General features: G+C 32.7%; 4 protein-coding genes across 7 annotated transcripts; 2 read left to right on the top strand and 2 right to left on the bottom strand.

The window, feature by feature from the left end:
* Positions 1 to 325: 325 nt before the first annotated feature.
* On the bottom strand, positions 326 to 2,267 carry LOC112776716 (scarecrow-like protein 23). The gene is made up of 2 exons (XM_025820951.2): positions 1,400 to 2,267; positions 326 to 1,321 (listed from the first exon to the last, which is right to left on the bottom strand). Exons 1-2 carry the CDS (start codon positions 2,156 to 2,158, stop codon positions 575 to 577), a joined length of 1,506 nt encoding a protein of 501 aa, XP_025676736.1. The 5' UTR covers positions 2,159 to 2,267; the 3' UTR covers positions 326 to 574.
* An 8,991-nt stretch (positions 2,268 to 11,258) lies between these two features.
* On the bottom strand, positions 11,259 to 17,646 carry LOC112775978 (embryogenesis-associated protein EMB8). 2 transcript variants are annotated; one of them, XM_025819917.3, is made up of 14 exons: positions 17,177 to 17,646; positions 16,964 to 17,053; positions 16,492 to 16,553; positions 16,295 to 16,392; positions 15,419 to 15,508; positions 14,434 to 14,556; positions 13,939 to 14,016; positions 13,417 to 13,502; positions 13,166 to 13,214; positions 13,020 to 13,076; positions 12,786 to 12,916; positions 12,613 to 12,696; positions 12,188 to 12,257; positions 11,259 to 11,959 (listed from the first exon to the last, which is right to left on the bottom strand). In XM_025819917.3, the coding sequence occupies exons 1-14, from the start codon at positions 17,455 to 17,457 to the stop codon at positions 11,516 to 11,518; spliced, it is 1,743 nt and encodes a 580-aa protein (XP_025675702.1). In that variant the 5' UTR covers positions 17,458 to 17,646; the 3' UTR covers positions 11,259 to 11,515. The 2 variants fall into 2 exon arrangements, with proteins under 2 accessions (XP_025675702.1, XP_072083220.1); XM_072227119.1 differs by having other exon boundaries at positions 13,417 to 13,498; positions 13,935 to 14,016; positions 17,177 to 17,642.
* A 12,374-nt stretch (positions 17,647 to 30,020) lies between these two features.
* On the top strand, positions 30,021 to 34,099 carry LOC112779023 (protein FAR1-RELATED SEQUENCE 9-like). Its single transcript, XM_025823286.1, has 8 exons — positions 30,021 to 30,143; positions 31,319 to 31,345; positions 31,464 to 31,523; positions 31,619 to 31,868; positions 32,107 to 32,347; positions 32,442 to 32,842; positions 32,940 to 33,820; positions 34,001 to 34,099. The coding sequence occupies exons 1-8, from the start codon at positions 30,021 to 30,023 to the stop codon at positions 34,097 to 34,099; spliced, it is 2,082 nt and encodes a 693-aa protein (XP_025679071.1).
* Positions 34,100 to 44,124: 10,025 nt separating this feature from the next.
* On the top strand, positions 44,125 to 47,355 carry LOC112777218 (spliceosome-associated protein 49). 3 transcript variants are annotated; one of them, XM_025821535.3, is made up of 5 exons: positions 44,130 to 44,376; positions 45,387 to 45,447; positions 46,138 to 46,349; positions 46,686 to 46,833; positions 46,972 to 47,355. In XM_025821535.3, the coding sequence occupies exons 2-5, from the start codon at positions 45,414 to 45,416 to the stop codon at positions 47,100 to 47,102; spliced, it is 525 nt and encodes a 174-aa protein (XP_025677320.1). In that variant the 5' UTR covers positions 44,130 to 44,376; positions 45,387 to 45,413; the 3' UTR covers positions 47,103 to 47,355. The 3 variants fall into 3 exon arrangements, with proteins under 3 accessions (XP_025677321.1, XP_025677320.1, XP_025677319.1); XM_025821534.3 differs by having other exon boundaries at positions 44,132 to 44,376; positions 45,321 to 45,447; XM_025821536.3 differs by lacking the exon at positions 45,387 to 45,447 and having other exon boundaries at positions 44,125 to 44,376.
* Positions 47,356 to 60,948: the final 13,593 nt, after the last annotated feature.

Below are 60,948 nucleotides of genomic sequence, written 5' to 3'. Positions count from 1 at the left end.
TCCCTACATATATATACCCCCAACTTTGATATATAAAATGATATAATAAATAAGTCTAGTAGAGATCAGAGCAATAAATACTTTTCATCTTTTTCTTGTTTTTTACCATTTATAGAATTTTTATTTTTACTTACATCAAGGATGACCACTGTTCCAACACATTCAAATGAATAGTATGATAGATAGATGATCATCATTCATCATGATGAATCCATCATGAACTTTCAATTTCACTTATTAAATGATCCATATACACAGAAAAATAACAATTAATGACATTTTATTTAGGGTAAATTAAAAGAAACAAACTGCAGGAAAATAATCAAACTAGGGCTTTTCTACTTTGAGCCCAAAGATATATAGAACTAATAACAAAGGGAAATTAGGGTTATCATCATCATATATATTTAAAAAAGAGAAAAAAAAATAGAATAGGTTACATTAATTAACATTCCTATAAATTAGATATATATATATTTTACCTTACTCCTTAGTTCCTTAATTGTACTTACCCTAAAGAAATCAGCAATAAGTACTATTAATTACCCTTAATGAAGATTATTAGCATCCCAGATCAGATTAGAGAAAGTGGTTGCCAAGCTGAGACAGTAAGAAGAAACCTATTTTGCCACCCTAAAGAGACAGCCCTTCCTTCATCTCTCTCCGAAACCCTGAAACCGCCACCGCCGCCGCCGCCGTCGCTGTCATCTTCTTCTTCAAACTGCATTGGACAATAATGAGTCCTCATCTTCAAAAGTAGCTTGGCTTGAATCATGGCCTTGGAGCTAATCTTATTCCCAACAAAACCATGATTCTCCATCCTCGCCTTCCATGCCTCCATCCTCTCATACTTAGCACAATCACCAATGTTGTTGTTTTCATAGTTGTTGAGCATGTTCTTGATCTCTTTCCCAAGAAGCTTCTTCTCAATCCTGAGCCTCTCAGCACTCTCCAACGGAAGACAATCGTCGAGAGAATCGAACATGGCTGCAAAGTAGTGCAACGAGTCTGTGAATCTTGACAAGAATGTCCTTGTTGGGGTCCTGCTACCTTCTTGCTCAACCAAGACAACAATGGAGGGGCTAAGTGAATGCACAAAGCCCAATGTGTCTGAGATCTTCATGAAACAACTCAACGTGTTCAAGTATGATACCAAGTTGACTGCCACCGTTTCGTTCTTCTTCTTCCTTAGGTTTATCACCCTTGACCCTCTCAGAAGCCCTTGAAACTCAAACACTAGGTTGCTAAATCCCTTAGAGAAGCTCACTAATCTTGACTCCGTTTCTTGCAGCTCCTTCAGATTCTTCCCGAATCCCGTTACCTATGTTGCACAACCATTAATAGTAATAAATAACAACGTAATAATATTTGATAGTTGAGAGCAGTTAGATATAATTACCCTCAGGGAAATACGGCTGGTACTAGTGGCCTTCTCTGATAGCGATTGTATCAGAGAAGGCCACTGGAAGCCATAAGAGACATCGAAATCGATGACATGAATGGAACGGTTGTTACGATCTTCCTCCCTTTCGAAGGCCTCCAAGATTGCTTGATTGGCAGTGAAATGAGCGAATTGGAAGTAGGGAGAGACTCTATAGAGATCAGTGAAAGCAAGAAACTCTTCCTCAGAAGTTGGTTCCTCCATGATCATGTCATAGAAAGGTGACTTTCTTGTGAGAAGCCTTGCGGTTAAGCCATCAGAGAAATAGGCCACAACACGCTCCACTGAGTCACCGGTTAGGGAAACGCTCTGGTAGAGGTCGGTGAGGTTGTTCAAGGCGGCGCCGAAGTTGTTACCGTCGACGGCAGTGGCGGTTGAGAGAAGCAAATGGATCAAAGGGAGGCCATTGCTGTTGTTATTCCCAAGAACAACAAAGCTTCCTCCTCCTCCTCCTCCTTTGTTTCTATTATCATGATTCCTATGATCTTGTCTAAGCATTTGATCTCTCATTTGTAGAAGCCTAAAGATTTTAGCTTCATAGGCCTCATGATCAAAGGAGGTAATCATAGTTGTGCTACTACTACAACTCATCATCATCATGATATTGTTGTTGTTGTTGTTATCTGTGATGGTCTTTCCTTTCTTTTTCTTTCTTTCCCTATCAGCAGCCACTGAAAGGCTAAGGTTCAGGAGCTCTTCTTCCTCTGAATCTTCCATATCTGATGATCTGAGAATCAGAAAGAGAGAGAAAGGGTTAGCGTGTATGTTGAGTGAGAAGGTAATAAATCTATCACATAATATAAAGACCCACTTTTATGGTAGTGGACTTAGCTTTTATGGGGTAAGACTCACAAAAATTCTTTCATGTCATCACATGCCTATATATACCATCAACACACCAAACAAATAAAATAATGAATATACAATAAGTACAAGAAAAGTAAAATCAAGTAGAAAATTTTGTTGTTGTTAAACATTTTTAATTTGTTTCCCTTCCTATGCTAAGACGGAGAGATTAAGGAGGGTATCTTTATATTCTTTAGAATCAGTGTCTTGGGTAAGGAAAACATGCATACACACACATTGATATTTTCTAATTGATATTAATTATATAAAAAAATATATATATAATGGGATGATTTTGAAAATTCATTAGAATATAATGGTGGTGTGTTTTGAGAGTGAGTGTGTTTTTGTTATTACTTCCTTTGGTAGTTGAGAAGGGTTGGAAGATGCCATATGAATTGGACAAGAGACAGCGGTGTCAATGGGGAATCAAAGGTACCGTCCTTGTAAGAATTGTCTTTTATACACTTTTTCAATCCTAATTCAATTATTCTTGCCCTAACAAGTCTCCTTCCTATTCCTAATTTAATTTCTTGTCTTTCTATTGGAATGAATTTCCTTCACTATAATAAAATTTCAGCTAGATACATATATATATGCTACATGCTATAATACTATATAGATGGTCAATGAGATAGATGCATCTCAATACAAGTTCTTGTTTGTTATAATTACTTGTTATGTTGCCATTGATGGAAACAAAGAAAGTGATGATCCCTTATTCCTCTCTATGATCTCAAGATAGTTTTTTTCTAATTGGTGCTATTTAGAGGTTATTCTTACAAGGATTTTTGGCTTTGCTAGCATATATTCCTTAAGTACATAGGGATCCTCTGCCAAGAAAAACTTTTGATGCTTTATCGTCATAATATGCCAAGACAAATGGAAGCTAACAAAAAAAGTGACTCAACTTTCCCCTTGTGATGAAGAACTACACTACTATATCTATATATTGTATTTTTTTCTAATTTCTAACTATATATCTACATGCTTCAACTTGATTTTGCTTGTTTTGGTAGTAAAACGTGGGCTATGATTCAATGCCAAAAAGGTTTTACTCTAAACCACAAAGCATCTGCTATGAGTTCCAATTCATTATCTTTCAACTTTTCTCATATATCTTTAATTTATGTCTTGTAGCATGCAGTGCAATCATCATCATACACAAAAATATGTGCTACACTTATAATATCACACTTCCTAGCTAATCAGTTTGAGTTATTGATTGATCAATTCATTCGGAATTTAAAATACGTATAGTGTATATCATAATCTATTGACGAATAAAAAATTTTAAATAAAAACTAAATTCACGAAAAATTAGTTTTTTAACACCATGAAAAATCAAATAGTATGACACTTTCTCCAATTATAAACATATATATGTATATACGAGCAATTTTTGCACCTAATTTATATGTATTATTGTTAATATATACATATATAAATAAATATATGTGACTTAATTCATTACTAACTTAAAAGTCTCATTAGAATAGTAAATATTTGGTTAAATAAAAGTACTATAAGCATAAATATATATAGCAATTAAACTCAACCATGTATTATTTGTGGATAAGTTTGTCTTTTATTTCTTTTATATTCTAATGGTTTAAATGAAAAGAGTTTACACATAACATATACATTTAGTCTTGTACTGATGAGATTTGATACAAATATATAGTTAATGCATTATCATTAAGATCATACAAAAATAAATATAGAATTATTTAAAGATAATAATATAAAAATAAGTACTAAGAAGTTAGTAGATTTGTGATTTATAGTTATCAATTAGTTATTATTAATAATTTTAATGATATAAAATTATATTTAATGATGTAAAATTACTCATTTTTTTTTATTGGTTAAATAGTGATCAAATCTTAATAAAAGTGCGAACCTATAAACTTTCTCAATATAAAATATAAAAACAAAACTCTTTTACACTTTGAATACTTAAAAGTTATAATAAAATATGAAATGTAGAATTTAAGACTTAGGTAGGGTTTCTCTTCAGAAGATAGAGTAACTAAGCTAAGGCAATGCAAGCATCCATTTCAAACCTCAATTTTAGCACAAAAATAAATTATAAATAAATAAGATATGAGTTGACATATACTAATAATTCTGATCTAAAGACACACCATTAAATGCATCTTTAACTAACTGACAAATTAACTACTTAACCAATACTAACTCAAATCAATGCATGGAATCGGTATTGATGTTTGAAATAGTCATAGAGAGAAGTGCCGTAGATCCTCTAAAGGTCACATCAAACATGGGAATTGAAAGTTCTTAATTCTTGATTGTCTTGTTAATGGAGGACACATAAACTTACCATTAATATGCTCCAAATCATATACTATATGCTATGTCTCATGCAATTTGAGACTGACATATGCCCCTTTCCTTGATAATATAATGTACTTAGTATACAATATTTATGGAGAGCATGCAATGCAAGCAAGCATACACATACTATAAATAATAAAAATCTTCAAATACTAATTATTAAAGTAAATATCTTTTTCAATTTTTCATTGCACTCTTTTAAAATTTAAAAATTATTATTTGATCTTTATTTAAATAATTAATTTAATTCGTCATTATTTATAAAAATCGCTTAGTCTAACTATTCAAGTAATTGAATTAAGCGATCTCTATAAATAATAACTTACTGACACTACAAGAAAATACAAGATATCTTGACAATTTTTTTATTAGTAACGATTTTAAACCGTCGCAAAATCAAATAACAACGATTTAATAAATTAATTAAACTAATTATTTAAATAGTTGTGAATTGATTAAAATTTTTTAAATTATTAAAAATCGTTTTATCCTTTTTACAAATGGTCGAAGATTGAAAATAATATTTACTCTAATTATTATTATGAAAGAAAACAAAATTAAAAAATAGTAAATAGTAGTAAGAATATATAGAAAGAAAGAAGAGCAAAACCCAAGTGCAAGAAACCCGGTTTGTCTCAAGTAGATGAATGGAAAGGTAAAAAGGGGAAGGAAAGGAAAAGATGGAAAAGTGGTAAGGTAGAAAAACATGCCTTCTTGTCAGATAAACCCACGTGAGGTCACTACTACTCTCTATCTCTAACCACATTAAAAAAAAAAAAAAGAAAAAGAAATAATATTTAAGAGAAAGAACAAAAGGGTACGTGTGTGTAATAGAAAGGATGAAGTGGACTGAAGAGATGGGAATGGGTGGTGAGTGGTGTGGTGAGTGTTAGAAACAAGGTGGCAAGCAAATAAAGGACATAGTACTTCAATCTCTCTCTCATTCAGGTTAGTGGCAAAATTTTTGCTTCTGTCAGACAACCCCACGTGAGGCTTTTTCTTCTTCCTTAAAAATGTTTTTCTTTACTCATTCTTCTTGCTCTCTATTTTCTGCTTTATGCAATATCTACTATTAGTAATACTGATTTATTTCTATAAAACAAGGATCAAATTTTATTTTTTATATATAATAATTTAAACAACGAATTATCAAATAATAAATTTAAATTTACAATAGATTAATTATTGGTATGTTAGATTAAAAAATAGGGTAAAGTATATTTTTTTTTTAAATTTGAGAAAAGTTTTAAAAATATTCTTAAATTTTATTTTGTTTTAATTTTATCCCAAAATATTTTTATTTGTATCAAATATAACTCTAACGGTTAATTTTTCAAAAAAATTAAGACTAATTCAATAACAATTTCATAAGAACAACCCTCAACACAAGCAAATCAAGCATAATTTTCATGCATTATTGTTATATTAGTCTTAATTTTTTTGAAAATTTAGCCGGTAGGGATATATTTGATGCAAATCGAAAACTTTTGGGACAAAATTGAAACAAAATAAAACTTAGGAGTATTTTTAAAACTTTTGTCAAACTTCAGAGACAAAAAATATACTTTACCCTAAAAAATATCATGAATATATAAACAAAATATTACTACTTGATTAAATAAAAAAATATTAAATGAATAAATTATTTTTTAATTAAATTTAAGTAAGTACTTTTGTTTTACTAAGATTTCTAGTCATCAATCTTTATATTTTTGAACAAGTTGATTAACTTAGTTACCGAAATAATTTAATAACGTAGCATCCTAGTTTGAGTTTTTTCAGAATAAAGTATTTAAATTTTTGTTTATCAAAATAAAAAAGAAAATAAATTCTTTGTGGAGTCTACTACTTTCTTGTTGGTTTCATCATTTTCTTAAAACAAAACAAAAAAGATAATGAGATAGAAGAGACAAAAATAAAAGTCCAAAAAATATAATAAAAAAAATGGAATTGTATTTGTTGTCCCTTTGCGTGAGGATGAGATGTTTGCGTGCTGGAATGAAAAAGAAGAAATCTTTCTCTCTCTCTCTCTCTCTCTCTAAAACATAGCACATACAAAACATAGATAATAAACATAAGAAGGTGAAGAAGAAAATAATAATAAGAGAGAAAGAGAGAGAAGAAGGTGTGGTCGGTTCTGCATAGCAATCGTGTCAGTCATCACTCATCACAGAAAGAAAAGAAAAGAAAAAATTGATGGATGGAGAAATAGCAGTGTAGCAAGTAACTCACTCACTCTTCAATCTTCATTCATCATCATCACAAAATACTAATCACTACTTCCTCAAAATCATTATAAAACAGAACAAAATAAATTTTTCAAGATTTTAATGATATTAAGACGAATCTTAATAAACTAAGAAAAATAAATAATATAATATTTTTTAAAATTAACTTATTATTAAAAGTATAAAAAAACAAAAAAATAAAACACCAATCTTAACATCTAAATCCTAAATCTAGATATGAACTCTTGATATAAAATATAAAATATAATAATAAAGAATTAAATTCTATTTAATTAATAAGAGTGCATATTTTTTTATTCAGTAAAAATATTTAAAATTGTATTTATGTTTTAATATTCTTTAAGATATTTGTTAGCCAAACTCCAATAATGAACATAATAATTAAAAATAAAGAAATTAGTAAATGACATTTTTTAATAAAATTATATAAACTAATATGCATGTATGTTATTAATTACATCTTTCACGGTTGTTTCAAAAGAACAATAAATATTTCTCATTTTATTTGGATAGTTTAGTACGTACGTAGTCCTAAGTAGAATCATAGTACTAGTTTGGAGATATGATTAACAAAGATATGTTAATGTCAATGGATTCAATAGCACGTGTTATTGCATGTCTTGATCATATATAGTATTTGTTTTTATGTGCTTAATCCTATAATTTTATATTACATTGATAACATAAAAAAGTTTACACTATTATCTAATCATTAAATACTACTTCATTCACACATAATTGAATATTTATGTAAAATATGTGAAATTTTTCTTTTGCATGATTAAAGATGAGAATCTTTATTAGTTCAAGCAAAACAAAATGCGTGCATGAATGATGATGACATAGAGTGAAGAAGTTAATTAAATAATAAAAAAATGTATGATTGCTTATAGATGTGATTTTGCAGCAAACAGTGAAAGGGATGTGTGAAGTTGTGGCCCTCAAATTCATATGACATGATCCGTGAAATCATGGGTATGTATTTTCTTGAGTGTTGAGAATTCATTTATTTTATTTGTAACACCATCACCCAGATGTTAATTGTCTGCATCCTAAGATGCAATACTATTTGCTTCCACAGCTCTTTGTCTAACTCCAAATTAAATTAATATTAATTAATTGATGTTATGATATTGTGGGTGTAATTATGAGCATGCACTACTTCTTAACAAGTTTTCAGGGGGATATTCCAGATACATATATATATTACGATTCTTGCACTCCAACTCTTACTTTTGGCATCTTTGACACTCTCTAAATAGTTATCATCATGACTCTCTATGTTGTGTTATCATTAGATGCTATGCCTATGACTATCACCCTCATCAACATTATTACTATTGGAATATTTTTAATTTTGGCTTTTCAAATACTAGTTTAATTTTGATGTAAGGTGAAAAATATTTTATATAGTGGTTCAATTATATTTGTTTTTTTAAATAATTATTCATACTGTTAATATAAAAAATAATTATTTTTATTAATATAATTTTATGTAATTAGATGTATACGTAAAATTTTTTTTATACTGACAATGTATTAAAATTAAATTTTTAAAAGATTGTTTTTATTAGTAAAATGAGATTAAAAAATAAATTTAAAGTAATAAAACACAAATTATAATTAATTTGGTGTGAACATACAAGGTATTTGTATTTTTTTTAATAATAAGTGTAAACGAAATAAATAATAAAATATAAATATGTAAATAATTGTATATGTGTAAATGTAAAATTTATTTTTAAAAAAATCCTTGATTTATTGTAGTAGCTAGCTTAGTTCACTGATATGAGATAATCAATACTCATTCCACGCTAGGTTTTTATATTTTATTTATTTTGACAAACTCAAGAAATGCTGAATAACATTTCTTTTTCTTTTAATAATTTTCTGTTTATTTTTTTAATGAGAGATAATAAAACTGGAAAAATGTAAGAATAATATATACATACATATATATATATATATATATATATATAAAAGAAGTATAATGATGAGCTCTAATATGAACTGGTTTTTGAAGAAGCCAGAACCTCTTAGAATGTTGGAAGAAGTACCCAAAAATCAGTATCTCTCTCAAAAAAAAATCTAAATTTCACACCAAAGTTTAGTATGTAAATTAATCTTGAATTATTGAAAACATGTATATATCTCTCATATGTAATTAACAAATTAAATCATACTTAGTATCGCATATTTTACATTAGGCACATAGTGTCTTAAATAATCTTTTAATTAATCTTTTTATTCACCTTAAGTTGTTGAAATAGTAATATGCCATGTAAAATTAAAGAAAAAAGATTTTGGAAATTAAATGGCTTGTTTGAACCAAAGTAAACACAAGATTATTTGCTTGAGTGAGTTAATTTTCACTTTGGAAATTTAGTCTTTGATTTCTTAATTATCATAATTTAGTCTTCCATATTTAAAAAAGTACATTAATGTAGTTCCTCGTATATTTTCTGTTGCCGGAATTCAACATCGTTAGTAGCGTAACTCAAGTCTTGTCACGCTAGACATATTAAAACGATATCGTATGCGTTTTGGCGCTAAAAAAGGCACTAAATGACGTCGTTTGAGAGTTTGAACAATACTAAAACGTTATACTCCTCTCTTTTAGTATTGTTCAAACCCTGAAATGACATCATTTAGTACTCTTTTAGCGTCAAAATGTGTACGTTGTTTTAATATATCCAACATGACAAGACTTGAGTTATCTCACTAACGATGTTGACGATTATATTAATGTACTTTTTTAAATTTGGGGTACTAAACTATAACAATTAAAAAGTCAAAAACTAAATTAATGCAACTCATAAATCTAAGATATCAAAATGAGACTTAACTTGTGCTTGAATGCTTCGCTTTTGAGATATGCTATTTTGGGTGTAATAAAAAATAGCATATTCTGAAAAATGTTGATACTTCACATATATGCAGTCAAAGATTAAGAGGGATTAACAAAGTTAGATCCCTTACAATATCAAAAACTTAAGGAGAGAAGGTATTTAATACATCCAAGCATCATGGATTAAAATATATATAAAGAAAACTTCCACAATGGACAGAGGCTGAGAAAACAATGCGATACTACTAATCTAGCTTAAATTTAATATACTTATAATATAATTAATTTATTGAGGGTCCTTCTATAAAAGATTGTTAAGAAACTTCTATTCCTTTAAAAGATTTTATTATTACTTGGACGTCATATTTGTCTTGGACTGGTTTAGCTGTGGTTTGATTCCCTTGCAACAATAATACGTCATTATTTATCTTACAAGATGAACCTTTTTTGTTTTGTCTTGAATCAAAAGCGTAAAGTCATATAAGATGCTACATATGCATATATATGTCATCCTTCTCTAAGCAATATTAAATAGAAAGTCCAATTTTACATAGTAGAGCCTTTTCCCTTTTCTTTCGCAGGCAATTCAAGTCCCAAAATCAAACCATGCAATGACTTGTTAGTTAATCTTTGTTCACTCTACTATCTATTTTGAAGTTATTAGTTTGCATTTTTTTTTTTTGGTATACTAGTTTGCATTTTTTTTTTTGTGCACTCACCTATCTATTTTTGTTAGTTAATCTATGTTTACTCTACTATCTATTTTTTTGTTTACTATACCATATTTTTTTCTGCCGCATACACAAAATTCAAACCCTCAACACTTACTTAAGTTGATTAGTGAATTAACCATTAAACTAACCCAACTTGGTTCCTAGTTTTCATATTATTATCCTTGTATGTTAACTTCTTTAATGTTGGGTCACAGTTCTTGCATGACATACATTTTCTGTTCACATATTTGGTATAGCATGGTACACAATCTTATATCATTTTGACCATGATTGTTGTACCTCTTGGATGAAGGGAAGCACGAGAACAGATTAAAAACCAATCGCTTGAATGACAAATTGACAAGTATAAATCACTGAAAATAATAAGAATATGTTTGAATTGCCAAGAATTAGAATTCACTCAAAAATAAATTTTTATTTCATGCTTTGAAACAAATAAATCAGATCACATTTTCAAATCAATTATCGCAACAATCGTACTTAATATTTGAAATGTCTCTACTTATAAATAAGTGTTCAATGAAAATAGTTTTATCAAAGATAAAATTGTAAAAAAAAGATAATTCAACTCATCTAAAAGTCATCAAATTAAAGAATTGAATTCAATTCTACTAATATATTAAATCATTTCAAACTATGAAATTGAATTTCAAATAAAAATAAATTCTTTTCTTAATAGAATAGAAAATTTTTCTCACGTTAAAAAACTTTTCGAACACACCCGAATAATTTCAACATAAGCATGGAAATGCAGATATAGCATGTGACCAACTCAAAAAGAATAATAGGACAAGTATGTTTATTTTCATAAATCTACAGAATCAAATACAACAATAACATCTATATATAGGGCAATCTAGTACACCAGATCAATGGCATTTGAAAAGAATAAATACATGCATCCTTACCCCAATTCTAAGCGGAGAGGCTGCTTTCAGTTTTCACTGGTTGAATAATCCTCCTTATCAGAAGGTAATAACTTTTCTGCTACACCAAGACTCACCCTCTAAATACAACAATAACCTCTGTGTTCATGAATTTATCTTCTGACCGAACCACCCCTTGAGGTCTTCCTTAGCTTTTTCCCAAACACAATTTGTAGGGCTGAACCAACCAATGGCCAACTTGTGGCAATGGCAATGTAAACAAGCAACCACGTTGACCATCGACTTTGTCGAGTTAACGGGCCTAGGTACGTTTTGAAAGGTGTTATTACATCATTTAGTACCGAGTCGTGTGCGCTACTCGTTTGAGCCATGCTAGAGGAACCTCCCCGCTTTGCATTAGCGACAGGATCATCTTTTTCATTAACTTTATCTTCCAGGACCTTGCCATGAGTACTATCCTCTTGTATTGCATGTAATTCTTCTACATTGTCAGTGCTTGGCTCATTGTTCAATGCAGCCACCATTCCGTCATCCGTAACATTAACATAAGGTCCCTGATCAATCGACGTTACCAATGGTGTGCTTGGTTTAGAGATCTGCATCACCATTAACAGAGAAAACAGCAATTTTAGCCAGTAGAAATGCTAGTGTCTTGCTCCAAAGGGAATATAACTTTTTCTTTCTTCTTTTTCCAACCAGAACTAACTGATGTACATCTATGTAATATGAAAACAAGTATGACGTTTTTGTATTAAAAATAGATCAGTACAAGAGGATGAATAACCTATTAATTTGTATGATTAAATACATGATATTATCTTTACCTTCTTCTGCACGTGCATATATTCGCTAGAATGTAGCACATCAAGGAATTCATTCGTAGCTCTTACCCACCTGCAAGAGGGGTTAAAGAATTGCCATGTAAAAATTCCTGTATGTTACAACTTAAACCAAGCAATAAAGGGATGATATCAAGTACTAACGCTTAAAAGAGATGCAAGAATTGGACCCTTAAAAACTGGGTTGTTCCAATGATTGAAAATACAATAAAAATCAATCACAACCTAAACTAACACAGCAAAAGTTAAATGATAGCTAACACAAATTACACTCCATCAAACCATCACAAGCAGAAGACATAAGATTGACATTGATGAATATCAACACAAAACGTAGTTTATATTAAAGGATAAGCTTGATGAAAGTAACAAAAGACTGAAGAGTCAGATGTAAAAAATGAGTCACTTACCACAGCCTAGATCCAGTTATTCCTTCAAAGAAAGCCAGATGTCCTCCATGCTTTGGAGTAGCCAATACAATATTCTTATTTGCCCTAACAAGAGAATATTGCATTAAAAACTGAAGATATGGAACAGAAAGCAAATGAGAATTAGAACCAAGCAAAACAATACAGTGGCATACCTGCATTCATCCCAGGGAATAGCTTCCTTAGTACAAACTGGATCATCCAGAGCACTAATACAGAGAAGTGGAATCGAAACAGATTGCACATAACTAGCACTGCTGCAGCGTCTATAGTAGGTATCGACCGTCTAAACAGAAAATTATTTTAAGAAACCAATAGGAGGTATAGGAAGAGATGAGACTCAAAAGAAAAGGTAGAAGATTAACAAATCTTAAGTGATATTTAGGTACCTCATATTTCCCAACAACGCGGGTAGCATGGTGATCAAAATCTCGGATAGAAAGTGACTGTAAGAATATAGGTCACTGTAGACTTGACTAGCATAAAATTGGACTGATAGTAGTAGTATATACAGAATTATAGAGAGGATGGCTACCTTTTCTATCCCTTCCCAATTAGCAAGCCGAGAAAAATGAGGCTGGTGCCTGCAGTGATTGACGGGGAAAATGTCAAATCAAGTCCAGTTATGTACTACAAAGAAACTTACCATCTGAGTTCTGAGTATATGCCCGAATTATTCACTAAGTCATAAGAACTAAAATGTACGTTAGTACCACTGTCTATACACAGAAAATAAAGAGCTAATCAAGGATATACTTAAACTCAATTAAGAAGGTGCAAACATACAGTTTTGCATATCCTTTAAGTCCAAAAGCAAGTGCTCTATCATAAAACTTTTGCACACGCCTACGACTTATAAATCTGTCGCCTATCTGCAAACATAAAACAGGTAACATGACATCTACTTAAGATAGCATATCGGGAAAAACAAAAAATAATTTAAACTTTCAACAAAACCTCATCAATTATATCAAAGAGAAGAATATGCACAACAAAATTTCAAACCTGAAACACATATAACTTGTATGCTAAAGCCTAAAAGAACAACCTTAATCCGAAGTTCAGAATAATTTCTATCATGTTCCAATGCTTCCATACCAAAAATATCTTTAACTTCATCAGAAACGGCTGTCTTCCCTTTTCCCAATAATTTTCAATTCAATGTTAAAAGAATGAGAATAATTATATTGGGTCTAACTTCAGATGAAGCCTACATTACAGTGATTTTCCATGGCATGATATTAGCAGTAGCTCACACCATTCAGAGTCCAAGGTTAAAGAATCACTTTCAAATAAAAAAGTACTAACCAAAAGGTCCCAAGGAGAGCAAATAGCTACAGCCCCAGCTACAGGAAGATTCTCACCCTCCTCACCAAGATACTTTACCTGAAAATAATTTTTCAAATCAAACAGTGGAGTGCAGAAACCAGGTTCTTCCCACAAATGACACAATGTAGAATAAATCAATGATAATGTAAACTCCTAGGTGAATAGTAATTCAAAAGTAGGAAATGATCATAGCATAGCATAACAACAATCTAAAATTTTGAGCATGATCACCCTAAACCAATTTGATAAAGTAGGAATTATCAGGATAGGTCATAGTTTGGAAGAAATATGGACCAATTTGAAAAGCAAGAAATATCAACAGTAATTCAGTTGCTCCTAGGTCTTTGGTATAAATGGCACTAGAAGATGCATGTCATTATTTGAAATTTCTAGGTTTAGAGCATTTTAAGAATTGCATGTAATGGGAAGGCAGTTGATGTAAGAATTGCAAAAAGATTCAAGAAATGAATTTACCAGAACATTAGCTCCAATACTAGTACCAACAAGAAACAAAGGTGTCCTGGGGTGTTCATTGTGGAGATATTTAACCACCGTGCGGACATCCTCGGTCCATCCAGCATTGTAGAAACAATCAGACTGGATCGATTTAAATTAAAAGATTGCATTAGTAAGGAAAGAAGACAAGAAAACTATTATAGCTTAACATGTACATGAGATTTAGATTTACAAGAATATCAACATCCTAACAAAAGGAACAGGGGGAAAAAATAGAATGGCGATATTTTGCTGCGGTTGATCCCATGTTCTAAGGTTTTCTCATAACCTCTTTATAGTTTTCAAAAACAGTCCCTTCTCTATTTACTTGCACATAGATTAGCACAAATCACTTATCTAATGAGTTTACTTGGTCAATTTTAAAATTATTAATTGACTGATATTTGGTAGGGTGCTGAGCTTACAATTGGTAGATATATAATAACTATTCATATGACGTCATCTAATAAGTTAAGACTATGTTATAATATAGAATAATGGAGGGAATGACAAGAAAGGGAGTGTCTTTTATTACTAAAAGTGTGCTTGTGAGTGATTTTAAAGGTGGGAGTGGAGTGGCTCTGAAGGCACACCTTATCTCTCCCTTACCACACAAGCTCTCAAGTTCATTGACCCTCCAAATAAAAGAAGGGGGGGGGGGGGGTCTCAAGGAAGGAATGATTACAGTTTTGTTCCATTCCCTCATCAAAGTAGTTATATGTCCAGATATAAGGATGGCATGATCTCTTCTGCCCCTCCTTATTTCTATTCTATTGAGTCAATCCCTTCCATCCTCTATGAAACTCCCAAACATAGCCTAAGAATTTAGGTTGATTTAGATGTGCAAGGGCAACTGCAATATAGCCGTGAATGACTCTACTAAAGCTTTCAAGTTATGTATTCAAAGCGTATCCACATTGTTATTGTTAATTAATATATATTTCCAGCTTGCAGAATAACTAACCGTGATTGAAACGCCTCCCAGTCCTCGGTGGTTACTGATAACTATGTTCCATCCACACTTTGCTGTATGATATGCAAGATGTTTGAGATACTAACAGAGAGAAAACGAAGAAAGAAAATTAAACTATAAGACGTCAGTATAACATAAATGAATCTCCTAATAAAAAAAGAAGTGAAAATTAGGAATTTAAAACATTTCATAAGGGTACAGAGGGACATCTAATATAGATGATGCCTAACAAAAGACAAAACATAAAAGATACTGCAGTCAGTCAATAGTACCGACTATGCTTCTCCATTTTGACAAATATCATTTAGAGAAACTTGTTTCTAGTTTTTAGTGCTTCTTTTGTTCAGCAATAACACCTTAGCATATGCAATGCATCAAATGTGAACCTGGTATTGTCTTTGTGTCAATTCTTGTTAGCTTGAACTATAGGGAGATCAAATGTCAATAAGGTCATCATTTGAGATTTTAACATCCCTAGTCCCCACGCTTCAGTTGAAACACTTACATGGCAATGGCAAGGCAGCACTTTTTGAGGACCTTAATGAGCGTCATGTAGTATTTAAGGCATTTTAGTAAGATATGTAAAGTTTTATTTGAAGCATAATAAAAGGCGAAATATAATAACATATGCTCTCAATTTGGGAAAAATGAAGGACCTCGAACTAAAACCCAATTGATAACACAGTGACGTCCTATTAGTACATGTCTTGCAATGTAGTAATAAATAATAATAAATGCTATTACAATACCAAAACACAAGCCTTTGACATAACAGCCATATAGCCACCAGAATGTGAAGTTTCAACCAATGCTATAACTAAAAAGACAAGGATAAAACACCCAGAGATCACAAGCCCTTGAACTTACAGCAGATGAAGAGTCACTTGTTAGACCAGGAATCACTACAACGATGGGAGTCGATTCATCTATAGAAACATCGTTCGTACGAAGAACATCACCAGAAACTGCAAAGTGACGTGACACAAAAATCAGAAAGATAAACTTGGGGGGGAGGATGTCTTAGGCTGAAGACTTCCAAAACTAAATGAATACTTCATACATACCATCAGAACTTGTTAACCAGTCCAAAGCTATGGTTCCACCATCAGGAGTATTAAACAGTTGTCTGAAAAATGATATATGGGCAGTTGTTAGATGAAGCCATTAATAAATTGAGACATTACTAAGATTGATATGGAGGGAAAAGGGGGGCGGGTGGGGGAATGGCTTGAAACATGTGTAATTATGCCCCTCAACTAACACCAGAATATAAAGGAAAGGGAAACAACTGGAAGAACATAAGCTTCATAACATAGAGGATTCAGCATGGTATATCTTTCAGCAATCACAACACAATGATAGATTCAGTAATGCATCACAATGAAAAGTGAGTATCATTATGAAACAGAGTAGTAATAAGCTTTTACAACACGGATATTTCACCCCAATAATGAGAAAGATACACCCAACATTTCTCTACTACTACAACAACAACAACAACAATTCAATAGCCCAAAGAAAGGCATGAAGAATGACCTTCTGTAACTGAAACGCGGAGGCCTGCCGAAGAAATTCAAGAAACAAGTCTGAACATGCGGACTCGCCAACCACGGCGTCGCCAAATACCTGTTTTCACATCACAAAACAAGAAACAGCAAAATCATCAACACTCAAGTGGAAACAAACAAGTATAAGACTATTGTCACGAATTGTTATATATGAAGAAAAGCAAAGAAGCAAAGCAAGGACCTGCCATGAAGGATGCGGCACTTGGAGACAACGGCTTCGTAGATTATCGAGGAGGGATGGTAGGTGAGGTGGATGGGATCGCCGGCGAATCCGGAGAAGAGGTCTTGAAGGAAATGGCACTCGATGAAGTTGTAGAGGAAGGTGATTAGGGAGATGGCGGCGGCGATGAGGTAGTGCGAGACCGGGATGAGGGAGAGAGATCGGAGGAGGAGGCGGTACGCATTGCAGGGCGAGTCCGGCGGCGAATCGAGACGGAACGAGCAATCACCGAACCACTCCATGGAAACGGAATTGTTGTTCTGCGACTGCGATGACGGAGCTTACGGTGTTTTCTTGTGTTGGGAAATGGGAACTCCAGGGTGTAGTGACGAGAGCATGGCGTCACCGATGACTTTGGATCTGCCACGTGGCTTTTCGTTCAACCAGTGCTGCTGCCTAATTATGAGACCTTTCTCTCTTTTTCTTCTTTCATTGTTGCTCGTTAGTTTCCTTTAAGGAGGCCACTCAAAGAATTTGGAAAGATAAGAGACTCAGAATCCGCAGCCTTTTAATTGAGTATGGAGAGTTTATGCCATTTGAGTTATTATTCATTGGTCTAAAATATTTTTTTATTATATATATATATATATATATATATATATATATATATTGATGAATGTGATATATTTTTTTATATAAATAATCTTTTAGAAAAAATCTAATAGTTAATTTATTATTTTTTTGTTTTAGTCTAAATTAAATGTTTTTTATTGTTTCTGGAAAGAAAATATTTTAAAAAATTTAATAATATGTGATGAGGAATACCGAATAAATTATACAAAAACTAATTAAAACACAACATAAAAATATCTTTAAAAAAAACGTTTTAGGCATCTTTATCTGAGTGGCCTCCTTCGTTTAATCACCATGGATCAAATCTTGTGATTATTTATTTTAGGATTTGATTAAAATATTTCTTTTAGATGCGTATTAAAATTGCCAATGGAGAATATTTAATTAAAATATAGTTTTATAATATAATATATATTAAAATTATTAATTGAAAAAATTTTATTAAAAAAATTAAAAACAATACTAATTCAATTTTGCTACGTTACTAACAGCATTTCTGCCAACTTCTACCAATTCTTATTCAAAATTGTGTTTAATAGAAGTGTTTTTGTGGATGTGTTTAATAAAAAAGTGTGTGCTTGGCAGGGGTGTGCATGGGTCGGGTGAAACTGGGTTTGATGTGACCCAGACTCGACCCGAAATATACACCGGGCCTATTTATTAGTCCCGAACCCGGCCCTAGACCTGATGAAACCTATACACTTTCGTGCCACAATTATATCGGATAAAAATCAGGTGAAAATCCGACCGTTAACATTACATTACCTTGATAGCTTCTTATAAACTAGCATGTGAAAATATCCAAATTTTCAAGATTCCAACCATTATTTGACATGGTAAAATTCACTTAGAAAAGTATAACAAGAACCAACTCTTCTCTGAAATTAAAGCATAACCATAATCAATACTAATATTGTCTAATAACACCAAATATTTAAATCAATACAAATAACACAATATTATGCATTAGTCTAAAATCTTATGCATGTTAAACATAAAACATTAACTTATAGTCTTATAATAACTAATAACACAAAATATTAAGATTTACAATACTTAAATTCCACATAAGAATAGCCATCATCCATCACTAATAACACAAAATATTAATTGTGTATGATGATCGGGCCACCGGGCCGAGTTCGGGTGACCCGAGCTAAGGCTCGAACCCGATCTGAAATAATGACCGGGTCTATTTTTGAGACCCGTACACGGCCCTAGACTAGATGAAATCACACCAAATTAGCCCCTAAAATGTTCGGGGGCGGGCCGGGCCATGCACACCCCTAGTGCTTGGATTACAATTTGCAAATGGGAGTTTGTATAAAATTGATTTTGCAAACTTAATTTTGATGAAAAGTAAGTTTTATTGAAGTGATTTATGTTTGGCCATCTTCATATCAAAATGGATTATAGTAAAATAAATATTGTTTAGATTACACTACTCAAAATACACTTTTAGATGAAAAATTACTAGAATAGGCATCAACTTAAATATTTTTTTATATTATCCTATCATTTTAATTTAGATATTTAAATAATTTTATTAATTAATTTTATAATAAAATTAATATTTATTTATTAAAATAAAAATAACATATAAAAATTAGCAAAATATATTTATATTAAAAATAAAAAATATAAATTATATATATAAGAGTATTTAATCAAATATATTACATTTTTTTAAATTTTAAATATTAACGTGAAAATGTTAATTTAGTATTTTTTTTACATCGTATTTTTGTTTTAATACTCTCAATAATCTTATTCTTAATATTATTTTGGAATTCAGCGTTTATGATTTTATCAATAATCCAAACTTTTAGCATGCAATTAGTACATAAAAAAGTTAGTAGAAGAGATTAAAATGGATATGTTTAATCAATTAGTTTAGTACTAAAAAGGTTGATGGATAGTAGGAAGAGAATTGAAACGATTATCTCCTACTATCCACGTGAGAGATAACCCGTTTCAATTCTCTCCCCACTATCCCATCCATCTTTCCTAACAATTGACAAACGGTTATTTTTATTTTTTAAATTTAAATCATTTAACTGGATTATAATATAATTTAAAATTTTTTAAAATAGATATATTTGAAACCTTAATCGACACCGACGCATAAGCTCTAACCAATGGAAAGATCCTCGCACATATGACATGATAATCAAGCTGCTTGTGGTCGCTCGATATCGATGTGGCCATACACGTGTGTGGTCTGTTGTACCTCCTAACTTCCCACGTGCTCTTTCTTTTTCGCATGACTATACGAATCAACCACGTGCACCCGTTACCAAACTCCTTGCATCTCCCTTGGTATTTCAGATTGTCTGACTCTATAACTCTGTACTCAACTCCACGCCAGCTTCCTCCTAATCTTTTACACTCAGCACAGCTTCCTCCTTACTCTGGAACAATTGGCCAATCTGAAATTCTGTCAAAGGATTCGCATCATGCATATCCTACCCCACAAAAGTTGCCTCTACATTCTGGTGTTGGCCGATGGCTTCCAAGTTCAAGGACGACAGATGCGGAGGGTACTCTTGTGTTCTAGAACCAGAACCTCCATGGGCTGTAGGTGTACCTCTTGGAATATCATCATCACGGTCCCCACCAATATCGACCGGCTCCTCATCCGAATCATCGTCATGCAACGCATTCTCAACTCGATCCGGTCCGGCCTCAAATTCAAAATCAGGCACAACAGGAGGCACACTAGCATGAACAGCGCCAGCACGTTGGGGCTTAGGAATCAGAACTGTCGCTGCTACCACAGGCATCGATGTCAAGGCACTACCGACCGTGGTTGACTGAGGATTCGGTGCCAATGTCCCAGAGTTGTCGACACCATCTTCCAACTTTGCAAGCAGCTCAGGTATTCTCACCTCGGGAAAACTACGCCGGCAGTGAAACAAGACCTGCAGGTCTTCATCCGACCATATCACAAAGGTCTTATATCTCACACCAACTGACACAACGGCAATGGGAATCTTGTAAAACAACTTTTTTATCCACTTCGTCCCACATGCACTGAGCTTCCGTAATATGCTGAGCTTAATCTCCGCCAACATACTCGAAGATCGGATAAAAATACTAAACGGTTCTCTATTCGTGAATTTCACACCATGCCTTTTGCTTTTTTGAATTTTTTCAGAGCAGTGGACTAGAGCCACAAAATTTTCCTCACCATCCATTTGTGAGAAATAACACTCTTCCTCCACCTTTGGCCCTTCCACATTTTATATAGGCAGCAATGCTCACACATACTGAACGTAAACCGCTATAGGCTCTAGCGGTTTATGCACGAACACCAACGCACATAAACCGCTACTAGCAGTAGCGATTTATGACCAAACCAAATCAAACAGAAACTGCGACAGGCTCTAGCGGTTTCTGTATATTTGTAAATCGCTACTGCCAGTAGCAGTTTATATAGATACGTGAAACAATGTATTTGCGTCTTCATTTTGGAAACAATGTATTTACGTAATTTTGAAGGTGTAACAATTTATTTACGTAAATTGTCCTATTTTTTATATAGTATATTTTTAGTACTCTTAGAATCTTAATAATTTTTTTTAGTATGTTATAATTTTTTACTATTATTATTATTTATAATTAATTTTTTGTTTAATTTACTTTATCTAATGGAATTAATAAATCATATTATAAAAAGATAATAAAAAAAATAATACACAAAAATTACAATTATAAAAGTGTATAAGGTCAAACAAATAGTTAACAAAAAATAAAAAACTCTACTATGGAGACAACGAGAAATCTTGACAAGATGTACAATGGGTTTTGAATTTGTCTCAATACCAGAGAAAAAGACCCAAATAGTTATTTCAAAAAAATAACCATTACAACCCTAATTTTTTACCCAAACACCCTCTTCTCTCTTCAAATCGTCTTCTACCCCACCCTCATCAATCATCTCACCTCTTCGACGTTAAAAGCTCTCTCATCGGCCATCAAACAACTCCACATAATAACTGAATAAAAAAAAATAACCATTCAATTAAAAATTAAAATAACTATCTACATATTTAGTAAATTGAATATTCAACATTTAAATTTGTCTTTTAATGTATATACCTTCCAATCACCTAAAGTACTGGTATCTTATATGAAGTAAGGTCTGAATGAAAATGAGAACAAAAGAAGATGAGTGTGTTTTGCCTACGACTTAACATTCAGAACTTTATTCTTACTCAAAAGTTGAAGAGTCCAACCAGACTACAAAGATCCCCACTTCCTCATTCAAGCATATCATGGTTACTCCTTGGCTGGTATCTTTAATTCACCACTCCGCGGTATCTGTGCAAGTAACCATTTAATTATTTAGGAGGTGTAAGCCGCAGAAGACAAGTAAAGTGATATCCTTAAAAGCAAGGAATTGCTTGTAATGCTCAAGTTATTTATACCTTGTATTGAAGTTTTTGTACTGTAGTTCTCAAGAGATTATCTCCAACTATGAACCTCAACCTCTGAATAAAAACATCACGGGATAATTTTGGTGTTATATAATTAGTAGCTGTTGTGTGCTGCTCGGACGTTTGCGGTGCGCAGGACAGCGTCGGTGCTATGGGCAGCGACGACTGAGGTTGATGGCGGCGCAGAGAGAAGGGAAGAGATCTCGCATGGAAGAGAAGGAGGCCGTTTTGAAGCGAAGATAACTGTTACAAATTCTTATTTATTTTAATTTTTAAATTGAAAATTATTAAAAATTAATTAACGTAATTATCATTTAATTTTAATTTTATCCGTATTGTGCACATTGTATACTAATTTCATTGTTTTTCATATTTTCTCAAAAAGAAAAATAATAAATAATAAAAAAAAAGTTGCTCCTTGCATAAGCTAAAAATTGTTGCTCCTTATAAATACAAAATTACTTATGCGTTCATGAATAAAAAAGTTTGTCAAACCAAAAATTGAAGTTTTCAAAAGTTTATCTGTGCTTCTTTCCTTTCAACGTATTTGTACACACCTTAAAACATGGGTCTAATAATTAATTTAGGTTTTCAGATAAACAACTCACTGACTCGCTTAAATAATCACAGTTCAAATAAGTGTTAAAATTTAAATTTTATCATTTATATATAACAATTTATTGATTAGTGTTAGACTTTTAAATAGAATTTTAAATTCATGATAAATTAATCAATAATTTGTCAAATTAAAAACGTTGAAAAAAAATATCACTCTTGCTTTTTGCTACTTCTATTGCGTCTTTTATACTTGTTTGTATTTTTCTCTTCTTTGCTAATCTATGAATTTCAATTCCTTTAACTTTTGTGCTAATTATTAGCACTTCTTTTTCTTTTGTTTTATTTTTATTGAACTAAGTTGGTATAGCTAATGCTACTTTTAATTTTCTAATTTTCATTGATTTTTCGTTCGAGAACTCATACTCTGTATTTTATTATGTCGTTGATTATTTTGTGGAGTAAATAGTCATTTTTTATTACGAAAGATTCGGATGCTAATAAAAATGACCATGAAAAATTGAAATTAAAATTATACTCATATAAGAAGATAAGTTTCGTTCAACAAAAATAACCAATTGTTAGATTTTTGTTCATAATTCTATAAAGAGTAATTACCCAAATTAGTCCTCGAGGTTTTTAAAATCAAAAACTTTAGTTCCCTAACTTATGAAATATACAAAAAACTCTCACAAGTTTGACTCCAGCACACAAATCGGTCTCTAGCAATGTTTTTCCGTCCATAACAAACGGAAAACACTGATGTGGACTTAAACTGTGTCATTTTAGAAATTGGCCCATGTACATCCTGTGTGTTTCCCTCTTTTAAAAATCAAAAGACTCAAAACCCACCATTTCTTCTTCAATTTATAGAGAGAATTGTAACCACTCTTCAATGTAAATCCCATATCATTGCCCACATCATTGCCATCATCCTATTTCATCCATTTCACCTTCAACTTTCGTCACCCACATTTAACCGTGTCACCCCCAACGTCACCATTCTGTTCGTCGCTGTTACTGTTAGCGTCGAGTCAGACGCAACGAACAAATGGATGTGATCATTGAAGACTTGCATTGAAGAAGGTTAGAAACTCATTATTTGTTCTTAGCTACCATTATAGTAATAGTGATGAGTATTTTATTATTTGGACTAGGGTTTAAAAATTTGTGATGGAATATTGTAATAGTTTATTCATTCTCTTTGTTTTGGTTATTATTACAACATAAAATGAAAAAAAATGAACAAAGTAGGAATTTTTATTGAACTTTGTAGTGGTGCTTGTTTTTAATAACTTATTAAGGATTATGTTCAGTGATGGAGGATTTTATGGTTCTTGTATTCCACCATGGTTGAGCCTGACTCTATTTTTGAGTATGAGCTAGAAACTTTAATGACACCAGAAAACGCTAAAGATGAAAGAGAGAAGTATGAGTTTCCACAATACAATGAAGCACCAGGTTTGGAGAGGTTTACTTTGAGTTCGGCATAGAATTTGCAACAATTGAGCCCTTCAAGAATGCTTTGAAGGACCATGTGATATTTGAGAGGAGGAAGATTAGGTATATCAAAAATAATCAAAGGAGTGTCAGATGTGATTGTGAATATGAGGTTTAGAGGATTAAGAAGCCAAAAAAATCCAAGAAAAACAAGGATGCATCTAAAGAGAATGAAGAGTCTAACAAGGACAACGATCAAAATGCAATTGATGGTGACTTTGAGAATGTTGAAGAATTTGCAACTGTGGAGGAGGGACATGTAGATGGTGGAAGTGAAGGAACTGCTAAAGAGACAAATGGCTCAACCATTGTAGTATCCGGGACAACTCAGGCTATCAATCCAAATCATTGTTCATGGCTTATCTATTGTGCTTGGGATAATCAACACAAGTCATGCCAGATCAAGACTTGTGTCCCTAATCATACATGCGCTAGAGAGTTTGGGAGTAATATGGCTGACCAGAAGTGGGTTGCCAAGAAGTTGGAAAAGAGGCTATTGGACTCAACCACACATGACATTGAATGAAGCCTAGCTATGAACACATCAAAATTGTCTATAATATGATGATCAACGGGAAGATGATTTATAAAGTACTTAGAGAAGCCAGAGAGCGTGTCATTAGGAATGAGAAAGCACAATACAGCAAGCTGAGACATTACCTTCTTGAGATTTTGAGGAGTAATCCTGGTAGCACTGCACTATTGGGTGTGACACCAATACCTGAATCTCTTTCGATATTCAACAAACTATACATATGTCTAGATGCTTGCAAGAGAGGCTTTAAAGTCGGTTGTAGGAAGCTGATTGGGCTTGACGGGTGCTTTCTGAAGGGTTATTTTGATGGACAACTCTTGTCAGCCATAGGACAAGATACGAATAATCACTTTTATGTGATTGCATATGTAGTGGTTGACAGTGAGACAAAAGAAACTGGAAGTGGTTTCATATCTTGCTGTAAGAGGATCTTAGAGATCATTACATTCATGGTTGGAACTTCATATCCGATCAACAAAAGGTCCATTTACTGAATTTTATTTTAATCCTCATTTAAATTAATAAACAGCATTTTAATCCTCATTTTAAATTAATAAACAACATTTTAATAAAATGGAGATATTTGAATTTGGTTTGTGTGTATATGTGGTCGATGGTTATTTTATGTACATGCTGTAATGTAATATCCGTTTCTCTATGTATATAAGGTGTAAAATATATTATATCTAGGTAAATAGTGATGTTTAGATATTGCATGGAGCATGGGAAGCTTGAATTTTGTTATTCTTGCAATATTTTTTTATTTTTGATGATGGGTTGTAATTGTTTTTTTCAGTCTCGGCTATATATTTAGTTCATGTTATAACCTTTGAAGATCTCAACTTGTTTTCTTTCTTGATCTGAGTCAAATTGGTCTTGAGATAGCTGACTCATTCTGTAAGATATTAAGATATTGGCAGGGAGATTGAGAAGCTAAAGCTTACTGATATGACTTGTTAAAATAAAAATTTGATATAGTGAATACAACTTCAGCCTCTTATATTGAAATGTGTATTTGTTAAAATAAAAAATTGATATAGTGAATAGAACTTCAGCCTCTTATATTGAAATGTGCATGGCCCACGATCTAAGTGACTTATCAATAAACATGTTTTATTATGTTGTGTTCAATAAACATGTTGTACATTGTTGTCACTGTTTTATGTAGGGCCTGTTACCAGCCTTGAAGGAGGTGATGTCGCATGCACGTCACTAAAACTGTGTCAGACATATTTGAAAGAATTTTAGTAACAGATTCAAGGACAAGCGAGTCAAGAACATGGTTTGGGAATGTGCAAAGTGCACAACTGTTGTAGAGTTCAAGGCAAGCATGGAGAGATTGCGGAGAGTGAATGAAGAGGCATGGGTGTACCTTGTGAAATTCTACCCTGCATGCTGGACAAAATTCCATTTTAGCCATGGACCAAAGGTTGACAATCTAACCAACAATCTTTGCAAGGTTTGGAATGTAAAGATAGTTAACTACCGAGCAAAACCGATTCTCACAACGTGTGAGGAGTTTCGGTGTTACATTATGAGACGAATGACAAAATACAAACAGGTGTTAGACATATTTAGAGGTACTGACTTGGCTCCTATGCAGCAGAAAAAGACTAGATGATATCATCAAGGAGGTGAAGTATTGGCACCCAATGTGGGTTGGTGATGACGATAGGAGAGTATTCGAAGTCCAGCGAGGTACAAAGAAGCTGTCTGTGAACTTGGCCCAGAACAAGTGTACATGTAACGCGTGACAATTGACTAGTAAAAATCTCTAATAATATACCATATTACAATTGTGATAATTGCATCTGTTTGTAACAAATTCTCAAATAATGTTAAATTGCAGGCATTCCATGCATTCATGCTTTAGCTGCTATTGCTAGGAGGGGTGACAGGCCTGAAGGCTATGTACATCCATTACTAAAAATTGGGACAGCAAGTGCCACATACCAATCTTGCATCTAACCAGTGAATTCAGAAAAGTATTGGGACAAGATTGAAGTTATTCATCCAATTCCACCTAAATTGAAGAGAATTGGAAGATCGGTGAAGAGAAAAAGGAAGGAGCCATCTGAGAATGAGACAAGCGATTCAAAGGTGAAAAAGACATTTCAAGTTACATGTTCTAAATGTGGAAAGACTGGACATAACTAGAAAACATGCAAAGGTCCTCCCGTTCCAAATAGAAGATTAACCAACTCAAGAAGAAGTACAAATGCTCAGTCAACTGCTGGAACCACTAACCAAGCAGCAGAGGAGATGCATGTCTCACAATCAGCAGCCCAGGTGCAGGTAAACCACCATAAATAATGTACTAATGATTGATCGCGAGGATTAAATTGGGTTTTTAATGTTTCCATAGGGACTTAGTTGGATATTTTAAAAATTATTGGGGACTTATATGTCTTTTTTTAAATTCCACAAGGATTGACTTGGAATTATATTTGGCTAATTTTTTTATTATTTTAGAATGTGGTTGATCATCCTAATCCAACTCAGCCCGCAGCTAATGCACCAGGTTTTGTGTCTAGTATGGTGAGTAAAATTGGAGTTAAAGATCTGCAATTTGTGTTACTGCACTGTTAGGTTTGCTAACATAGCTTTGTTTACTCTTTACATATGCTATCTCCTTTATCATAGGGTGCAGCAAATTTTGGAGCAATAATTTTCTAAAGTGCAAGGGTCAAGCAACCTATCATTAGACCACATTATCTTGCACAAGTTCAGTCTAATACGCCATCTCCTATTCCACCACCTAGACCAAGTCAAAGCGTCTTGGCAGAAATAATTGTAGCGGCAAGTAAGGGCACTACATCAAGGATGTTCCAGTTTATTCCCAATCTCGGGTTCAAGCATCCGAGACAAAAGTGACTGAAGACAAATGATTATGCTTTTTTGATGTAATAGTTTGGTTTGTATTTTGGTTAACTCCCTGCTCATCTACTTCTTCGTGTTCCGTCCACATCCACCCATTACGGTAGAGGTGAAGTGTTATATCCAAAGGTCCTAACCACTTAGTCAAATGACACTTATAGCACGGACACCTAGATAACCCTTGAGACATAAACAGTTCCATGTTGAAGACATACACAACAAACATGTCAACCCCCTCAAAGAATTCATGTTTTAAACCCCTCAGCCACTGTTGTCCCTATCATACATCCACAAACGATAACTTGGAATCATCTTGCAACAAACATTCTAGAATTCATCTAAAAACACAACTTATTAAATTTTTTAGAAAATTCAGAAGGGTGTCTCCTATAATTAGAATCTCTAACCAAATCCGATTATCATTTTCTCACAAACCAAATATGTTTTAAACAATAAAAACAAAATTTTGGCAGAACTTTCCCTTAATTCAGAGATATCCACCGAATAAATTTAATAGTTTTCATAGAAAAACAATTGCAGCATAAATTAAAGCAAACACGAATTTAATAACACATCAAATCCTAACCGTTTTAGTGCACAATCTCTTATAACTCTATAGTTTTCCAGCAAACAAGGATTTCGAGAAGGCGCCTCTACACGAACTTCTCCCACTTCCGTCCTAAAACTCTATCCTAGGAAAAGTGAGTTCGGGATAAAACTTAAACAATTGATTATATTTAGAGATAGAAAACCTACATGAAACATGGATATATAGAATACTGAAGAAGCGAACTCCAATTGCACTTAAAGAAATAACACCGTCCTAATAAAAAAACTTATTAAATTCACAAGGTAAAACTAATTCTCCAAACTAAACAAAGTCTTCCAACAGCTCGAGCACTATTAATCTCACCCTACTTAACCTTCCTTAGCTTAATTTAATTTATATTTATATTAAATTAACATAAAAAATTCTAATCACAAACTTTATTACACTAATTTAATCAATTATTTGATAATAAAATACCTAACAAAATTCTAAATTTACAAAAAAAATCTGGAAAAAAAAATCAAACCTTAATCACAAACTTCATTACACTAATTTAGTCAATAATATGATAAAATACCTAACAAAATCCTAAACTCACAAAAAAAATCTGAAAAAAAAAACTATACCAAATCCTAATCATAAACTTCATTATACTAATTTAATCAATAATTTTATAAATTACTTAATAAAATTCTAAACTCACATAAAAATCTAAAAAATAAAAAATATGCCAAAATTACCTTTGATGGTGGCTGCGGGATGGTGGAGGCGTGGTGGTGACAGGAGGCAGCAGTGACCACGACAACGTCACCAACACCGATGGCAGTGAACACAAACATAAACAGCGCCAACGTTCCTGACAGCTCCAGCAGTGACCGACAGCTCCAACGACGATAACGTCCAGCGGCAACAGCAGCAGAGGCTCCAGTTGGTGGTGGCGACACCGGCAGCTTCAGGGAAAAAGAGAGGATACAAGAGGAGAGAAGAGAGAGTGTGAGTTCGCAGAAGTGAGGGGGAGGGAGTTCGCATTTGAAATAAGATTTCGTACCACTGATTACCATCAGATTTAGTGTTCAAATATAAAATCTTATGTTAACTAATTTGGGAAACTAATTCTAGCTTGTATCCAACACAAAAATCGCCGTTAAATTCGATGGTAATAGCTGCCACTAAATTCGACGGTAAATCCGACGGTATTTAGCGTGTTTCTTGAAGTGTGGTTGCTACATTATACATGACTATAACTTAGTCAAATTTTTGCAGGTAGGAATTAAATATAGGAAAAGTATGAGGAACCAATGCTCTTATTATACAATGCATACAATGGGGGTTTAATTGAAATTAAAATTAAATTATGGGTATTGGGGGGTTTAATTGAAATTAATATTGAATTATAGTTACAATCATTAATTATGAAGATTTTCTAATTTGAATGGTTCAAAAAATTAGGATTCAGTTATACCAAAACACAAACCATGATCATTTCTCTATGAACGGCGTCGACACAACCAAGAACCCAACCCCTCTCGCTGACGTTACTATCTCATCTTCTCACTGGCTCGTGTGTTATCACCAGAAGTCGCTCCCGGAGACGTCGAGGTCCACACCGGTGAACGCCCAGAAGCGCATTCCCAACGTGTGGCTCCTTCCGGCGGCACTGCATCAAGTCCACCTGCCCAGCCGGCCTGTGGTCTATTCGGTTTATTCATCGTGCAAGATAAAGGAGTTAATATTGTCTCTCCTTTGATACGTGCATCACCGTGTGGTAGTTCGTAAATGGCTTGTAAGGTCGTGCAGTCTCTATGTCATGTTCCATCATCCATTCTTGACCACAATCCATCGAAACCACCGGAAGAAGCTCCAGAACATTTTTTCGCCAACGGTCAGCAGCCTAATAAGGTGAGAATGGTTCGTTGAATTGTTCACCATAGATGCTTATTTATATAAGTTATAGATGTTTATCTTTGCATGCAGGTATAATATCTTCAGAGATTAGAGTAAAGTAGTTAACAAAATAGTGCAGAATCCTATTAGTCTTAAATTGACCTGGAATGAATAAAATATGTAGGTGCATGTACTAGCATAAAGAAGCACTAGTTCTTCTGCATTAAACTAGAAAATTCCTATTAATAAAGAGTGAGTTAGGTATCTATGCAAAATAGTTTATTTTATGTAAAAAATATCATATTCTATAATGTAAAAACAAGGCCATAAATGGCCAAAGAAGCATATACGAATGGTTAAATAGTAGGTTTTCTTCCAACATATAATCATGATAATCAGATGAATTATGGATTAATATATTGCTTTAATTAAAACAAATAACAGAAAATGAGTTCATTTAGGTAAATTTTGGACACAAAGATTAACACACCATGGATGCTTATTTATATAAGATTTAGATGTTCATCTTTGCATGAAGGATATGAGTGCGTTAATGAGTCATGGAATATTAATATGCAAATTTAAATCAGCATGTATAAGCAATTTAATTGGTACACTGGACAAATAGCAGGTTCTGAAGTAATCACTCATGATGTGCTTGATGCCAAGAGAATAAAACGATGAGGAGATTATTATATTGTTAAATATAATAAGATAAAAATAACTGCATTGTTATTGTTAAAGACTTTTCCCGAAAATGTAAGATAAATAGAATAATAAGAGTCATGCATGTTTAGATACATATTATATATATGAGTATACATGATAGATAGCATATGCATTAAAAATGCCACTTTAGTGACATTGGATTCACAAACTCAGTAATGAAATAAGTGCATGTTGGTTGTATGTGCTGCTTTTTGATATCGGTGGTACACAGTGTGATGTAGCACAGAGGATATTAGTAGTTAAAATGCTTATATAATAGGTTAAATATAATAGTTTCTATCAATAGGTGATACCGATGCATTTTTATCCAAATTAATATGGGTAGGATGATGCGGTCCAGTTATATTTTTGTATCCTTATATATGGAGTTTGAAAAGGATTTTTGTGCATCTTATTTACTAGTGGATTATCTAAATAGTTTTCATGAATATGATTTTTGGTGTTTGTTTTCGTGATTATAGGCCATGCCAAGATTGGATGTTACTGAGGTTGGAAGTGAAGAGATAGATGTTACGAGGTTTGGATTCTAGTTTCATCCTGTATTATAATGCTTGGGACAATAACCATCGTGATTTTACATTTTGTTCGTTTATTTTGCGAATATAGGACATGCCGCTTTTGGATCTTTCGCAGGTTGGAAGTGAAAAGATGGATCATGGTCACCAGGTTTGGTCTCAAGTTTAATTTTTGGTAGTCCTGAACCGCATGGTTGATTTGAACTTTAACGGTTTTATTTTTTTTTAAATAAATTTGATACTTAGGTACCGGATCACGATGGCCTTCGGGAAAATGAAATACCATGTGTTGGAATGCGGTTTGAGCAATTGCAAATGGCTCATGAATTCTATGTGACATACACAAAGAAAGTCGGGTTTGCTACTAAGATACGGACGACAACCTGTGCTAAGATCACAAATCAACCCATTAATCAAGCTATTCACTATAATAGGAATGGGTTCCGTGTGTCTCGTGTCAAAGCGGAAGAACATGATCTCAGCCGCTGGGTGCAAGGCAAGGATATACGTGAAGTTTGACAAGGAGACGCAAGACTGGTTTTTCTTCAAGGTGGAGTTGAGTCACTCGCACCCATGTTCAGCGAGAAAAGCGGTGCACTACCATGAGTATAGGAAGCTGACCATGCATGCGAAGTGCGTGATCAAAGACAATGATGAGGCTGTGATTTGACCAAACAAGACTTTCCTAGCTTTGGCAAATGAGTCTGGGGGCCCATCTAACCTGGGATATTCAGAAAAGGATTTACGAAACTATATTACAGCTAAGCTCCGAACCAGCAACGTCAACGTGGATGTCAGAGAGATGATGAACTATTTCATGAGAATGAAGGACATCAATCCAAACTTCTTTTACGCGGTGAATTTGGACGATAAGTGTAAATTTCGGAGTGCAGTATGGGTGGATGCAAGGTGTAGGGCGTCGTACGAATATTATGGAGATGTTGTGTCACTTGATAGCACATACAACACAAACAAGTATGGAGTTATTTTTATGGGGTTAGCTTTATTCTTTTCTTTCCTAGCTTGGTCGTGACTGATATTTGTTTTTTGTCACTGTTTTTTCATGTAGGCATGGATTACCGTTTGCGTCGTTCGTCGGTGTCAACCACCATGGTAAGTCGACCATCCTTGGTTGTGCTCTTTTTGGAAATGAGGAAATCTCAAGTTATGAGTGGGTTTTCCGCCGATGGGTCAAGTGCATGGGAACTGCTCCACAGCGGATCATTACCGATCAATGCAAATCCATTTTTCGTGCAATAAAAAATGTGTTACCCGATACACGCCACCAGTGGTGCATCTGGCACATTACGAAAAAGTTACCGCACAAGCTTGGAGGTTATCGCCGGTACAGAGAGTTGTATGATGAGTTCAATGATATTGTGTGGAACTCTCGGACCGAACAGTCATTTGAGGATAACTGGTATGAATTCATAGACGAGCACAACTTACATAACAACACATGGCTGTCAGGTCTGTTAGTGTACAATTATTTTTTGCTCATTAGTTGCAATCTTTTTGGTAGGTGGCTTTATATGATTTAATAAGAAGTTTATTTTTCTTTCTGTAGACCTCTTTGATGATCGACGCATGTGGGTCCCAATATTCTTCAAGGGTGAATTTTGGACTGCCATGAGGAGCACGCAAAGGAGTGAGAGTATGCACTCATTCTACGGAAATTTCTTACACAGTCGGACTAGCTTGGTCCAATTTGTTCACGAATATGACAATGTTCTTGGAATTAAGGAGCAAAGGGAACTGGAGGATGATGCAGCAGACTCGAGGGGGGTTATCCCTTGTGCAACGACCTCACCTATGGAGAGACAATTTCAGCAGGAGTACACTATCTGCATGTTTAGGGATGTTCAAATTGAGTTTGTCAAGAAGGCTAATTGTAGGGTCTCTGTTGTTGCTGAAGAGGGGCCAGTGGTATGTATGAAGGTTGAAGAGGAAAAACTAGTGAATGATAGTATTCTTTGTGTTCCGTACGACATCCACTTCGATCGATCCACACAGGAGGTTCGTTGTGAGTGCAATCTATTTGAGAGTTCAAGAGTGTTATGCTGTCATTGTCTTGAAGTCTTCCATTCTTACAAGGTTTATAAAGTACCTAATCGATATGTTCTCCTTCGTTGGAGCAAGAACACAAAGCGCAAGCATACATATGTCAAGAGTAGTCACAACGTCAGTCGGTCGGATGAGAGTCATGTTGCATTCAAGGGACTATGTGCACACTTCTACAACATTGCTCAGGATTTTGTAAACGATGATGAAGAAACAGCCTTGCTTCATGCTGCTCTAGAAGAAACAAGAGCTAAGTTGACTGCTCACCGTGTCAAGAAAAGGTACGAGACTGTGGCGGACTCCCACAACAACAATGGCTCAACAAGTTCGAACGTTGCCGCTGTGATGGACATCCAAGCCCCATCGAAGGTCAGGGCCGGCCAAAGAGTAAGAGGCTCGGCATTGCCCTGGAGAAGTCATTTAAAAAATCTGCTCGGAGGAAAAACAAGCATGACCCCCCGGTAAATGTGTGTATCAACCTCGACCCAGCATCTTTATTTGGTATAGTACTATGGAAGAAGTTAAATGTTGACCTTTTGTTTTGTTAACCAAGTGGTTTGTCTGGAGTCAACTCAAGATGTAAGATTCGGTGGTGTTGTAGGCCAGGCTGATCCCGAACAAGTTGGTGGCTTCATGTCTTTGTTAAGCTCCTTTAGCAAAAGTTAAGATTTGTTATACAATGCATTCATTTTTTTTTCAAGATTAGTGGAAGAGGCTGGTTGGATGGGGTAAACATATAGGGTTTAAGTTTCTATGCAGTTAATCAGAGAATAAGATTAGATTGATTACATGAAGCATGTTAATGTCACCCGAGTGAACCCTTTTGCGTTATTTTATTCCAATGAATTGAATGCATAATTAGTATATACCATGGTTTTCCTTTTACTTCGGAGTATCGGTCTTCACCCTAAGCATGGATGGGTATCCGTGAGTATTTCTGTGTTCAGCGTTTGTTTGTTTTGATTAATGTGACCAAGTTATACTGGATGTTCATTACAGTAAAGTATATGATGTTTAGTTTAACTATATATGTGGATGGTCATTGTCCGCCTACTCCAATATACGCACACATGCTTACTTTACTAAACAACTTTGATAACCACAGAAATCTAAGTTGCAAGAGAATTAAAACCATAGAGTCTTTTACGGTAACATAACCACTAAATTCTTCTCATGTGCAACAACAAAATTAATCATGATATCATTCAAAGGTGACTTTAATAAATCCCTAGGCATATCAGCATGTCATTCTAATTAGGCATAACTAAATCGCTAAGCATATTAGCAGCAACTTTCATAACTATAGTATGGTAGCCATACGTGAAAGGTCATTATTCAATTAATAAAAAGTCATTATTTTTTTAAATGCATTTTTATTATGTTCTAAAAGTGCATTAGCATATATACTCCTTATTTTTTAATGATTTGCATATATGTCTGTTATTAGTAAATTACAATATTTGCCTCTTTAATACATAGTATTCTTTAATTTTTAATAGTAACACAAAACATAATTATCTTAGTTTAATAAAAACTTATATCTATGGTATTAACTTCAAATGTATTTTTAACTAATATTCTATTGTTAATTTACATAATTTACCTCGTTATAAATTCACAAGAAAGAGAACATATATTATATTTATTATCAATTATGATGCTTATATTATTTTATAAACATTATTAAAATGTAAAATATTACATAAAAAATTCTTTATTATTTGTTTCTACACTCGGGGGACTATAAATTTTTGGTTTTTATCAAGACTTCGAATCAAAGTTAAAAATAACAATTTCTTATTCTTGAGCGGATGTTGAATTTCACTATTCGCATGGATGTTCATTATAGTACATTATAAGATGTTTAGTTTAACTATATCTGTGGATGGTTATTGTTCCTATAGTCCAGTATTAATAAATATGACTACTTTACTATCCAGCTTTGATAACTCCAGGAATCTAAGCTGCAAGAAAACAAAGACCCTTACACGGTAACATAACCAACGTATCATTTTAATGTCAAGCTAAGAAAATTTCATCCTAGAATCATGTAATTCTAATGTGACATAAATAAATCCGTAGCCATATCGTCAGCAAGTAAAATAATCACAATAAGGTAGTTTAATTCACTGGAGATAAGCCTAAGTAAGCAACTTCTTCCTTCCTTTACGCATTGCCCCCTTCGGTAATCCTTCCGCACATTCAATCAATGACCTCGTGCTAAGTGCAGTGTATGGTGAACTAACGTCCTTCTTCTTGTTCCGTGGTGCATTGCGCCAAACAGTAACCGTTTCCTCCAAAAATGAAATAAGCTGCTGAATCAATACATTGTGTTGGCCATAAATAATGTCAAGCATCAACTCCATCCTGTATGAACTGAGTGAATCCTGGGAGAACATTTATCAGGCAATTTGGTATTAAGAACCGTTACAGTGATATTCATACAACATGAATGATGACATCCGGGCAAATGTTTACTTAACAAATCTGGTTCCATTCGTAAAGTTCACGATCTTCTGTCCACCTTTCCATTAGTTTAATAACGCACATGCCACAGTAAAAGATACATGAAAACAAAATACTATTACAATTAGGATTTCAAAAACCTGTAACGTGCTATGCCACAGTAGTTAAAGAAAACTAAAAAATTCTCAAATTTGGGTTATAATTTCATCTCACTTGTTCGGTTGCATTGGGACCTTAGCATAGGAACGAGCTGGGCCGTACGTACTACGAACGAAGCCAGGAATAGCAATGCTTGCCATATCCTCACACAGTCTCCCCTGAAAATCATGGAACCAAAAAATCGCTTATAACATGCTATCGTAATAGATAATATAGCTGTATACTAAATAAAAGAAGTATAGTATATTACCACATACGTATCGAGCTTATCTCGTTCATCATCTACTGGTGCAGAATGCAAACTGTCGAGTATAGCTATTCGCTTCGCATTCACCTCAAATGCATATACCCACCAATGACCCCCCCCCCGACAGTAAGGAAATAACCACTGCAGCAAACAGTGCATATGAATAGCTCTATCTCGTTAGAAAAAAATTTGAAGATAAAAAAAAAGCATATTGATCTACCCCGAGCATTCAAGAACCACAACATCCTCACATCATAGGATAACCCATTTCCAACAGCATAGTATAGTAAACTCAATCAACTTTAACCATGTATTTAATATTTGAATCCAAAGACCGCGTGATGCCACATATACAAATCGTGGTTAAATATTTCATAACTGAAAAAGCAACTTACCCATTTTCTCTTTGCTGCGACTACTTTGTCAAAGAACCTTGTATCCTCACCGAAGCTTGGACTAAGACCAGCATAAATTGGCCTCACACCGTCAATAAATGAAGCCAGACTATCATTTCGTGTCACTGATTCCTGCAAACCCACACACATAGTCAGAATCCAAACAAAAACTAAGCGGTTGTGTAACCAGAAGAATGAAATTACCAAGATGCCTGGAGACACGCAATAGAAATCTCGCTTGAACCTAGTTGAGTCGGTGTCGTTGAAAGAGTAGCACATCCATTGAATTACCTAAACAATTTATCTAGCAATTGTCAACTATATCCCAATATAAAGACACGGAATTAAAACGCATGATCAAGATCATATACTTACGCAGCTGTTGACCCAATTGCGGGGTTTCAAGGACCAGAAGTCCTTCCTTTGTAATACCATATATTCCCGTCCCTCATACTTAGCTAAATCTTGATCTCCGTTCAAGGACGAGTCCACTATCCATGTTCTGATTTTTTTTCTCCTTAGTCTCTCCCAACTTTATTTTTTTTAGGCTTGGATGAATTGATTGAATCGGGGAAGGGGTTGGAGTCTTCTCAAATTGAGTTAAACTGAGTGAAAAGCTAGGTCTCTCTGGACTCAGTGTATGGTAGCCTGATTTGTTTGGCAATACAGTTTGCAGGGGCTGCATAACTATGGCCTTTGATTCGCACCCCTTTTTAACATTATTCAGAACTTCCTCAAATTCAGGACACTGAACGATCGAGATGTCGAATTTGCTGCAAAGGAATGCGACATGAAGTTAGCTAAAATAACAATTTATGACTACCTAGACGGCTAATCACAAGGCAGGGTATGAAAAATAAAGAAGAGAAACATACAGCATGGTTAGCCTGAAATTACTAACCGGTCAAAATCATAGTCACTGAGCTGGACATGTGCTGCTGGTGGCGTGTGTGGAGATGCATCCGTGTGTTGAGTGTTTTCTTGTTGCGGACTTTTATGATTGGCCTTGCACACGGGCTCTGCTTGTTCTGCATCATGTGGCCGAGGCCGCTGTTGGAATAATCGTATCCTTCTAGAAAGCGGCATGTGGTCATCCTCATCAGAGTCTAGGACTACCAATGCCGCAGCATTGCTTACTAGGTTTTTTTCTCTTGGAATTGCTTTTTTGGTGCCGATTCTAGATCGGCTTCTGCGGACAGGTAACTTTCTCCTCGTACCAGGCCTGTATTCCTGTGGTGTATATTCATACATATCGTCACTTGCACTAAGAATACTATAACTCTTCATAATAGATATCCTCATTTGAATGAAAAACACGAGCATAAGCGAACATCAACAACATCACTAAAGTGAACATCCAAAAGCCCTACTAAAGCGAACATCAACAACACCACTAAAGTGAACATCTAAAAGGGCTACAAAAAACATGAACATCCATCGTTGAGCATCAAATATCTCAATTGCTACCACACAAATCATCAATGAAACTATTTTCACACAATCCATCATCTTGGCAGCCGCATCAATCAATTACTTCATACACGAAAAGCGATGGAAATAAATAAATCATAATTTATATTTCTGGTTCAGATCAGAACCTAAGCTGAGCATGTTAGCTACATATATTTAATTACCAAACTCAACCCAAATAAAAACTTAACAAAAGTAACACACAACAAATGTATTCAAACAAGCATTCAAAATAAAATCATGCCATACAACCACAGCAATCAGCATTGCATACTACTTTCACACACTGAATCATCTTGGCAGCCGCATAAATCAATTATTTCATACACGAAAAGCCATGGAAATAAACAACTCATAAGCCATATATCTAGTTCAGATCAGAACCTGAGTTGAGCATGTTAGCTGCATCTGTTCAATTACCTAACTCAACCGAAATTAGAACTTAACAAATATAAACACAACAAATATGTTCAAACAAGCATTCAAGATAAAACCATACCATACAACCGCACCAATGCAAACTATTTTCACACACTCCATCAACTTGGTAGCCGCATAAATAAATTATTTCAAACATAAAAAGCCATGGAAATAAATAAATCACAAGTTATATATCTAGTTCAAATGAGCGCACAACATATCATAAAGAAAGCGGATCACCTTATCCGACTCCTTATAGCTTGGCTGAGATTTAGTGCTGCCTTTGATAGACGGTGATTGGTCAGCGTCCTTGCGGGGCCTTTTACTCCTTCCTTTCTCGTTAACTGCTTCACTAGTAGTCTGTTTTCTATTTTTTTTTCTGTTTCCTTGCATTGTTGACTACGCAACCCTGTGTGTTCAACATGGGACAACAAATACATGAAAAAAATCAACGTGAATCTCCAATTACATCTGTGTTCTACTGTACTGTTAAAAAGAGAGTAGTAGAGATTGAACTTGTGAGATCACATGGTCGGCCTTCTTATCAAGTTTATTAGTGGTCCATTCAACAATCCAAGGCTCGGGCACACGACATGCATGCAATGGATCATGCTTTAGGCGGTGAAAGTACAAAACCTATACACAAGTAACTTGAATATTAGGACTTATACATAAAGCCATAGATCGTTTTTAAATTTACGTAATTTATTTGCAAGACCAGCAACACGAACATGCACCCGCCGCATGTTTCCCGGTTTTCGTCTTGGAATTTCCTTATCGCATCCCGCAGCCACTTTAATATCTGATACGGCCAATGAAATCTTCTTGGGTTAGAGACGTCCAATATCGGAGGGAGGTGCCATGGAGAAATAGTCTGCTGGCTTGTAGGGTTAAAAAACATTTTCAATACAATCAAGATAAAGTATCTTCTAAAGGTCATCCTTTGTTGCTCGGTCTCCATCGGACAGGCAAACAGAAAGTCCCGCAACTGGGTTGTAGTTATCTTCTAAAATTCTCTCTTTATTGCCAAATGCGACTCATTTTTTTCTGCAATACCGGTATTGGGTCACCTGCGCGAAACGAAACAGTTTACCACAATTAGTACGTGTCAACATGGGAAAAAGCATAACCACGAACCGGGAGTTTTACATCTTACATAACTTACACTAACCTTGAGAAGGTATGCCGAATACATTGCCGATAAGTTCGGCGGTAATTCGAATGTCCCCGGCATCGACCTTTAGAGTGTTTGTCTCCACGTCATAGGCCCTAGCTAGTTGGAGCATGATGCTCTGCTTCACATACCATTGTGGTACTCGGCGCAGGAAGTCAAATCCAATGGCCTCAATCTCTGCTAACTTAGCTTGCCCATTATGTCGTTCCAAATGGGTAAATAAATTGTTGACGTAGCAGGGTGAGCATCGCGTCTCAACTAGTTTCTGTTGAGCAAAACAAAAAAGGATCAGAATATTTTCATAAAAAATAACCAACTATGTTCATTTATTCATGTAATCAATGGGATACCTTTTTACCCATCTGAGTGTGTCGTCGGCCGGTTTAGGGATTGGTTTGGTCGAGCACCGTGATAATTTACACACGCAATATTCAGCCAGCAATCTGAGTCGTAAAGTCTTACAAAAGAAGCTGGTAAACTGCAGCCAAATAACGTAAATAATAGCATTATATTACATTGCAATTGATGTAAACTTAATCATTGAACGCTATATGGCACGACAATATCATACTTATGTATCCAGACAAATAAGAAAATATTGAACACAAAGATTATAGCATTTTTCATATAAAGAAAATCTTGGGTAGCAGAAGTATAGTAGAATACAAAACCCTGCTGACTTAAATGCTTGGGACAATCTTGTGCATAATTCAGTCTTGTAAAATTCCACCAATCCAACAAAGAAATGGTAGTATTAGCTTTACTTTAAAAAAAAAACTGTTTACTAATTAAGTTTGTTGAATAGTAATCACTTCAGTTCAGCCCAATTCAAGTTCATCACGCTTCTTTCATGTTCCCTACCATTTTAGTCTTAACATTCACATTAATGATGGGTTGCTTCATCATCATCCACATGCAGGTATAATATCTTCAGAGATTAGAGTAAAGTAGTTAACAAAATAGTGCAGAATCCTATTAGTCTTAAATTGTCCTGGAATGAATAAAATTTGTAGGTGCATGTAGTAGCATAAAGAAGCACTAGTTCTTCTGCATGAAACTAGAAAATTCCTAGTAATAAAGAGTGAGTTAGGTATCTATGCAAAATAGTTTATTTTATGTAAAAAACATCATCTTCTATAATGTAAAAACAAGGCCACAAATGGCCAAAGAAGCATATACGAATGGTTAAATAGTAGGTTCTCTTCCAACATATAATCATGATAATCAGTTCAATTATGGGTTAATATCTTGCTTTAATTAAAACAAATAACAGAAAATGAGTTCATTTAGAAAAATATTGGACACAAACATTTAATTGAAATGTTTCATACAAAGATCAAACCTCATAATTTCCCCCTTGTCACCATCTATAAATGAGATAAAAAGTTATATCAACAGCACATCACACAAGTTGCACCTCAAGTGCATCAAACCTTTCCTTAGATCCATACAGCATATAATACCTTGTTAGAGTGTCCTAAATACAATTTTCTTGTCCGGGTTTAAAAATCTAACGGTCCAAGCCTGTTATGAAAATTACTTTAACTTTATTACAAACCAATAACAACAGTTTCAGCTAATTCTTTGGTTGCAGTGGCAATAGGAAAAAAATTAACGACACTAGAAAAAAATTTGATGAATAACCATCCAATAAACTATTAAAATAACCATCCAACATACTATTAAAGTAACCATCCAACAAATATCAACCCATTTTCAACAATGGTCAGCCTGTATACGTCACGTTGCATGCACACGGTCCACACGGAAAGGGACAAAAAAGATTTAAATTTGACTGCTATATAAACACGATCCAAAACATTTTCCGACCTTTCCCGCGCAAAAATTAAATCACCAAGCATATCAAGATCATAGACTAACTACATACTCCACAGTCTCTGTGATAATAAACAGCAACCACTGCTTTTTCACCATGGGTCATCAGTGATTTAATCAACAAAATATATTTACTTTCAAACATGCAACAGCTATTGCCAATCCAGAAATGAACAACAAACCCACTTACATTGGATGGTTATGATTCTTCTAGAGGTGATGTTCTTTGTGCTTCCAGTGAACGGTGTGTTGACGAGCAGGTGGTTGTTTGTTCCCGGGTCGGCTGCTCCGTTGATAGGAGAGGTAAGCGCCCACGCGATGAAAACTCTGCTGCTGCTCGGTTTGTGGGTGAGCGCTCCTTGATTACGTTCCTGGTTGGCGGCGTCGCGCACAGCGGCTCCTTTGCAGAGACGGCGGGAAGTTAAGGACCAAGAGGGCGCCGTCCTTGATGCCAACGATGAGGATTAATGGGTTGATGGGTGCCCTTCCTCGGTTGCAAATGGGTTTGGGTGTGTGCAAAGAGTGGGAGGGTTTGGGTTCTGCGCCGTTGGTGGTGTGTGCAAAGATTAGGAAGGGTTTGGGTGGGGGTGGGGGGGGGGAGGGGGGTTGGGAAAACACGCTGAAACAAAAGGGTTGAGTGATTTGGGAAAAAAATGTAAATATGAGAAATTGGGTGGTATGTTAAACTAAACAGCTAAAATAGGATTAGGGTTATTAATTGGTTAATTCTTTCTATTAATATTAATTGAGCCTAATAAAGAGCCCATTGTATACATTGTATACATATCTCATTGTCTCCCTAGCGGTGTTCTTAAATATATGACTAATTAGATTGAAAACTAGTTAATTATGAGTAAGCTACTATTTTTATCCACAAAAATTTTAAATACTGATAAATTTATCTACGAAATAACGAAATTGAGTTGCACCTGTAAAAGATCAGTTCCGTACGATAAAACTATTTAAACCCTAAAAATTACCTAAAAACTCCAAATTACCCTTCTTAGTCTAACCATCCTAATCCCTAACCCTTTATGGCTTTACCATCACTGAAATTCTTCCCCACCAACTCTCTTCATCTATCACAACCGCCAGTACAATCGTCATGATAATTACCGCCGTCATCTCCTCTTTACCACTACCATCCTCCCCTTTTCTTCATTGACAAAGTCTTAGCTTCTCTGAAAAATTCATCCTCATGGACAAAGAAATCGAAGACAAAACTCATCGATAAAATTAGATCTACTGTAGTTGGATGCTATGGAAAAAAAATCCTCACTCCTGAAGCTAATTTAGATCAGAAGAGCCTCAATGAAGGTGAAGAGGTACCACTGAAAACTCCTGAAAGCATTGAAGTTTTCAAGATATTTGAGCCTTGGCTACAGGAAGAAAACGCAATTTGAGATAAAATGGGAGCTTTTAAAGGCTATTGAGATACTTTTGGCAGGTCCAACAGTAGTGCAATTAGTGCCGCTAAGAAATTGACTTCTGCGGGGATGGGAGGTGGATAAGGAGGAGCTCGAGTTGATGAGGGCTCCCACCTCAACCCCTCTTTCGCTGTCGTTTGCCACTCCTTCTGCCATGACAATTCCTTTCTCTCCGACACCAGCTCTACCCTCCTATCGCATTCTACTACAAATTCTTTGTCGTTGGAGTCATCCATAGCTTTGTTTGCATCACCATCGGCCATTATTGTCACTCCCTTGTCTTCTGCAACCTTTCTGTCTGTCACTATATTGGCCTCTTGTGACCTTGTCACTACCACTCTCTCTACAGTCTATATTGTCATTATTGCTATCTCTTTTGATCCTCTCAATCAAGATTACAAGGTTGTCAAACTCTCTTGCATGGTCGACAATAAAAATTATCAAATTAAAACAAGTTTGTTAACATTTAGGTCTTTGATTGAATTTGTCTTTAATAATTTTATGGAATTAATTATGTTACTTATAGTATTTGCAGTAAGGATAGAGGTAGATAAGGAGTGAAAGGAATTAAGGTTAGAAAAAGAGTAATTTAAAGTTTACAAATGGTTTTTTAGGATTTGGATAGTTTGTTATTCGAAATCCATATTCTAAGGATACAATTTTAATTTTAGTTTTTGGTAGATAGATTTATCGACATTTAAAACTTTTATGAATAGAAATGGTAGTTTACTCAAATAATTATTACATGAATGAATCATACTTGATAAATACTAGTACTGGATTTCTAAAATATATTGTATATAAAACCAATTTTAAACTTATATTTTTGATTAAAAAAATGTTACAAAATTAGTTTTAATTTTTTAATTCAATTTTAAACTGATTTATTTTTTAAAATTCAGTTTTAGTTTGGTTTACGAATCACAAAGATGAGACGGATGAGATGGTATTCTAGAAACAAATTACTGTTAAAAAATTAAAAGAAAGATAAAATTGAATTTTATTTTATTTTTTAAAAGTAAAATTAAATAAATTAAATCTTAAAGATAATAAAAAAAATAAAAAATAAAAAACAAAACAGCAGAGAGACTGAAAAAAGGAAATGTCACGCTGGAAGAGGAAACTGGTCCACGCTCACGTCGCTTCTAGAATAATCTGGTCCTCACTGATTCTTCCTCTTCCAACCTAAGTCACGTGCCTAAAAAATTCCGAACCCTAATCCTATTACAGTATTACCTAATCCCTAATTCCCCAGTCCCTTCGAATTTCTTCTTCAGCTTATGCAAGTTCATTGCCGCAACCAGCAATCGCACCCCTGAATCTCCGAATGCTGTTTCGCCCTTCAACTGGTACGCAAGCTTCTTTACAATTATTCACTGTAGCTCAATTTGGCACTTACTTAGCTGCTTTATATTATAATTATATTGCTGTTACGCCAAGGAAAATTCGTAGGAATAGCTTTTGTGATGATTGGTGTTATTTCATTTTTTAGCATATATGAGAAAGTTAGACTCGGCAAGACTATTAAATTAGCTTCAGTACTCCCTTTTTCTTTTTCTGCACTTTCTCTTCTTCATATAGATTGTTATAGACTTGTAGCTTGTTTAAGAGCAAGTATATGAGATGTGGCATTTTGTTATTGAATTTTACTTGGTTATTTTTTCTTCAATACTCTGTTTTCTTAACTTAAAGGAGAAATTTCACTCAAGATTGTAGTTTGTTTGTAGACTTTAGGAATAAAAATATGACTTAGAATTCAAGTTGTTATTATCAGGTAGGGTACCAATCTATAGTGAATTAACATAGATTGAGGGAGGAATGAAATGTATTTGCTTATTTAACCTTGTTAGGTTCCTAAGTACTGAAATTTCTGGCCTCAGAATTATTAAAACATATTGTAGACCTATACTTAGAGCTTTGTGCTTTGTAGTTTGTACCCTGAGATCTTGTCAGGGTAATTTAATACATCACCTACTAGTAAAAGAAGTGTTGAAAGAAACACTCATAATCTAGATTCAGAATTTCGTTTATTCTTCCTGTATTTGATGTGCTTACTTAAAAATAAAATTTAAAGGGGAAAAAAAAAACTTTTTTCTCCCATAATTTTTATGAGAATAGATTGCAGAAATTCTATATTGTTATATGCAACGTTATTTATTTACTTTGAACTTCAGTGTGCTGCCTGCAATGATCAAACTCTTTGTTTCCTTTACTGATTGCTAAAAATCTCGAATACAACTTAAGTCTCTATTAAGAATTTGGTGTTCCCTTTTTTATTTATTTTTTCCTCCAGGTTGTGTGGTATTATTTTGCTGCTGGTTCACTTCTTGTGCTAAATTTTGAGTTTCTCGTGTGCCAGGACTTGGCATTATATCTAGATACAGTTATGTCCGGCAATACTAATTGCACTGTTTACATAGGTGAGCTCACTAATTTTCTTTCTCTTCAATCTCTTCTGCATCTTTGCACCCAATCTGTTGTGAAATAGGTTGCCTGAGTGTGGCTTTTTGAAAATGTCATTCTTGATTAAAGTGAGATAACTTTTCCATTTGGAAATACATGGGACTTGTGTGTCATTTATGTACTCAACAATAATGCATTTGGCAGGAGATTTTGTTGGGTTTGTGCCACTGTGGAAAATTAACTGACAGTTGGTTAGAAGTTTGCTTGCTCAAATGCCCTCCATACTTGTTTACATCTTGATATGTTTCTCTTTTAATGAGTGGACGATTTGTTTCACGAAGTTTTTTTCTGACACTTTCCTATAAAATGCATTGTATCTCCTTTCTCTTTTAGTTTGTTAAGTTATTAATCTGTGTAGAAAAGTCAATCAATTAATGCAAATGATTCTATAATAAACATGCTTCCCAAATTATGTTTGGATGATCTGTTGTGCAATACAGTGTGACAATGGAAAATTATTTCTGTTATTCATAGTTACACTCAACATCTACAGTCGTGTGCCATGTTTATGCACTTTTCCATTCAATCTTGTCTGTCATATATGCTTTTTCTGTTCTCGATAGTTAGGTTTGATTGATGCTGTTTATATGTTTTTTTGTTTTACTAAAATGAGTTTTTAACATAACAATGTCTACTATTTGACTCAGGTAATCTGGATGAGAGGGTCACAGACAGAGTCTTGTATGATATTTTAATTCAAGCCGGACGAGTGGTAGATTTACATATTCCTAAAGATAAGGAATCAGAAAAACCGAAAGGCTTTGCCTTTGCAGAATATGAAACTGAGGAGATTGCGGATTATGCTGTCAAGCTTTTCTCAGGCCTTGTAACACTCTACAACAGAACACTGAAGTTTGCGGTGCGTTCTTGACATCTATGGTTTACATGTGTGGTGCCCTGGATGTTCTCAATCGCTATTAGCAATCATTAAATGTAAATTTGGCTTTGTTTTTTTCGAAAGTTCACGACTCTATTATGTATCAGCATAGTATAGGCTGTAGCTGGATATAATTTATGCTTTTTGGATGCATCCATTTCTGAAACTATTCTTTGGGCCATCATATAACATGTTTGAATAGTTTTGTACATAGACTGGTGAACCATGCAGTAAAATAATAAATTCAAATTTTATAATGTAGTTATTTGTCCTGGTGTCGGGCTATGTTAATAATTTGCACAATCTACTAAAAAACAGATATCTGGGAGAGACAAAACCCCTAACGGTTCTGCTGGAGTTACACCAACATCAAATTCTTCTCAAAGATCAAGGCCTTATCCAGTGCCGTTTAATAACTCAGAATCTGATAAGCTATCAGCACATGACCGTTTTTCAGATTATGCAGGTAACACATGCTTTCGCTCACTCTCGTTGGTTTCTTGGTGGCATTGTCGTTTCAGTCACTAGAAGTTATCTATTGGAATTTAATAATTTGCTTGCTGAACAATTGATTTTTTATTTAATTTTTCACACCCAACGCCAGCTCCTCGTCGCCGAGTAACTGACCTACCCAGTGGCCATGGATCTTACCACAGTGGCCATGATTTTGAGTCCAGCCGTAGAGCTTTTGGGGCAACATTGGATAGCATAAGTGGTTCTAGGTCTCGCCGCTAGGATAGAAGCTAATCCCTTTAACCCATCTTAGTAGCTTGCTAATATCTTAAAAGATCAGTGAGAGATTAAGGTTTCCTTAAACAAGTAGTCTTATATCTTAGTGGAATGTAAATGGGATTGTTCAATTATATATTGGAATGCAGATGCTTTAAGCACTGCCATTGTTGTAGCTGTTGTACCTATGTACTTTATCCAGGTGGAATTAGTGCTTATGAAATTGGATGATTTTAATACCATACCTCTTTTGGAAAAATAGTTCTGAAGATTACTGGTTTCCTGTGAATGAATGAATGACCTGGGCATTTGCTTGATTAGGGAAACTATCCAGTGTTTCCTTTAATATAGCTTGATGTATTCAATTGAAATTGATGTGTGGTATGATTTACCTGGATCAATGTCCAATGAATGGTCATCTGCTATATTATTATACACTATTAGTATGATATGGTGTGTTTCAGATTTTTGAAATAAAAGTTAGTCATATATTTAATTGAATGAGTATACACAGTTCTAGGAAGCAAAGTAACCTCTCTAGGTGGAATCCCCGCCGTATACCTATGGCATGTGAACCCCCACCACCTTTTTCTTTCTCTAAGATTTGCAATGTTTCCTAAGATATTTTCTTTAACAATCAATACTTTTTAGCAATTGCAGTGCCCCTTGATCATTGTTTATGACTTTATGTGAGTTGGGCTGCGCATCATTGACCCCTTACATTTGGTGGGCTAATTTTTTTAATATTGGTTGATATTTGGTGTAATTACTGTTAAAATGGAGGTAGTGATTACTGCAGAAAGCGAATTTTTTTTTTTTCGAAAAGCAGAAAATGGAGGGGGCGAATTGACGTATGGTGAAGGCGATTTCATGTATAGTGGGGGTGATTTGTAAAAAAAAATAAAATATTCAAATGTGAGTGGGTATAAATAAGTTAGGGGACACTCTTTATTTTTTATATTGGATTGATAATGGTGTTTTTTTTTTTTTTTTTAATCATAGATTGTTGAGGTGTTAATTTTAAATGTGATACCATTTAATTTTGGACCATTTAATTTTTCCTAACTTGTTAATTATAACTTACTCATATTTAAATTTTTTATTTTTCCTTACAAATCGTTCTCACCATACATGAAATCGCCTCATCATACCTCAACTCGCTCCCCATTTTTTGCTTTCTTATTTTCGTCTTTTTGTTGCTTTCTACAAATCAGCCGCAGCGTTTTCTTCAATGCCTCCAATAACAATGCATTATATTTATACCAAATGTCAACCAATATTACAAAAAGTCGACATTTGGTTAGTTTGGGTAACAAAAATATCCGGTCATATTTGGCAGATGAAACCCAATTAGGTTAGAGATTCTCCCCCTAGAAATTCTCGGGAATCTGGGCACCTTTTATTCTTTTTATATTTTAATATAAAAGTAAAAATTCGGCTATTTTTTTAAATATTGAAAAAATTTTGGTGCAATATTCAATTATTAAATTCGCGATTTTTTTTTTAAAAATTATGGGACTAGATAATACGCAGAATGTATTGTCCCGCCCCCATAATTTTAAAAATGGTTCTGCTAGGAACTAATCGGCGTGAACCCAACTTTAGCCAATTAGTTAAAAAATAGATTTTTCTATATAAAAAAAAAACTTCCCATTATCTTAATTTTTTGAATTTCAAAATAAAAAATAAAAAAAAGTTGAGTTAAATTATAGTTGGTTCTTTAGATTTTTTCTTTTAAAAAAAAACTAAAAAATTTAATAACTGAGTATTACACCATAGTTTTACCCATATCTAAAAAAATAAACGGTAAAATCCACATAGTGAAACTGCAATTGAGATTTATGTTCTCGTCATTAGATCATGGTAAGTTAATAAGATATACTTAGCCTCCTGCAAATATTAAAAACATGTTGCAAAAGCAGGAAAAACTTAATGAGGTAAAGAAAATGGTAGAGAAATATGCAGTCTACGTTCGACATTTGGATTTGTATCTAAATCAAAATGACCTTCCCTAGTTAACGGCTATCGCATAACTAAGCACACCGAGGCATGCCTATGAAAGAACAATAATGTTTGTTAAGATTTCTTTTTAATAAATGACTTCTAAGACTTTGAGAATTGCACTATCTTTTTTTGCGACAAATACCATCCCCAATTCCCATCAATTCCTCACTATTTCTAAAGTGATGTTATTAAAAGTTAATTCTGTTTCTTGACACCCCAAAAAGAAAATAATAAATGAATTTAATTTTGTTTAGATAGTTTATAGTTCTATTATCTTTAAAAAGAAAGTCTAGGGATCAGCATTTTTATTAAAAATTAGGTAGTATTTAATTAACAAAAAAAAAGTGTGTAATCTTATATCATTAGATATAATTATATACTATCAAAAATACTAATGATAACTAATTGATGGTTATAAATTACAAAAACTCTCGTTTCCGTTGCACTTCTCATCTTTAAATTATCAAGGAAGGTGTATGAGTATCTCTAATATATTATCTGTGCAGAGTTATTATTTTTTATGTTTAGAATTTACTAATTTAGAAAATAACTCGAGGTTGAGACTTGAGACCCAAGACAAAGTAGCTAATCTTTTTTTGTCAGAATAAAATTGATTTTATATCCATCATTGAAGGTAAAAAAGTGTCTTAGTTTTGGGGGATTGGATTTTTTTTTCACTCGAACGGATAAAGTGAGATCTTTTATTATATATTTTATAAATAAAATAAAAAAATATAAAAAAATAAAAAAATTAAAAATTACATTTTACATCTTCCATTAAAAAAAATTATGAGGGTACATTCCCAGATGAAAAGAAAAAAGAAGGGTGTTGAACGACCAGGGTATGTGCCAAAATTTGGTCAATGGTCTTTTTATGGCAGGCCACTTTAGCTGGAGAAAATACCTTAGATGGAAAATAAAGAAAGGGCACATAGAAAATAGAACCTTGCAACATACACAATCAGACCCTACTCTATCTGAAGCTAAAAAAATTCTACCTACTCCAACCAGAGAAATAATAATAATATTATTATATAGTAACTACAAACTAATAGATAAGCATGAATCTTAGTTGACAAAGTGTGTGTTTGGATTCACGTTGGTCAAATTGGAGTTTGATTGGAAGTGATTTTGTAGAATTGATTTTGGTTAGAAGTGAGTTTGTGCTAATATAATTTATGTTTGGCAATTTTTACTAAAATTGATTTTGATAAAATAAATATTATTTGGATAATATTAATTAAAATCACTTCTAGATAAATAATTAATTAATTACTAAAAAAATATAATATTAAATTATAATATTATTTTTTAAATATATTTAATTTTTATATATTTTTTATTATTTTTTATATAATATTTTTTATAATACTCTATTTTAATATATTATAATTTTTTATTCTTATAATAAAAATTAATATTTATTTATAAAATTAAAAATAACATATAAAAATTAACAACTTTTTAAGTATTTTTTTATAATAAAAATTAATATTTATTTATTAAATTAAAAATAATATATAAAATAATATATTTTAGTACTCTTTTTAAGTACTCTTAATAATCTTATTTTTATTATTATTTTAGGTTCTAATTTTTTACAAGTTATATTTTTATTATTATTTATAATTAATTTTTTATTTAATTTATCATTTTTAATAGGAACAATAATATATATTATGAAAAATTAAAATAATTGTTTTAATATTATCAGTATTTATATAAAAAAAATTATGGAAAAACCAATAATAACTAGCAACAACCTAAACGTGCGTTGAGTAAACGCAGAAGCTATAATTTATTGCTTCTAGTGAACGAGCTTTTGGGATGCAGAATCACGTTGGCGTTGAGAGAAGAAAAGTTGCCAAACATCAAAGAACAGCGTTCAAAGCATTGAAACGCACTTTTATCCTCTTCAACGTGTTTCACAAACACACCCAAAGAGTTATACTAGTTTATCCATATGTTTAAGTTTAATAAGTTCTACAAATGTACAATTATATTAAAAATTCAACGGTTAAATCCAAAACTTAACGCTTAAATGTCATCTTTTTTATATTATGATAATTAATTCTAATTAAAAATAAACTGACAAATTAATTATCAACTTAACAAAAGTGGGGTAGTTAGATAATTAATTTTAAAAAATGTTATTTTAATAATAAATTTTGAAAAAATATAGCACATTAGTAATTGAGTTACGACTAAATCTGTTCCGGTCCAACCTGCTAAGAACCAAGGTTCGGACGCGAGCCACCGATTCGAACCAAAAGGAGACACCTCCTTTTTCCCAGGAATCTAGACAGCTGGCCGAAACTTCCAAACAAGTAGGTCTGTTCACAAAGGGCCCACCTAAGTACACAGTATAAAAAGGAGATAACTTACTCATCTCAAAACTAAATCACCTTTTTAACTTTAATTAGTCCTCTCCTATTACGAATACTGACTTTGGCATCAGAATGTCCTTACAAGAGGCCTCACCCGCCGTCCAACCAACGTTGTAAGCAGATTTCACCCTTCAACTCGTGCTCAGGTCCCGACCCCCCTTCGCATCTGTTCAGACACCACTTCAACCTGATCGGTGAAGAACCCGAGCAGACGAACAAAACCAATCTTATATCTAATCTTGTATGAGAATTGAGTTTATGAGTCCCACAATAAGAAATTAATGGTATAAAAATATAATGTCTAAATTTAAATATAAAATTAGAGGCCCCTTCAAGTGTGGTAGGAGGATACATCATGGTTCACATGCAAAAAGGAATAGTAGTTGCTGATGAGTCATGACAAGAAGATGCAAAACAATGAGTGATGTGAGCATTACTCAAGCAATATCAAGATATTCAAAAAATGGGGTCACCTTTGTTGACCCATTCCATTCAATAGAGGTATACACCAAGTTGGGGTAAAAGGGGTAGCCAGCAAAGACCTTAAGTTATATATTATGGTTTTCATTTTTCAAAAGTCCACTTTTTCTTAGGAGTAAAGCCTGCTTAACTTTTTCCCAAGATCTGATTTTGCACTTTCTTGAACGCTTCATTCTTCTTTAATGTGTTGAAGAATGTGGAGACATATACTTTACTTGGTAGCAGGAATTAGGTTCTCAAGGATAAGATTTACATTATCCAACTCATTGCTGACTGTGTATCTTCCATTCCCCAAAATTATAAATATAATATCATGTTTTTCTTTCAATTTTCTAATAGGCTTTGTTATCTTGTATTTTAAAATATATATTAAGTAAAATTTTTACTTTAATAAATATATTAAAAAATTAAATTTTATATATTTTTATAAAAAAAATTTAATTAATAACATTAGCATGTATGTTTAAGGATACATGTTAGTTAAAATAGTTTTCAATTAACATAATATTTATAATTATAATTATGTAAAAAAATGACCGAATCATTTACTAATAAATAAATCGCCCGTATCTCATAATGCAAATTTAATTTTCATTGTTAGTGTAAGACTATTTTAATAAAAGATTTTGCTATCGTGTGTTCTAAGAATATAGGTTAAATATACTATAAAAAAAATATTTAGTAATAAATAATATTAAAATATTTTTTTAATAATATGCTTAACTTAATGCCACAGAAGAGCAAAATCCTTTAATAAATGATCTATAAATATTTAGAAGGTCTAAAAATATATTTTGACAGATGTTAGAAATAACTAAATTTTTGTTTTTGTTTGATCTTCTTTGAAAATATTTACACCGTCATTGTAATGTGAATATTTGGGTCTTCCTTAAAAGTGGGAACTCAGAGATGAGACATACCTACACGTTTCCAGCAAACATGGTTGGATTTATATTCCCCCCAATTGCAAAGTTTGGATAAACAACTCATGTTATGCATTTATTATTGAAGAAATTAATAAGATTTTATATAATATTTTGGGTAAAAATATTTAAGTATTTTATCGCACTAACAAAAAGAGAATAACAAAATAAATCATTAGATTATAATTCAGGTATTTTTTTAAAATAATTTTCATCGTTTTTATGTACTGTGAAATAATATGCACAAATAAATTTATTTTAAATTTGTATAGCGACGTAAATAGGTTTTATACCAAGAATAACGTTCCTACTACAAACCGTGTATTCTTTTTTAAATAATTTTCCAACTAACTTTTTTGACGAATCAACCGAAAAACTTTTGTTTATTGGTGGAAACTTAGATACAGTTGAGTTCACGTGAAGTTGATACCTGAGAGCCGTTAGATAATTTGATTGATTTGACTAAATTTTTATCTAACAGTTCTGTAGTATTAACTTTACATGAAGTCAACTTTACCTAAATTTTCACCTTGTTTATTTGATTCTTAATATTGTCAAAGTTATCATTGAATTCAAATCCTTCGTAACTTTTTGTTTCAAACAAACCTAAAAAGATATAATTAAAGGATTTGCTAAAGATATTTATTAAAGTTATTTAAAATAGATAGCTATTCACCCAAAAAAAAAAAAGAGTAGATACTTGTATTAGAAAAACAACCAAACCAATATATATTTTGACCGTTAATTAAACTAACTTCTTATAGGCATTGCATCAATGATAAGTAAACCTTCTTATATAGTTATATGTTTTGGATTTGTGGATAGACTAATAACTTACTAATAACTTTTAACTATTTGATTATATAGTAATTAATTAATAAAGGACTTACTTCCAATATCCAAATCAACTAAGGGCGCGTTTGGAAAATTCTAGAAATAGCTTTTTTTAACTTTTGACTTATGAAAAGTAGTAGTATTAATGTCGGGTGCAATTTTTAAAACCAAATTGCAACTTTCTAAGAAGCTATTTTGGAGCTTATAGAGAAGTTAAAAAAAAATGACTTCTCTCATAATACTTCTACTTTTCATTACATTTCTTTAAAATAAGCACTTTTAGAGTTAAAAATCCAAACACAAAATAACTTATTTATACGTTACTTTTAACAGAGTCATTTATTGTTTAAGTTATTTTATCAAAAGGAACTTAATTAAGTTAGTTACCCAAACTGAGCCTAAAATTCACATTTTTTACTCTTCCGAGTTGAATAATAATGAAAAAAAATCGCACGTTTATGGGGCAGTTTGAATAAATAATTTAATTAATATCTTTTGAAAAAAAAATTTAAATATAAGAATTTATATTAAAAATATATTATAAACAAATTATTTTATATTTTATTTTTTTAGTTATAGAATTATTTATTTTAAAATTGCAGTGATAGATAACTTTTCGAATAAGAAAAATCACTTCTTTTTTTATTTTTTCATAAATATTTTAGATAATTTTTAAGGAAAATTATACCAAATAATAATACGTAAATTTTTATAATTTAAAAGTTAAATAAAGGTAACTTCCAGACCTTCTCAAGCAGATCTTAATTCCCAAGGTGGAGTCGTCGGTATCGATGAAAGATTTTAGACTTATGAGTTTCTGTAATGTGATCTACAAGGTCATTACTAAGGTAGCGTTTGGTGGAGAGACAGAGACGGAAAAACTGAGACTGAGAGACAGAGACTAAGAGACAGAGATTGAAATAAATTTCAAAATTCTGTTTGGTGCAAAGTGGGAGACAAAAATTAAAATAAGAATAAAACTCTAATTTAATTTGTACAAAGGATAAAATTAGAATTAATTAAGTGAAATGAGGATATTTTAGGTGTAAAATATTATTAAAGTTTCAGTCTCCATCTCTAAAAATTTTAGTCCCCTGTGTCCCTACTTTTTGGAGGTACTGAAATACTGAAATTTTAGGGACAGAAACAGAAATTTTAGTACCAGTTTCTGAACCAACAAACATGATACTGAGTCTCATCAGTCTTCCAGTCTTTGTCTTAGTACCTCAAAACAAACGCTACCTAAAGTCCTAGTCAACAGACTTTGGCCTCATCTCTCAGATATTGTTGGCCCTCTCCAAGGGGGTTTATCCCAGGAAGAGGAGTTCCAGACAATATCATTATAGCACAGGAAGTTCTCCATTTCATGAAAAAGACTAAGTCGAAGAAAGGAACTTTGACGTTTAAGATTGACTTAGAGAAAGCTTATGACAGAGTTGATTAGAGGTTTCTAAATCAGACACTCGTATAATTTGGTTTTTCTATCCCTACAGTCAAATTAATCATGAGTTGTGTCACTTCATCCTTATTGTCTATTCTCTAGAATGGTGATAGATTGAATAGTTTTATTCCTCGTCGGGGTCTTCGACAAGGTGATCCTATGTCATTATATCTTTTTGTATTGTATATAGAGAGATTGTCCTGCTTGATTAGCCATCAAGTTGATATGAGCCGGTGGAAGCCGGTTGCTATTTCTAGAGGGGGTCCGAAAATATCACATCTCATATTTGCCGATGATTTACTTCACTTCTGTAAAGCGGGGAAGCGTCAAGTCTAAAATGTGATGGCAGGATTGGAGAGTTTCTATAAAGCTTATGAGATGAAGATTAATTTAGAAAAATCTAAAGCGTTACGTTCCCGTAATATTTCCACAACAAGAAAAGAACTCTTTACTGGAGTGTCATCCATCAGATTTGTCCAAAATTTAGGCAAATATCTTGGAATTACTCTTAGTCATGCTAGGGTGACCAGAGCATCTTTCAATGAGGTTTTGGATAACATCCGGGAAAGGTTAGCCAGTTGAAAAGGGCTTTTACTCAACAGGGCAGGTAGGCTCTGTTTGATCAATTCGGTTGTGACTGCTATTCCTACCTACCGCATGCAAGTCTCTCTATTTTTCAAAGGAATAACAAACTCTATAGCATCCATGAGGAGGACTTTTCTCTGGAAAGGCCATGCCATGGTCGGGAGCTAAATCTTGTTAGTTAGAAGGTGTTGATCACCCCAAAAAAGTTTGGTGATCTGAGAATTAGAGATCCGTTTTGTGTTAATGTTGCTCTTCTTGGTAAGCTAGTTTGGAAACTATTTCATCATAGGTTCAGCTGCTAGCAGATAAATACCATTGTTCTTTAAATGAGGAGTTCAGCCACTCAGCGTCTAAATGATCTTATATTTGGAGGAGTCTGTGTAAAACTTGGAATATTCTGAAGGATGATTTTAAATGATGCATTGGAAATTTGGATCAAAATTTTGGTATTCTAAATTGAGAAAAGAGGGGCAGCTTTGTAATGAGATAGATTATGTTCACATTTCTGATTCGGATCTTCGAATTTTAGATCTTTGGTCAGTTGGAAAGTGGTAGCTTGAGAAGGTTTATTCTCCTCTTCACCAGGTTTTGCATGACAATATTCTCTTTTACAATCCGAGTGTGTAAGTGGATTCAGTGTTAGGCTGGACTTGATCTGAGGCAGTGTCTAAGGTTTATGATGCCCACAATGGCTATCTTTGGCTCTACAAGAAGGTGTTTGAATGGAAGGAGAGAGAGAATTAGTTTTGGCTTTGGCGTTAAGTTGTTCTGGAAAAGATTAAATTCTTGGCCTGGCTTTGTCTTCGAGAAGCACTGCACACTGCTGTTTTTTATTTCAGGAGAGGCCTGACTCCTTCAGATAGTTGCCCCAGTTACTTGATTTGCCAGGAAACAATTTCTCATTGTATTAGGAATTACCCAAAAGCTAAGCTTGTTTGGCAGTTTCTAGAGATTTTCTAACACCCTCTAGATTTGAAGAATTGGTTCTTGTTCCACAGCAAATAGCATCCTTTTAAATTTTTTTCTAGTCTTTGGTGGATTTGGAGAATTAGGAATAATGAGATTTTTAATCATCAGGAGATTTGGACACCCTTTAAAGTGGCTTGTATGGCATTAGCCTTGGAGAAAGAGCTTCGGAATATTTTTGAATTGCAACGAGTTTCTATTCCTTCTATGATTAGTTGCTCTTGGATTTTTCCTTCATTGGGTACTTTTAAGATCAATTGTGATGCTAGTTATCCTGATTTTAGTGGTCGGATTGGCTTTGCCTGTGTTAGCAGGGACTGGAAGGGAAACTGACAAGGTGGCTGCTTGGGAATGATTGAGAGCTACAATATTCTTCAAGAGAGTTGTTTGCTATTTGGATAGGATTTCTGTTAGCTTGGGACTTTAGGACAAAGAGATGTGATTTGTAAAACAGACTGTTTAGAGACTTACAATCTTGTTACTAATTCTCATGACACTGCTGGTTATGTAGATCCTTTGGTACTTAAAGTCATCAATATCATGACTTAAAAGTGGTGTGTTGATTTTCGCTTCCTAAAAAATGCAGACATCGTAACGGACACCATGACAAAGACAACAATGAAATTGTACTCTCCGCATGTTGAGCTTTTAGTGCCTTGGAAGGAATTTGAATTGAATATTTAACGAGATCGTCTTATGTCTTTTTAATTGTTTAAGTTTTTGTTTTTTTCTTTTCTTTTTTGTTTGGTTGTTTTTCTTTTTCAATAACAAAAAAAAGTTGAATCCTTAATTTTTTTTTTCTTTTGGTCCATTTAGGCGATCCTGTAAATATATTATTAGTGGTCTAAATTATAAGTATTTTGGTCTTTTAATTAATGATCTTAATTGGGTTTAAAATCTTATAAATTAAAAATTCTTTTATAATATTTTAATAGTTGAAGTCTTGAAGAAGGATATTTTGGAGAAAAAATTCAACTCCATAGGAAATTAAATATGGCAAAAAAAAAGCTGTACATATGATTTTTGTTTACATGGACATAAATTAATAGATAGAATATTGAAATATGAATATAAAGACATAAAATTATATTCGATAAGTAAAATATAGACAAAAATATATATTATGAGACACTAAATTAGTATATTTTGTATTTTTTTATTAAAAAGAACACAGACATTAGATAAAAATACAACTTATTTATTATATTTTTTATTATTACTATTAAATTTTTTTAATTATATCTTTTATCATTTTATTTTTGGACAAGTTATTTAAATAAAATAATTGGAAACTAAATTTACTAAATTACTTCTAAAACTACATATTTGTTTGCAACTTTTCTTTATCTATATAAATCGTTACTGGGTGTAGCGATTTTCAAGCTAAATATAATTCGTAGCGGTTTTTGAAGGAAATAACACTCTACATAAACCATCGTTGACTATAGCGGTTTATGAAAAATACTGCATAGCTCAATCTGTAGCACACAGTAACAGTTTATGGATAGGTAAATTCTCTATATATACCTGTATGAATATATTTTTGACAAGATTAAAGATAATTATAATATAATTATTTATCAAATAAAAAAAAATACTATTAAACTAAGAATTTAAGGTGGTGTTGCATGATAACAACAATAAATTTAATCTTACATATTTTTTAATAAATAAAAATTTAAGATTTTTATTTTCATCCAATTAAACTTATCTATTTTTTATAAGATTATATACGATTGATTATAGTTGCACACTTTTTTTATATTCATATAACATAAAAATTAAATTCTTTTCTTAAATATTCTCAAAAAGTAATGAAAATAATTTTTAATATTTTTAAAAAATAATTTTAAATATATTTTTTATACATATTCATTGTAGCTTCTAGAATAAAAATAAAATTTTTAAATTTTACTACAATAATTTTTGTAAGAATAAATTATTTGGATAAATTAAATTTTAAAATTTTAATATAACATATTTTTAAAGATAATTTTTAAAAATAAATTAAAATTTTGTAAAATAAATAGTTAAATATTGTACTCTTATTATTGTCTAAAATAAAAAAAGTATTATACTATCTATTTTTAAGTAAATAAAATTGATTACTATTGACCTATTGTGCTTAAAAAATGGCATCTGATTTGTTAAAAAAATTAAAAATTAATATTTAATTTAAAAAGTATAAAAATAAATAAATTTTTAAAATTTAAAATTTGTTATAAAAATAAATTAGACAAAAATTAGATACCAATTCATAAACATCATATAATTAGCCATAAATAAAAAATTAAAAAAATAAAATAATGTACTATCACATAACACCACCTTCGATTCTTAGTTTAATGGTATTTTATTTTCTTATTTGATAAATATTTCAACTGTCAAATGTTAATTATATTATAATTATCTTTAGTGTTACCAAAAAATATTGATAGAGGTATATACAGTGTGCCACGGGTTGAGCTATGCAATATTTTTTCATAAACTGCTATAGTCAGCAACAGTTGATGTAGAGTGTCATTTTTTTCAAAAATCGCTACACCCTCTAGCTATTTCTGTCCAGCTCGCTTTTTTACTATAGCGAATTACGTTTAGCTTGAAACCGCTACACTCTATGGTGATTTATATAGATAAAGAAAAGTTACAAATAAGTATGCAATTTTAAAAAGTTGTAATATGATAAATTTGATTTTCAATTATTTTATTTAAGTAACTTGCCCTTTATTTTTTATTATAAATTTTGTGTTAAAAAAAAATTAGACTTTTAATTGTTTGTTCTATCTTATATTCAATTTATCACTAAATAAAATACAAAAATAATAATTTTTTATTTCTATTTTTTGTATTTTATTTTTAATATCTTATCTTATTTTTAAAATTATAGAAGCCTCTGTGTAGGCTGTGGGATTTCTTTTTATATATAAAGGTAGTATTTAATTAGTAGGTGTGTACACACAAGATAAAAAATATTTTTTTAAATAAATAAAAAATATTCATTTCCTAAAACAATTTTTTTATTTTTATTTTCAAAATCCTTTTTCTTTGGAATTGGAGCAAGTTCGCTTACTGCGAAATTGCAGATTTTGTTGAAGTTCGTCGATTGCATGAACTTCATTGAAACTAAGAAGTTCAGTGCGGCCAACTTATTTATATTTCTGTGCAATTTAGATCGTATTGATATATTTTTATTTTTTTATTTAATTTATATAATTTAAAATTATAAAATTTATAATTTAAAATTTAAATAGACATAATTTAAATTAATAATTTAATTTAATTTGATAAAAATAAATGTAATCGTATTATTGTATTCATGTGATTAATTATATTTATTCCGTTTTTTAAAAATTAATTGTTTAAAATTAGTAATTTTAAATTAAAAAAGTAATATACTTATATTATTTTTAAATTAAAAATTATAAATAAAGGCACTCTTATTATTATTAAATTTTAAATTTAAATAATTTTTCGTATTATTTTTTTAAAAAGGAATTTCAGGCAAATATGACCTTTAAATATCTAAACAAAAGAGATAGATGTATATAATCTTTTAAACATTGCTTTTATATATACATATATACAGTAATGTTATTAATTGGAAAGATTATATACATAAATTGTTGGAATTTTCTCAAAATTCCTTAACCCAAAGATCGTCCATGTTAAATCATTAAGAAAGAAAATACTTGAATGCAGAAGCGTACCTGAATTCATAAACATGAATCATACGATCGGAAGAGTTTGGATTTTGTGGTTCTTTCGATCTTCCTCAACCAAAACCTTCTGTATTCCTAGGTGGCTGAATTGCAACTCTTTTGATGGGAAAAGAGCAACAAATGCGGGTCTGGTATATTGGGGACCGAAACCCTGAAGGTACTATTTATATTTGAGCATGGTACCCATTAAACCCTAAAACCCAAATAAAATAGTATCTAAAGTCTAAAAGATAATATATCTAAAATCCAAAAGATAATTATCTAAAAAACAAAAGATAATATTTGGTTTTATTCTCATTTAATTCCAAATCAAAAGTAATAATGACTTATTCAATTTAGCATTTATAATAATAAATGAGATCACCATTATATAAGTCATTTAATTTGAAATACCATAATTTGTGATTATAATTAATATATGTATTGCCCACAAACAAATTAGAAAATTAAAATAACTTCCTAACAATCTCCCACTTGGGCTATACATATATTCTTTCTTGATATAATCACATC

This window comes from Arachis hypogaea, chromosome 19 (genome assembly GCF_003086295.3).
Source record: "Arachis hypogaea cultivar Tifrunner chromosome 19, arahy.Tifrunner.gnm2.J5K5, whole genome shotgun sequence".
In the NCBI taxonomy this organism is placed as follows: domain Eukaryota; kingdom Viridiplantae; phylum Streptophyta; class Magnoliopsida; order Fabales; family Fabaceae; genus Arachis; species Arachis hypogaea.
The sequence above is the reverse complement of the archived record's forward strand: the minus strand, read 5'-3'. Positions and strand labels throughout refer to the sequence as shown.

What these genes read in the sequence shown, in the direction of transcription:
- LOC112779023 (XM_025823286.1), top strand. Translation starts at nt 30,021, where the DNA reads ATGGCTTGTAAGGTCGTGCAGTCTCTATGTCATGTTCCATCATCCATT. An exon ending in AGATGGATCATGGTCACCAG is followed by an intron (nt 31,524 to 31,618) that starts GTTTGGTCTCAA and finishes TTTGATACTTAG; the next exon opens with GTACCGGATCACGATGGCCT. An exon ending in TAACAACACATGGCTGTCAG is followed by an intron (nt 32,843 to 32,939) that starts GTCTGTTAGTGT and finishes TTCTTTCTGTAG; the next exon opens with ACCTCTTTGATGATCGACGC.
- LOC112775978 (XM_025819917.3), bottom strand. Translation starts at nt 17,457, where the DNA reads ATGGAGTGGTTCGGTGATTGCTCGTTCCGTCTCGATTCGCCGCCGGAC. An exon ending in TGGGAGGCGTTTCAATCACG is followed by an intron (nt 14,557 to 15,418) that starts GTTAGTTATTCT and finishes AAATCGATCCAG; the next exon opens with TCTGATTGTTTCTACAATGC. An exon ending in ATTCCCTGGGATGAATGCAG is followed by an intron (nt 12,697 to 12,785) that starts GTATGCCACTGT and finishes TTCTCTTGTTAG; the next exon opens with GGCAAATAAGAATATTGTAT.
- LOC112777218 (XM_025821535.3), top strand. Translation starts at nt 45,414, where the DNA reads ATGTCCGGCAATACTAATTGCACTGTTTACATAG. An exon ending in TAATTGCACTGTTTACATAG is followed by an intron (nt 45,448 to 46,137) that starts GTGAGCTCACTA and finishes TATTTGACTCAG; the next exon opens with GTAATCTGGATGAGAGGGTC. An exon ending in CCGTTTTTCAGATTATGCAG is followed by an intron (nt 46,834 to 46,971) that starts GTAACACATGCT and finishes ACCCAACGCCAG; the next exon opens with CTCCTCGTCGCCGAGTAACT.
- LOC112776716 (XM_025820951.2), bottom strand. Translation starts at nt 2,158, where the DNA reads ATGGAAGATTCAGAGGAAGAAGAGCTCCTGAACCTTAGCCTTTCAGTG. An exon ending in CCAGCCGTATTTCCCTGAGG is followed by an intron (nt 1,322 to 1,399) that starts GTAATTATATCT and finishes TGTGCAACATAG; the next exon opens with GTAACGGGATTCGGGAAGAA.